The following is a 72,089-nucleotide window of genomic DNA, read 5'->3' on the forward strand; positions in this document are numbered from 1 at the left end:
ACCCATTTTACAAATCGTTGAAGTGCTCAAACTTAGTAGTTGATTACCCGGATTCTCAAGACGAAAGAAATCCTGAAAGCTAAATGATGGCAGGCCCGTTTTTTCTTATCGACCCATTATAAACATTGTACTAGCTTTAATTAATTTACGGCAAAAAATGTGTTTATACCTTGACACAGTGCATGATGCCTTAAGCCCTGTTCCCAAGGGGCGTGGCATGCTGGCGTGACTCACGCATTCGTGAAAGACGACCCGTCTGAACGATGTGTAGTGAGTCTGCCTCAGTAGCCTTCGGAATCGTGGAGAGTCCATGACCGCTCACGCTCCATATCAAACGTGTTTGATTTTGAAGCTTGGACACGACAGTTGCCAGCCATATTTTGACGAGTCGACACGTATTTATTTAGTGGGTTGTTTAGTAGAAGCTTTTTTAGTTGTGAGCGATTTATTTATTAGTGGGTAAGATGTCTGAGCCTAGAGTAGTGAAGTTACAAGACAACGAATCAATTAAGTTCATTGAATTGTAAGCTAGTGAGAGAGTGCTGTATGATTCGAATTGCAAAGACTACAAGGACAGAGATTTAAGATTATCCACAGCGAAGAGAATTAGCGAAGCAATGGGGATTAACGGATTTGGAACGAAAAAGGTAATTACTAAATTTAAGAATCTTAGAAGTTCATACTGTCAAGAGCTGAAGAAACTTCGCGGAAGTCCTGCAAGCTGGCAGTTGGGGTTTCACGCCAGGAGCCACGGATGACGCGATGGCTTTCATCTTCGTAGTCTATCAAACCACTAGAAACGTAAGTGGGGTTTGTTTCCCGTAAGCAATTGTGTAATGAACAACAGGCGAGGACTACATCATCTACCCACTCAATTTTCAATGATATTGGTTTTTCAAAAATTCTGAATTTACTAACAAGAATACCAAAAGTGTTTTCTATCACTCTTCGACCTCTTGACAGTCACCGACTGTAGATCTGGTAGTTGTAGATTCTCTCCTCTTGGGTCGTATTACGCCGACTATAGGGTTTCATCAAATATGTTTTTAAAGGAAATGCATCATCTCCTACAATGACAAAGTCTCTGAGCATATTTTAAGCAATTCGTCTCCAAAGCTGCGTGTAATGAGCTATTTTGAAGAATGCCACTAACAGAATCTCTTCCTTTTGCACCCACGTCAAGATATAGAAAATTGTAATTGGCGTCTGCTAGCGCCAGTAGTACAATGCTGACACTGTTCTTGTAGTTGTAAAAATCCGATCCACTGTGTAAAGGGGCTCGTATAATCACACGCTTTCCATCGAGACTTCCTGCACAACCAGTGCTCTCTGAAGTTATATTCAACGTTCTTCCACTCATATTTAGTATATGGTATCTGAAAAATATATATCTTGTAATTTTATATTTCAGATGATGCCAGCGAATCGAACTAGTCCACACTCAGTTGGTGATGATCAGCAGGAACACTCTATCGACATCTGCAGCGAAAATACACCAAATACAGCAAGCCATTCCTAGAGCACTGTCACTCCAGATGCTATAAATATTACAGTGCAAAGTGAAAAAATGGAGGAAGCTCCAGCGACACCAAATGGTAAACTGAAAACCCCACCTAAACCTTCGCCATCACAGAGGAAGAAAAAAGTTCAAGATTCCCAAATTAATTACATGTGTAGTGCCATACAAAAATTGGATGGAATTTCAACTCGTGCTGCTCAAATTCCAAAAGAAGACTGCTATGACTATTTTGGAAAATATATTTGTCTTCGTCCATTACCTGAATAAAAGTTTCTCACTCTTCCGAGCACAATATTTCATTGGAATTAGGCAGTCTATATATATATAGAATGGATGTAGTTGAATATATTAAGTGTAATAGACATTTATTTCAAAAGGTACTTATATCACATGAAGTTAAAGACATATTGTATTCATTATTTGCATAAGTTAATATAATACGCATTAAAGATTATAATATTTGTTAGTTTATGATAGTTTTGCTCAAAAATGGCTCCAACACTAAATTATGTATTTATTGAGAAAATGTATATATAGTGAGTAAAATTTCACCAGTCTAGTGAAAATGGAGTTCTCATATAAGACGTGTGACATATAATCCACAATGAATTCCGATGTACAGTGAAAATGTGCGGTAACCACAGACTTCAAATCACAAGTGATAACAGCTACGCTGAACAGCATAAACTAAGCATGTACCTAAATATAAGCCTAGACGTCACAATTAGCTTCCTAATTGCACTACTAGAATTATTATGAATGCCTGAAGAGCTGGATAAACAATACAGTTGGATTGGTGAAGACAAAAGAGATAAATGAAGATCTGGAATTACCTCCTAACCTAGTGCCTAATGCCAATGTGCAAAAGGATGACACTACCAGGACAGCAACAAGAATTATTCTAGAAATTACATATAATGCAATGGCTATTATATATCATAATATTTTGTACAATATCCAGAACTCTATTATTCGTAATTGTACAGTCTACTTATATTGACATTGTTACAATATCATATTTTAAAACGTGATAACTTATCAGCAATGGTGAGTGTTAGTAAACTAAGCCTAAGACAATATTAGGCATGGTATTACTGGAAATAAGTTAAATTCCATGAACCATATTGTACTGTTAGTGAGTTAAAGACATAGTGTATTCATTATTTGCAAAAGTAAATATAATAAGCATTAAAGTTTATAGTATGTTTTTGTTCATGACAGTTTTGTTCGAAAATGGCCCCAACATTAAAATGTGTATTTATTGAGAAAGTGTATAGTGAGCACAAATTCATCAAGTCTTATGAAAACAGAGTTCTTATGTAAGATGTGTGACTACATGAATCCACAATGAATTCCAATGTACAGTGAAAATGTGCGGTAACCACAGACTTCACATCACAAGTGATGACAGCTATACTGCACAGCATAAACTACGCATGTACCTAAATATAGGCTTAGACTTATGCATTAGCTCTCTAATTGCAGTACTAGAACTATTATCAATGCCTGAAGAGCTGGATCAACCCGCTAGATTTACACAATAGAGATAAATGAAGAACTGGAATTACCTCCTATCCTATTGCCTAAGGTTAATGTGCAAAAGGATGACATCATCAGGAGAGCAACAAGAATCATTCTAGAAATTGCATATTATGCAATGGTTGTTGTATACCATGATATTCTGTAGAATATCCAGAACTCTATTTTTCATAATTTTCTCGGCAACTTATATTGACATTATTACAATATCAGATTTTAAAACATGATTCCTTACTAGCAATCATGGGTGTTAGAAAACAAAGCCTAAGACAACATTAGATCTGGTATTACTGGAAACAAGTCAACTTCCATTAACTATAACGTAATATATATATATATATATATATATATATATATATATATATATATATATTTATGACCAGTCATGAAACTTAACACACAGTGAAATTTGATATGCTGATGACACATAAGTGGTGATACAAGCAAACAATTTGGAAAACCTTGTTCAATGCACTAAAGATACAATGGCAGAATGATCGTATTAGTTTTCAGTAAAGTGCCTGAAACTAAACAATAATAAAACACAAATCATGGAATTTAAAACTTATCAAAATAAAGAAACAAAAAAATTGACTCCTTTTATAACGGTTCCGTAGTAAAAAGTACAGAGTTTAGGATTGGAAGTAGACAACCATTTAGACTGGTGTAATGACATGAATGTAGTTGAATATACTCAATTTAATATACTATTTAAAAGTACATTACTTACATTATTTAAAAGGTACTTATATCGCATTAAGTTAAAGACATAGTGTATTTATTATATGTATGCATTATATGTATGTATATATATTAGTTTATAATATGTTTTAGTTTATGACAGTTTTGCTTTTTTATTGAGAAACTTTATTGGGAGCGCAAAGTCATCCACTCTTAAGAAAACAAAGTTCTTGTGTAAGATTTGTGATATGTAGTCAACAGTGAAAATGTGCGGTAACCACAGACTTCACATCACAAGTGATAACAGCTATGCCACACAACATAAACTACGCATGTACCTAAATATAAGCCTAGACTTCACAATAAGCTTCCTAATTGCACTACTAGAATTATTATCAATGCCTGATGTGCTGGATAAACAATACAGTTGGATTGGTGAAGACAACAGAGATAAATGAAGAACTGGAATTACATCCTAACCTACTGCCTAAGGTTTATAATAGTGTTTGTATATATTTTGTAAATAGAACAAATATAATACGTGTTGTTTATAATGGCTAACCCATAAGACGAACATTTTGATGACTTCGTTTTAGGTGTTATGGATGCATCGTTTTCAACTGTGGTTAATGGAGTTGCGGAAATGAGCAAGATGTCATCGTTCTAATAATATCAGTGAAAGTGAAGATAATTTTAGTGATTTATATTCAGAACAAATCCAAATTCAGCCTTCAACTGTACGTGCTCAAAACAATACTTGGACTCATGTGACTGTACATTATAGTGGTTCTAGTAACGCTATACCACTTTATAATGTCAATCATGGTCCAAACTTACTAGAAAATTTTACATCAGACACAACACCTATTGAATATTTCTATCTTTTCTTTCAATGAAGACATAATTGATCAAGAAACTTACTTATATGCAACAAAATATATATATATATATATATAACTACATCTGTCCCCACAATCTAGATTATCGAGATGGAACAACATAAATTCTATAGACTTGAAAGCTTTCCTTGGTGTTGTCATAAACATGGGCCTAATTTCCTTGAATTCCATTGAGGATTATTTTACCACAAAATTAGAATCCCGAATCCCATTTTTTAGCAATGTTTTCTAAAAAAACGAGTTCCTAAATATTTTTTGCCAATTGTCAACTCCCACATTTCGTACAAAGATATCCAAAACAGAAATCTCAAAAAGCCGATGACACATCAACAGTTTAGAACGAGTTTGACAAAGTAGCTCAACCTACGCCTAGGCGTGGACGTCGCGGTCGACCCAATAGAACGCCTAAACGGGAAACCCCACTTCATTCAGAAGAGACTGAAGGGTACTAGATCTTTTAAAGGTAAAATTAGCTTCCGTATATATAACCCACAGAAACCAACTAAGTTTGGTATGAAGATCTTTGTCCTTTCAAACAGTCAAATTGGTTATATATATAATTTCATCCCCTACTTTGGAAAACAAAACATTATACATGGTTCAACACTTCTAAAGACAGCACAAATAGTCAAGGCCCTTTGCCAATCAGTAATTATGAAGGACCCACAGAGATAAATGAAGAGCTGGATAAACAATACAGCTGGATGCAGACAATAGAGATAAATAAAGAGCTGGATAAGCATACAGCTGGAAGCAGACAATAGAGATAAATGAAGAGCTGGTTAAACAATAGAGCTGGGTGCAGACAATAGAGATAAATGAAGAGCTGGATAAACAATACAGCTGGAAGCAGACAATAGAGATAATTAAAGACCTGGTTAAACAATAGAGTTGGATGAAGACAATAGAGATAAATGAAGAGCTGTATAAACAATACAGCGGGATGCAGACAATTAATAGAGATAAATGAAGAGCTGGATAAACAATACAGCTGGAAACAGACAATAGAGATAATTAAAGACCTGGTTAAACAATAGAGTTGGATGAAGACAATAGAGATAAATGAAGAGCTGTATAAACAATACAGCGGGATGCAGACAATTAATAGAGATAAATGAAGAGCTGGATAAACAATACAGCTGGAAACAGACAATAGAGATAATTAAAGACCTGGTTAAACAATAGAGTTGGATGAAGACATTAGAGATAAATGAAGAGCAGAACAAACAATGCAGCTGGATGCCGACAATAGAGATAAATGAAGAACTGGAATTACCTCCTATCCTACTGCCTAAGGCGTGCAAAAGGATGACATAATCAGGAGACATTTATACGGGCTCAATAGTAAAAAGTACAGTGTTTAGGATTGGAAGTAGATAACCATTTACACTGGAGTAATTACACGAATGTAGTTGAATATATTCAATTTAATATAAATTATTTAAAAGGTACTTATATTATATTAAGTTACAGACATAGTGTATTGATTATTTGCATAAGTTAATATAATAAGTATTAAAGTTTATAATATGTTTTAGTTTATGACAGTTTTGATCGAAAAAGGCCCCAATATTAAAGTGTGTATATATTGAGAAAGTTTACAGGAAGCACAAATTCATCCACTCTTATGAAAACAAAGTTCTTGTATAAGATTTGTGATATGTAGTCAACAGTGAAAATGTGCGGTAACCACAGATCTCAAATTACAAGTGATGACAGCTACGCAAACACAGCATAAACTGCGCATCTACCTAAATATAAGCCTAGACTTCACAATTAGCTCCCTAATACACTACTAGAATTATTATCAATGCCTGAAGAGTTGGATAAACAATACAATTGGATTGGTGAAGACAATAGAGATAAGTGAAGAACTGGAATTACCTCCTAACCTACTGCCTAAGCTCAATATGCAAAAGGATGACACCACCAGGAGAGCAACAAGAATTATTCTAGACATTGTATATAATGCAATGGTTGTTGTATACCATACTATTCTGTAGAATATCCAAAACTCTATTATTCGTAATTGTACAGTCTACTTATATTGACATTGTTACAATATCAGATTTTAAAACGTGATAACTTATCAGCAATAGTGAGTGTTAGTAAACTAAGCCTAAGACAATATTAGGCTTGGTATTACTGGAAATAAGTTAAATTCCATGAACCATATTGTACTGGAACTTTGGAGCAGCTCTTACCACTGTCTGGAAAGTAAAGCAGTGGCGTCTACGACAGATGAAATTTGAGTTTAGGCAATAAACTCATTAACCAACACGATTTTTAAACATAAAATTGAAATGAACTAGTAGAAAAATAAAAATAGAAACTCTGAAGAATGGTTTCTAAAGAGTGTAAACACCAAGTTACCACCAAAACCGCTATCTACGTCAGTTAGTCACGGACTTGCTGTAGTGACAGTGAAACCAGCCGGATATACGTAGGTGCGCATTCAGAAGACTTTCTAGGCTTTGCTTGGAAGCCTAACTAGACTCCAAAAGGAATATAACGTATCAAACCTAAAAGAGGAAGAAAATTTGAGAATCTGAAAAAAGCCTCCACATGCAGTGGACACTGTGAATTATATTAAAACATTGTTAAGAGACAATATGATGAAGTCAGGGAAGAAAACATCTTATTCACTCTCTGGACAATAAATGCACAGAAACTACATAATATAGTAGAAGCATATTTAAATGAAAATGAAAGAGGCACAGCAATGGCTATAAGAACTTTGGTCCAGACGTCAACAACTGTCCATTTTCCAAGGATTAGAGCTGTTTCTACTTCTGATCAAACTGATAAAAGAGACATGTATGGTGTTCGGAAGACGAGATGTATGTAGATGTTACCAAAAGGTGATGGGATTAACCTCTTCTCGTATGGAGGTACTGTATGGTGACAAATCTTTTAAAGCTTAATTAATTTATTGGATTTATTGGAATTCAGCAGTGGCGTCTATGACAGATGAAATTTGTGAATGAATTTATTGGATTCACGTTTTGACACTGATTCTGCACAGTGTTCCTCACGCTTTGACAAATTTACAGTCCATGAAGTGTCATCTGATGTTGTGTTTGACTTTAAGAAGTGGCAGGGGATATTTTACAAAAAGTCATGTGTTTCGCAAGAAACAAAAGGCAAACAAACAAAAAAAGAAGACAAGGTGTCATTTCAGATTAGCTCTCTGTTCATGTTTGAGTACAACAGTGACAGCAAAGGATGTATCAAAGCTTATCCAAATATTAATGGAATTGTATCGCATACATTCTTAATGTCAAAGACAAAAGAAGCAGTTTGTCCCCCAGCCAATTTGGCATATCCAGAAAACCGAGTACCGATAAAAAAAACCTAAGATAGAGGACATAAAGAAGCTAAGAAGTTACATTCCACAGGAACACTCACTGTTTTATGAAGAAATTTACAACTGGCCAACTATTGACTGTGAACATAATGTGGTTGATAGTGATTTTGAATTAGAACAAACAGAACTTGATTAAACTTTTTGATGGTTTTCTACATTTATTTAAACTTGTTAGTTACTATTTTTTAAATAAAGGACACACATTGTAATTTCATGTACATTTTGTACTTTGCTATGTAAATAAATGCCTATTATTCATGAAATATCTTGTAATCATTCTATCAAAGATTTGATTTTTTTTTAAAAGGGCGATATTTTTCAAATTTTAAAGTTAAATATTACGTTTGTTTTTTACCGTTCACTAATGAAACTTTGTAAAAATACCTCTACTCTTATACTTTATAGGATAATAAAATAAAAACCAACTTTTGTTACACAATCTTTTACCTACACAGTTTTTTTTTAGTTTTCCAAAAGTTTTCATTTCTTGGCTTACGCCCTTTTTAAAAAAAAACCGATTCAAATGCCGTGAAAGTAGCGGGAAGTGTGGCAAAAGGAATATAACGTATCAAGCCTAAAAGAGGAAGGAAATTTGAGAATCTGAAAAAAGCCTCCACAAGTGGACACTGTGAATTATATTAAAACATTGTTAAGAGACAATATGATGAAGTCAAGGAAGAAAAGATTTTATTCACTGGAAAGGAAATGTACAGAAACTACATAATATAGTAGAAGCATATTTAAATGGAAATGGAAGAGGCATAGCAATGGCTATAGGAACTTTTGTCCAGACGTCAGTAACTGACCTTTTTCAAAGGATTGGAGCTGCTTCTACTTCTGATCAAACTGATAAAAGAGACATGTATAGCACTCGGAAGACGAGATGTATGTAGATGTTACCAAAAAGGTGATGGATTAACCTTTTCTCGTATGGAGGTACTGTATGGTGCCAAATCTTTTAAACCTTAGAATTAATTATTGGATACACGTTTTGACACTATTACTGCATAGTGAAAACATTAGGTACCCGGTACCAGAAAATAAATTAGAAGTAATCAGCTGATAAAATGTTTTTTTTTAAATTTATTCTTGATTTCACCACCGAAAATCTGTTGGACGAATATTGGGATATTTGACATTGTGAATATTTTATCTTATGATGATTATTTGTGTATAATGGTAAATACAAATACTTTTTATCCAATGAAATGTATAGATTAAAGATACATAATTAGATAGAAGCAAATACTTAAATGTCACCTAAAAACGTGTACAACACACCACACCATGTCATGTCAAATCGGATGATATTTTATACTTCCTTAGCTTTTAGGCCTACTGTTATTATTTTATATACTGTTCTATATATGTTATAGACTTATTAATAATAATGTATTTTTACAGTCGAGAATGGGAAATATAGTGCAATAAGATGATATAAGACCAAGTTATTGGAAGCTGCATTCAATGATCTTGATATTCCATCTGGTAGAGAATCATCTGATACCTGAATGGAAGATGAAGACGATGGTCCGATAATCGAAAGACGTACATGAATTGAAAGAATTCTTAACTCAAGAGATTGAAGAATCCATTCTTCCAGTAACTTCAATTGGAACAGATTTTGCTGCATTTTTGTGAAGCTCTGACTAGAACTTGTGGGAAAAGTACGAAGTGAACCGTGAGCTAATGATAGACCTGGACCATCAGGGTTGAACTTGACAAGAAGCACGGTACGTATAGACAATTGAAACAAAACAAACGAAATACCCACTACTGAACTTTAAAGGTGCTAAAGCTACATTTTTCGTGGTTCAAGCTTATGTAGCAAAAAAGCGAGAAAGACCTACTAACGCGGCTTTTCTAGAACCACTGAAAAACGACAAGCTCCAACCAAAATGGCCGCTAAAGTCAGGTATGACGGAGTAAGCCTACCCAAAGAAGACAAAGAGTGTCCATCCTTCCATATGCCGTGAAAAAAGTAGCAAGTCCCGAATAATACTCATCTGCGGGAAGTGTGGCGAACCAGTTTGTTCGGCTTCCCATTATTTAAATGTGGGAACGAAAAAAGCTTTTCCTTGGATTGATTGTTAGGAAGGAAAAGTTGGCTATATGTAGTATTTGTAAAAACAATTTTTTTTAATCGATTCTTTTTCATACAGTATTTTAACCATCCGACTCCCCTGAAGTAACCAAATCCCCAACAATTGAAAACCTCACAGATGCCATTAATGTTTCACACCTAGAAACTACAAAAGTTGTTTTCAAAACTGCTTACTATCTAGCCAAGTGCAATAGGCCTCACTCAGACTTATTTGACCTGTTAGAATTGCAATCGTGCTACACTGTAGAAATACTGCTGCACAAATAATTAATCACGTTTCAAGTGAAATGAAAACGAACATTATCAAGTCCATTTTAAACATTTCGGGTAAAACATCATTTTTAGACGAGTCAACAACAGCTGACTGATAGAAGGAACCGTTAGCTAATGATAAACCTGGACCATCAGGGCTGAACTTGACAAGAAGCATGGTACGTAAACACAATTGAAATAAAACGACTCCAATAGTAACTACTGGACTATAAAGATTTAGCTACATGTTTTGTGGTTCTCGCTTTAGTAGTAAACAAGAAAAACCTATTAACGCAACCACTGTATAACGACAAGCTCCAACCAAAATGGCTCCTGAAGTCAGGTATGATGGAGTAAGCCACTACCCAAAGAAGACAAAGAGTGTCCATCCTTCCATATGCCGTGAAAAAGGTTGCAAGAGCCGAACAATACTCATCTGCGTGAAGTGTTGCAAACCAGTTTGTTCGGCTTGCATGGAGCGCTTCCATACAAAAATAAACGATTTACAAGATGTATACTTTTTAATGTATAAAACAGTCGGGTTTTGCTTTACTTGATTTATTTTTAACAGCTTTTTCTCTTCTTTCCGCAAACCCCACTCTCTTTGGCACCGAGCGGTGCCAGTTTATAGTGTTAGTCCAAACACAATCGTACACCGAATATTTATAATCATTTATATATGCCAAAAGGTTATTAAATTGAAACCGATAAAAACTGCCAAAAATCAACTTTTACTGTGTACAGTATATAAGTAAACGATCATATTTTATATTATTGTTCAATATTTATGTTTTATTTAACGTTAACGATTTATAAATTCTTGTTCAATGGAATCAAATTATATTATTTTAACAATTAAAGACAGGAAAATTAATTTATTATCTTAAAATTTACGTGGTATTGAAGAATAAAGATTGGAAATACAATTATGGGGGTTTAGCTAGTTCTGCTGTTTAGAGACTTTGTCAGAAACTTAGAGGTACAAAATGCCATGTAGTTTTTGATAACTTTTTTACTTCTTTCCCATTGATGGAAAAGGTGTATTCTGATAAAATACTTTGCACTGGGACGGTAAGAACAGACCGCAAAAGGCCTCCCAACAGTTGCAAGAGAAAAGAAACAAGTGACAAAATCCTCTTCAGTGTGGTCAGTAAAAAACCGCATAAGTTATGTAAAGTGGCAAGACACCAAACAAGTGTCTGTGTGCTCCACTGCATTCATGCCAAACGAAATAACCCAGGCACAACGAACTCAAAAGGATGGTTCTAAATTACTAGTGGACTATCCAAAACATATTGTAGAGTACACCAAAGGAATGGGCGGGGTCGATCGATTCGACCAAAAAAAGGTCTATGTACCAGATTTCAAGAAAGTCTAGGAGATGGTGGTTACGACTTTTTTACTTTTTGGTTGAGAGTTGTATGGTGAATGCTTTCATACTGTACAGCGCTGTCCACAAAAAGCGCCCAGAACCAAATGCAGTTCAGAAGGCTACTTGGCCAAGGACTGACCGAAAATTTTACAACCAGGAGACGCCCAAGTACAAGTAGTAGCTTTCTAAGCCCATCATCCAAATTTTAGCCACACGAAAGAATTTGAATTGCCGGACGAAGTGCGATTACTGAATGTAGGCAGTCATTTCCCCGAAGAACTGGAGACATACAAAAGATTCCGGTTGTGTAGTTCGAAGACAAATAACAAAAGGTCAAAAATAAAGTGCTCTGTGTTTAATGTATCACTGTGTTCTTTATACGAGTAAATACAAAAATTGTCAATAAATATATGTTATTATAACTATATACAGGGTTTATAAAATGTGTCCAATCTTCTTTCCATATATTTGTAATAAGCATTATAAGGCAGTGGCATCAGGTTTACCACCTAACTTAGCACCTAGACGGGCAGTGGAAGTCATATTGCCACTCTCGAAAACACGGGTAAAAATTTTTTTTATAAAAGGTACTTTTTGTGTTTATTGGGGTCTAATATAACAGGAATCTCAATTTTCTACTTTATATGTGTCCCACATTTCTCTGCCTTATAGAGGGTAAACAAGTGTTAGGTTAGCAGTGTCGACTCGGGGTTATTCCGCGCACTTGTCCTCGGGTATTTACGCGAACGTTGCCGCCATGCGCGGTTTCCCTCCGAGTGCTTCAAAATTGTAAGAATTTTGGTTACAATTCTCGTAATCATCGTAGATACCGAGGACGTATCTTAGAACAACTCAGCGTCAAAGCTCGACTCCTGATCAACTAAAATCGGCACTGAAAGCCATTAAAACTGGAAGCTCCATAAAAAACGCCGGGAAGGAATTCCAGAATCCACATTACGGGACAAATTAAATATAGCTGACAATGGAGATTTATTTCCAGCATTTGGACGAAAATATATTTTCACCCTAGAGCGAGAAAAAGAAATTCACGACAATGTAATTAAACTATCAAACCTTTTTACAGGGTTACCCATATAGAATTGAGGCGTCTGGTTTTTGAGTTCGCGAAAAAGAATCACGTTAAACACAATTTTAATAGAGAGCAAGGCGTAGCTGGGTATGATTGGATTTAATTGTTCACTAAAATAAATCCCGAGGTAAAGCCTAGATAATCCGACAGTACTAGCATTAACAAGTTCGAGATTTCAGGAGTGAGACTCAGTAACTTTTCTGAAGAGGACTTTACTCCAGTAGAAGAATTTCAAGAACCCGTTGTAATGGACGATGCTGAATCTTCCTTTACAAGCACGTGCTTTGTTGCCTCACCTGTTGTTTCTACTTCAACCAATTGTACTGAACATGTACCATTCAAGGAAGTCGCTCCGATTCCAGAATATACCAATAAGAACAACAACGACACGAATAAAACATGCATTCGGAAATACCAATGAATACAAACCTTATAAGAAGCGCAAAGTCAATGTTAAAAAGTCTGCCAATTTTTATTTGAATTTGGCAAGCTTAGCGCGTCCACCGCTAGGCAGCGTGAAGGGCGCTCGTGGCGTGGCGAGCTAGAGTGAGACAGAAGACAGAGCGGGAGCGAATGAGAAGACAGCGCGCGGCCAGTTAGACAGAGAGAGAGAACAAGCTAGAGCGAGAGGGAAAGAGGGGGAAACAAGCGCTTCTAGCGGCGGACGCGCTAAGCTCGTTTTGGCGGGAACCAACTTGGCAGACTATTCTCCATAAGCTTTGCGCTTCTTATAAGGTTTGTATTCATTGGAAATACCGAGCACCAGCACCCCCATCAAGATGAGTTTGGAAGATAATAAAGAAACAAAATTGGGCAAAAGAATCTGCAAAAAGGAGCTCGTCAAAAGAAAAAAGAAGGTAAACAAAAAGAAGTGTCTACCAAATCACCCAGCAAAGCAGTTAAGAAATTAACATGGAAGTTAAGTTTTAACAAGAAAGACAGGCCTAACCATTCATACAAGAAGCAAAAAAACTTCAAGCCTTTCTGAAAAAAAGACGAGTTTGAGTTATCATTGAATGAAGTGTGTGACGACAACGAGTTCGACGATATTGATATGACATTTAGTGATAAAAATAAAGAACATGCATTGTATGTGAAAAATTTGGAAGAGACAATGAACTTCCGAAACATGAGATGCCCGAGTTCCGATGCGTCAAATGTGGGTTTTCAGATGTGGGAAAACATCTTGTTTTTGTCTAATTAAACTTATTAATTTTGTAAATAAATTATGACAAACTAATTTTGGTGGGTAATTTTATTTTTAACACGCATAAAAATACATGCACTTAATTACCCCAAGCTCTGCGCGGTATTACCCAAAGACGTGGGGAATACCGCGCCATCCAAGGCATTAGTTAGATATGTTTATTCTCTAACTATAACATTTACAGCTTATTGGAATTTTTATATTGAAGCTAATGTACAGATGAAATAATTAGTCTGGGCGCGTGGCCGGTCGGTGGTAGGCTATGGCACGGGGGAAAGAGGGGTGTGTGAACCGGTCATTCCTGAAAACATCACGCCCGCGCCACGGTGGCGGACTTCAAGGTCGGGCCAGCCGGAAGGGCTTGGCTGACTTGTGACTCATCTTTCCCTCCAGCAAACCTTCCCTCCAAACAATATAATACCAGTGTGACATCTGTTGTCATAGAGTGAGCATCGTTAAACTTCAGTTTTAACAGTGAGTTGTTCTAAGCTGTGTGTATTTACTGTGTGCAGTTAACTGTGAATAATTATTACGTTCAGTGTTTTTGTATTGTGTTATTTTGTTTTAGTAAGAAGCTTATTTCATAAGCAATATTTGTGACCGCGTGAAATCAAAACTGAAGGGTAGAGTTTTGCATAGTCAAAGTCGTGAAATTGTCAGTAATGTATATACATTCATGAAAAAGGAGGCTGGTGAAAAAACTTTAAGTATTCCCTTGGCAAAGGCCCGTGTCCGAACAGCAGTAGCTACAGTTGTGTACGAGTTCCATCTTCTAAAAAACAAGCTACCAACTGTATCTTTGTTACATGAAGAATTGAAACAGCGGATCGACTTTAAAGGATCAAAATCAAGCCTCAACAACATTCTTAAAGAACTTGGTTTTCGATAGAGAAGGACACAAAATAACCGCAAGCTTTTGATCGAGACTAATGAAATAAGAGAAAAAAGAATTTCGTATTTAAGAGCACTCAAACGTTACAGAGATGAAGGACGTCCAATTATATACTTAGACGAGTCTTATATACTGACAAGTCATGTGTCAAGTTCATCGTGGTCTGACGAATCAACTAAAGGAATGCGTGTTCCCATTTCGAAAGGGGAACGGTTGATCATGATACACGCAGGAAGTGAAGCTGGTTTTGTTTCCAATGCATTGACAATGTGGAAGGCATCGAGTCATTCGGGTGATTACCACGATAACGTGAATGCGGAATCAATGATGAAATGGATGAGAGAAAAACTTCTGCCTAACATACCACCAAGATCAGTTATTGTTGTTGATAACGCCCCCTATCACAATGTACAAAAAGACAAAGCACCTACTTCAAAAAGTAAGAAACAATTGATGAAAGATTGGCTTTCTAAACATCAAATACCTTTTTCGGATGATTTGCTAGTCCCGGAGCTGTACAGGATTATTCTCCTAAATAAACCGAGATTTGTTAGGTATGAGCTTGATGAACTAGTGACCAGCAGTGGAGGACATGTTGTGCTTCGGCTCCCACCATACCACCCGGACTTAAACCCTATTGAACTCATTTGGGCTGAAGTGAAAAACTACGTAGCCAGTAGAAATATTCAGTGCGGTTTTTCAAGTATTAAGTCTTTAGCGGAAGAAAAGTTTTCACTTATAGGTGCAGAGGAATGGGCCAGAAAGTGCGAACACGTGAAAAAAATTGAAAATGATTATGCTTCAGCTGAGCCCCAAATCGACAATCTCGTGGAATCAATGATCATTTCACTCGGCAGCAGTGACATTGAAAGCAGTGAAAACGCGACAAATGACTTGAGCGGGATTGAAGATTTGGATTGAAGCGTATGTATTAACTTTGTGCATATTTTATTATTATTTATTAACATGTTTTAAATTACTTCTGTCATTAAAAAACTGTGGAGAATGTTGAATACAACACTGTTCTGTTCTATTCTATTATGTAAGGATCTAGCTAATATTTAAGCCATTTAAAGACAGTTTAAGATTTAAAATGTTAAAACTGAACTTTTATCCTTATTTTATCCTAGAAAATATATTAGGTGAGGTTTATAGGTAAACCAAAATGTCATTGCTTTCACGCTAAAAGAACTGAAGACCGTACTGAGACTGGGAGAAGCTCGCGCGCCGAGTGTTTATAAATATTAAGATAACGCTTAATTTCCCCCGGAATGAGGGGTCGTAGAAAAAAGTTTTTTAGACAAAAATGCAGTTTAATCGATTTTCTAAAACTTTTCTACGGGAAGTTTGATACTGACAGAATAATAAGAAACTTCCTCGCAGAGCGAAAATTTCATGTCATAAAATTAACCAAACTAAAACTGTACTTGGTTTTTACTAATTTAGACATTATTATTTTAGAATTGACATTTTTTATATGTATTGGTTGGACAGACAAGAATATGTTCTTTAATTTGATATAACTTTTATTACTATAAAGTAATGGCAAAATGCTCATTTCATGTGTTGAATGGAATGAGTTTTGTGAAACGTTGCGCGTGACAGCGAAATAGAACCTCGAGCGAGCCGAACCTTAGTTGAACGGCTGTAGTGCCAGAGCCGCGAGCCCAGACTAATTATTTCATCTGTATGTTACTCTATACAAAATATAATTTGGAGACTAGTGTCAGGTAGAATATGGTCAGAAAAATGTCCTTCCTTAAGAGCGCGGAATTCTCTCAGTCTCCTCTAAATACATTTAAATTGACGATTAACACTCAGCCCCACATGAAGAATCATGTTAGTCATATTTTGATAATCATATTTACACTTAGTGTAGATGTGCATGTATGAAAGTGTTAAATTTATAAAATTTCTCAACGTTAATGAGTTTTTAGAGTGTGGTTAGTAGAGATGTTTACTAACAAAGTATTAAATGAGAGCTAAAATATATTATAAGCATGCACTTGAAGTAAAATGAGGTCCATTTTTTATTCCAATTTAAAATTAATAAAAAATATTTTTATAATATTCACTACTTTACAAAAAAGGATGAAGTTTTTATAGAATAATGAGTTTGAAATGTATAAAATTCAATGAAAATTGAAATTTGAAATAGCGAAACTAAACTTATGGGTTTTTTACGAAACCAAATTGGCTAAGTTTGAGTGTGAAAATTTCTTTTGTCACCAAAGATGTCACCTTTCGGGGGTAGTAATTAGATTAATAAAGTGTATGTTCTTTATTACGAAATACAGATATAAGAAAACTTTATTGGGTTGATGCCCAGAAAATAGTTAACACAGGTTTATCTCTGCTGCTGATGGTGGAAGTCATGAGCGGAACAATGATCTTCCGGAAACTTTATTGGGTTGGTACACAGAAAATAGCTAGCGCACGTCTTCCCCTACTGATGGTGGAAGTCATGAGCGGAACAATGATCTTCCGGAAACTTTATTGGGTTGGTACACAGAAAATAGCTAGCACACGTCTTCCTCTGCTGCTGATGGTGGAAGTCATGAGCGGAACAATGATCTTCCGGAAACTTTATTGGGTTGGTACACAGAAAATAGCTAGCACACGTCTTCCTCTGCTGCTGATGGTGGAAGTCATGAGCGGAACAATGATCTTCCGGAAACTTTATTGGGTTGGTACACAGAAAATAGCTAGCACACGTCTTCCTCTACTGATGGTGGTGGAAGTCATGAGCGGAACAATGATCTTCCGGAAACTTTATTGGGTTGGTACACAGAAAATAGCTAGCGCACGTCTTCCTCTGCTGCTGATGGTGGAAGTCATGAGCGGAACAATGATCTTCCGGAAACTTTATTGGGTTGGTACACAGAAAATAGCTAGCACACGTCTTCCTCTGCTGCTGATGGTGGAAGTCATGAGCGGAACAATGATCTTCCGGAAACTTTATTGGGTTGGTACACAGAAAATAGTTAGCGCACGTCTTCCTCTGCTGCTGATGGTGGAAGTCATGAGCGGAACAATGATCTTCCGGAAACTTTATTGGGTTGGTACACAGAAAATAGTTAGCGCACGCCTTCCTCTGCTGGTGGTGGTGGAAGTTATGAGCGGAACAATGATCTTCCGGAAACTTTATTGGGTTGGTACACAGAAAATAGTTAGCGCACGTCTTCCCCTACTGATGGTGGTGGAAGTCATGAGCGGAACAATGATCTTCCGGAAACTTTATTGGGTTGGTACACAGAAAATAGTTAGCGCACGTCTTCCCCTACTGATGGTGGTGGAAGTCATGAGCGGAACAATGATCTTCCGGAAACTTTATTGGGTTGGTACACAGAAAATAGTTAGCGCACGTCTTCCCCTACTGATGGTGGTGGAAGTCATGAGCGGAACAATGATCTTCCGGAAACTTTATTGGGTTGGTACCCAGAAAACAGCTAGCACACGTCTTCCTCTGCTGGTGGTGGTGGAAGTTATGAGAGGAACAATGATCTTCCGGAAACTTTATTGGGTTGGTACCCAGAAAACAGCTAGCACACGTCTTCCTCAGCTGCTGGTGGTGGAAGTTATGAGAGGAACAATGATCTTCCGGAAACTTTATTGGACTGGTACCCAGTACACGTCTTCCTCTGCTGCTGGCGGTGGAAGTCATAAGAGGAACAATGATCTTCCGGAAACTTTATTGGGTTGGTAACCAGAAAACACCTTATAACCTATGTCAAGGACAAGAGTAGCTTTCGACCACCACCTTTGGTATCACTGTTGCCCGATTGTTTTTTTTTTTTTTTTTTTTTTTTTTTTTTTTTTTTTTTTATATAAGGGGCGAAAAACGCAGCGGTTATCATCGCCCTCAAGAGAAAATTGGCACCTACTCGTATTTGGTGGTGTCAATTAGGCAAACATAGATTACATTCTATAAGAAAAAATATAAATAGGAATGAAAGCAAGTAGTTGAGTAAATAATTTAAAATAACCTTAGAACTAGATAACAATACATGTAACAAGGGAAAGACTGTAAAGAGGTCTTAACCCATATAGGGGCTAAAAATATAAATAGAACAAAATAAGTACAAGGTACATAACATTAATTAAATAAACTGTAAAAACTTAACAAATTTTACTACCACCAAGGTAGCTGTAAAGGGGCTAATTTGGCAGCTGTCATAATAATAATAAATAAAAATTAAATAATAAATTAATAAATATTAACAACAACCGATAATCGGAATAGATAAACTTAACACAATACTATATTTTGTTCATCAGCGACGTTGCTTTCAGAAAACATAAAAGTGTTTGAGTTGCCGTCTCGTCGTCGCAGAGAATATCGTTCAACGAAGCTGGCAGATTCGAGTTGCGCCTATGTACCGAGTAGCGAGGGCAGTCAACAAGCATATGTTCAACTGAAATAACAGTGTCACATGTGTCGCAGACCGGAGGATCATCTCTACTCATGAGGAAGCCATGTGTGAGAAGCGTATGGCCTAGCCGCAGGCGACACAACACAACCTCCTCACGACGACTCGGGCGGTTCGCTGTCTCCCAGAGTCCAACGCAGTCTTTAATACGACGTAACTTGTTGTTAACGACTGCCTGCCACTCGGTATTCCATTTGGCTTTCAGTTTGCCCTTCACTACCGGAATAATGTCGGAGGAAATTATCCGTGCGGTGTAAGGCTGGAGTTCCAATGCTTCTTTGGCTCCTCTATCTGCCAGCTCGTTTCCGGATATTCCAATGTGGCCAGGTACCCAGACAAGAAAGACAGCAACACCTTTGGACTGAAGGGACGACAAAGAGTGCCATATTTCGCGGATGATGATGTGTTTTGAAAACATGTCGCTGATGGCTTGTATACCACTAAGGGAGTCGCTGCAGATAACCAATTTTTTTGTCATAGGAAACGTTATATTTAGGGCCTTTTGGATGGCTGTTAATTCGGCCGTGAAAATGGAAGAGTCGTTGGGGAGACGAAACCCGTATCGTCTAACCCCAGTGACGAAAGCACATCCAGTTCTACAACGTTCCTTTGACCCGTCAGTATAGACAACATCGCAAGGTGCGAGGCTGCCTAGTATTTGACGGAATTCTTGTTGGTAGACTGTTTCTGGAGTGGAAACTTTTTTAAACTTAGAGAGATTTAAAATAATTTTTGGCATTGAGACGCTCCAGGGTGGGATATCACATTGATGAACGAATTTAAACTGGTAATCATTTAGGCCTATTTCATAAGCGTAGGATTTGGCCCTAACGCCTAAGGGTGAAGGAAGATTTGGTCTCGCTAGGAAAGAATTATAGAGTGGATTTCGCAGGACCGGTTCAAACGCAGGGTTTTCTGGCTTCCCTGAAAGAGCGTGAACATAGTTTAGGGACAGTTGTTGTCGTCTATGCGAAAGAGGGGGTTCTCCCGTTTCTGCGAGAAGACTATTAATAGGAGAAGATCGAAAAGCTCCAGTGGCCAGTCTTAAAGCAGAATTATGGACTGGGTCAAGCATTTTGAGAGCACTGGGTCTTGCGGACCCATATGCTTGACATCCATAATCTATACAGGAACGGATGGTGGCTTTGTAGAACCTGAGCATGCATGTCCTGTCAGCCCCCCATTTTGTTCCGCTTAAAGCTCTCAGTATGTTCAAGCGCTTCACGCATCGATCTTTTAGGTCTTTCAGGTGAGGCACCCAAGTTAGCCGGGTATCAAATGTGAGACCCAGGAATTTGATATTGTCACAAGTAGTAATTCTCTGACCCAGCAAAGAGAGCGTTGGCTGCTCAACGGTACGCATTCTGGAGAAAACGATGGCTTTTGTTTTAGGTGGCGAAAAAGAAAAACCTGTAACTCCGCACCACTGCTCAAGCCTGTTGATGGTAAGCTGTAAAGCTCTCTCCCCCACCGCTAGCTTCTTTGTAGAGATGTAAATAGAGAAATCATCTACAAACAAAGAACAGCGCACAGGAGGGGTAACGCAGGACGATATGTTATTGATTGCAATGGCAAACAGAGTACAACTTAGAACGCTACCTTGTGGAATACCATTTTCCAGCGTGAAGGAATCGGAAATGGTGTTCCCAAGTTTGACCTGTATGGTTCTTTCCGACAAGAAGCCCTGTATGAAAGAAACCATGTGGCCCCCTACACCCCAAGATATTAAAGCATTTAATATCCCCCTTCTCCAAGCTTTGTCATAAGCCTTGGAAATGTCGAAGAATACCGCGATCAACTGTTTTCTTTCAATAAAGGAATTCAGGATTGCCGATTCCAAGGCAAGTAGATGGTCACTAGTAGACCGGCCTTGTCGGAATCCGCACTGGGAGGGTGAAAGAAGATTATTTTTCTCAAGAAACCAAACAAGACGTCTGTTGACCATCCTTTCGAATACTTTGCAGAGACTGCTAGTAAGCGAAATTGGTCTATAGGCTCCTGGAGAAGTTCTATCTTGGCCGGGTTTTTGGAGAGCGATAATGTGTGAACGACGCCAAGAATTAGGGAATGTGTTTTCTAAATATATTCTATTATATAATTTCAGAAGATCTTGTTTTCCATCCTCCGTCAGGTTCCGCAACATAGCATAATGTATGTTATCGGGACCTGGAGCAGAATTTGATGTCGCCTTTAGTGATGAATCAAGTTCATCAATGGTAAAGGGAAGGTTTAAAGGAGAGTTGTTATTGATATTTAAATTTAGAGGATGTCTTTCTGTATTTGTTTTGAAATTTTGAAACTCCCTATTGTAAGATGACGTTTTTGAAATTTCCGCAAAATGTGAGCCGAGTAAATTGGAAACTGTCAAGGGATCAGTTACCACATCGGTACCATTTTTCAGAGCAATAAGAGAAGGTGGGGGGGTCTTGCAGCAAACAGATCGAAGCTTCCTCCAAACATCAGATGCAGGAGTTGTTCGTTTTATTAGATCTGTGTAGTCCAACCAGGACTGCCGCCGTCTCTGTCTAAAAACCTGTCTTGCTTTTGCCCGTGCTCTTCTGTACCTACTTAAATTTTCTTCATTCGGTGATCTGTTGAACTGTCTTAAACATTTTCGACGTTCCTTTAGAGCCGCCGAACATTCTTCAGACCACCAAGAAACCTGGCGTTTGTTTGGTGAACCTGAGGATTTTGGAATGCTCCGCTCTGCGGATGTTATAATATTACATGCAAATAATTCAGTGGCTGTATTTATGTCGTTTAGTTCGATATTACTAGTTTGAGAAACCATGTTCTTTTTGTACTCGTTCCAGTCAGCCCTCTTAATTTTCCACCTGGGACACCTGCCTGTCGAAGACGGAAAGGATTGAAAAGCCACGGCAATGGGCGCATGGTCACTCCCCGACAGGTCGGGAAGTACGGACCAATGCACTCGAGTTGCCACGACCGGACTGCAGATTGACAGGTCGATTGCCGACCATATGCCAGTCCTAGGGCACATGTAAGTGGCCGACTCGTCATTGAGAACGACCGCTGTCACTTCATCCCACAATCCCGCAACCATGTTACCCCTCCGATCAGAATGGCTGGAACCCCAAGAGCGATGGTGTGCATTGAAATCACCAACCATCAAGAAAGGAGAAGGTAGTTGGCTGTACAGGTCACGTAGATCATCAAGAGATAAATCAAAAGGGGAAGGTGGAATATATATGGAGCAGATGGTTAATTTAAAAGGAACGTCGATTGAAACTGCTACTGCCTGGAGGTTTGTGACGATGTTCAAGGCTCTAGCATTAACAGAAGAATCTGCTAGAATAGCCACACCTCCACAGGCAATTTGTTGGTGATGATCTAAGCGAAAGATGTCATAACCATTTTGTTTGAATCGAGTATGAGGAGACAATTTTGTCTCTTGTAGGCAAATAAATTTAGGTTTTCTTGTATTTATAAGTAATTTTAACCTCTTAACGCCCACTGTGCCAAATTTGTCACATACCCATTTTATGCATGTAGTATAGTGTCAGAATGAAAATTACAACCTTAAATGCCCATTGTGACACATATGGAACTATTTTCAATAATTTACTGTACTGTGCTGTTGCCTGGTGGCAGTTATGTGAACTACAGCCAGTGAGCAGATCTACCATACACAGTAAACACCAATTCTTCATAACCTCTAAGTCTTCATACCTGTATTTAGCAGAAAAAAAGTAAGTACCCTTTTTATAAAATATGGTCTAGTTTACATAGTTAACTGAAAGTGTGTTACAGTAGTTTTAGTTCATAAAATATGTCTAGTTTATGTTTTATGATGCTTTTTAGGTTTGTACCAAATTTGTCACATTGGGCACAACTGTAAAACTGCAGTTTTTCAGTTCGTCCCAAAAATGGCACATTGGGCATTAAAGTCAACCTACAAGCTTTTTGTACAACAATGTTTATTTTTGTCAGATGTCACATTGTCGACTAAGAAGACATAACAACACAACTTCGCTTTTACCCCCCGATGACAGTGAAGACAGTTTGGTGGATGACTCAGATGAGGATCCAGATTACACCCCTGGCCGTGACAAAAAGAACAAGTTAGCCTTATTTTGTAAGTTTATTTATACCATTAATTCCATAATTAACTTAGTTAGGCTCATACTTACTAATCTAAATTTATATTCAATACTAATAGGCTATGTTCTGTTTATTATATGTCTTTTCTTGTTATGACAGCACCATTTTTAATGCACACGGTTAGGATAATTCAGATTATGTTACACTAGGCTGTATAGAAAATTGTTTCAGCGGTGCTGTTATATACTAGTAAAGACCTCAATATGTTATTTATTTTAGTGTGAAATACATACTTTTTTGTGGTTTGAAAAAAAGCAAGGCAACAGCGAGTTTGTTTTGTTTCAGTGAACAATGCAGCGAGCTCCAGTGATGTCACAGATGAAGACGAAGAGAACATCCCTTCAACGTCTACAGCCACAAAAAAGAAGATTCCAAAAAAACCAGCACCTGCTTGGAATGAAGTGAATCCAGATAACAGTGAGAAACCTTCTCCGCCAATGCTAGAATTAAGTAACGAACATGTACTTCAGTCTCCAGTTGACTACTTCAAAGATTTTTTTGACAATGACCTTTTAACTTTGATTGCTACTCAGTCAAACTTGTATAGTGTCCAAAAAAATCCGAATAAACCCTTGAATACCTCAGAGAAGGAAGTAGAGCAGTTTATAGGCATTTGCATCTACATGAGCATTTATGGTCTACCTAGGAGTAGGATGTATTGGAATGGAAATACACGAGTAGAAAAGGTTGCACATGTTATGTCACGTAACAGATGGGAGGAACTGAAGGCCAACTTGCACTTCAATAACAATGATCACATGCCATTACAGAATGATCCAAACAAAGATAGGCTATTTAAAATCCGCCCACTAGTTGATGCTCTTCAAAACAAATTCAAAAACATTCCTATTGAGGAACAAATGCTCTGTGTTGATGAACAGATTGTGCCCTTCAAAGGCACATCTTTACTAAAACAGTACAACCCGATGAAACCCCACAAGTGGGGATACAAACTGTTTGTACTTTGTGACAGCAAGGGTCTGATTCACAATTTTGAGATCTACACTGGTCGCATACTACCTGCTACTTCCCTACCTGACATTGGAGCTAGTTCAAATGTTGTTTTACGACTGGTTGAACACTTGCCTCGTAATGAAAACAAATTCTTAATCTATTTTGATAACTGGTACTCATCACCAGCTCTCTTAGTGACTCTAGCAAATATTGGTTTCCAATCCCTCGGGACCATTCGACTAGGACGATTTCCAGGCTTGTTGTTTTCATCTGACCAAGAAATGAAAAAGAAAGGCCGTGGGTCTTATGAGGAAAAAGAGGCAACAATTGATGGGGTAAAAATTAGGGCTGTAAAATGGTTAGACAATCGAGGGGTGTCTCTTGCGTCAACTTTTGAGTCTGCTTGCCCTATCAACACTGTGCAACGCTTTGACTCTAAAGGTCGTGAGCAGATTGATGTCACTTGCCCTAAAATCGTTACAACATACAATAAGTTCATGGGGGAGTGGACCTTCTAGATGGACTTATCAGCTACTACCGAATTAATCTAAGATCTCGGAAGTTTTATTTGAGGTTTTTCTTCCACTTTGTTGACGTAAGTATTGTCAATGGATGGCTTCTCTTCAGACGAGACTGTCAACATAATGGAATTGCTAAGCAGGGAGTAATGGATTTGCTAGCTTTCCGGTGTGAGGTGGCCGAGTCTCTTTGTAACTTAGGAGCTGACCCAATAAAAAGAGGAAGGCCATCAACAGACAGGGTAGAGAACGAATTTTCAAAGAAAAAGAAGAAAGGTCCATGTGTCAATATCCCTATACCAGATGTTAGAAAAGATGGAGTTGGACATTGGCCATCTGTTGTCGAAGATAGGCAGAGATGCAAGCATCCCTTCTGCAAGCAGAAATCATCCATTATGTGTGAAAAGTGTAAAGTTCACCTCTGCCTAAACAAAGGAAAGAACTGTTTTGTGGATTTCCACTTGTAAGATGCTCCTTATACTGTGTAGTAATGTGTTTTACTTATAATTCTAAATATACTGTAATTATGAAGCAATATACTATTAGTTTTTCTTATGTCCTGTTTACTTTCTCTAAAGTGCACTATTTTCTCTATTGCCCAATGTGCCAGATTTGGCACTTACCCAAAATTTGGTTAAATAGTAAATTTAAAAATCTGAAAAAAATTACAGGTCATCTAAGTACCATTTAAAGTAACTTTTAGCATAAAATAATTTTTTTTATATACTGCATCATGTAGTGGGCATTAAGAGGTTAAGTCTTCAAAGTGGCTTCTCAAACCATTAATATTCCATTGTAACAGCATATATTAATATTATATATTTTATTTTGTGCTAATTCATCGTAATTTTTTTTCTTTGCTTAGACACAGGACGGAAGTTACCATGAACAGTTTGGAACTCCGTCTGCATCTCCAAAGGGTCCTCAACCATATCATCATCAAGCGATAATTGTGAGGATCTGGACGAGGATGGATTAGTCTTTTTTACTAGGAATTTAGATCTAGTTTCTGATTTTGTTTGTATGTTATTTTTTAATTTGTCGGCGAGTTTTTTCCTCTCTTCCAAAGACAAGGCGGGTTTCTTATTTTGTTGAACCTTGTCTCTGAAAGTAGAAGTAGCTGTTGGGCGAGCTTGAGTTTGTGTGTTGGACTTAATATGGGGCGTGTGGACTGCTTGGGAAGGATTACTGGATGCCAACGGATGTTGTCCGGTACCGGCTGCAAGCTGCTTAACCAAAGCAGCAACCTGCTCTGTTAAGTTGAGTACCATAACCTCCAAGGCGGTACATGACGGGCACTGTGTGGATTGGACTGGGGCTGAAGCAGCTTCGGAGTACGAGACTCCCTTTTTAGGGGTTGGAGCGATTCTTCTCCTATACTCTTTGCGGGCTTCATTGAAGGAAAGTTTGTCTAGAGTAACAATCTTCAAAACTTCCTTTTCCTCTAAGTAAACTCTGCATTCCTTAGAGGTCGCCGCGTGTTTACCCTTGCAGTTCACGCATCTGACGTCGTTCTTGCATCCGTCTTCTTGGTGGCCTTCATCGCCGCAACGGGAACATGTCTCAGGGCCCGAGCACGTCTTAGTAGAGTGCCCGAATCTCTGGCAACGGAAACACCGTTGCGGATTTTTGAAGTAAGGCCGTACAGTCAGGGATAAATATCCAGCCTTAATAGTTTTTGGCGGTTGGGGAAATGCAAAGGTCAGGATTAGACCAGGAGTAGGGACCTTTCTCCCATTCTCCGTCCGAAGCATCCTGACCACATCGGTTACCATTTCGCATTGTAGCTCGTCCTTGATTTCTTCCTCACTACACTCCATCAGGTCACGGCAGAAGACGATCCCCTTGGAGGTGTTCAGTGAGGAGTGCGGTTGAACGACGACTTCCACCTGATCGAAAAAACTCGTCATCTGAAGGAATTTTTTGGCTTGGATGTGGTTCGCAGCCTCCACCAAGATAGTTCCATTCCTTAATTTGCTCACAGCTTTAGGTTGACCACCTGAGGAAACAAAAGCTTTATTAATAAGGAAAGGACTAACCTTCGTTAGAGTTTTGCCCTCATCCTTGTGACTAACGATTAGATATAGTGGAGTTGGAACGTTCATATTTTCAGCTCTTACTTTTTCTTCCACTTTCCTTTGTTTTATATATGATTCATTTTCAGAATCTGACAACTGTCGCTTTTTCTCTGGATCATTAGGATCTCTTTCTCCAAATTCTTGCCCTAAGGGTGGTGTGGTTGTAATATCCATAGATAAGGTCACCAGCGCATCGTGTTTAGTAGTGCGGGCCGATTCACCGGGAGCGGGCATGCCCTCGGGTGTCCCACAAACCGTAGCTTGGGGGACAACCCTACCTCAGTTCCCCGAGGCCCGGTTTCCATCGATTACCAAGTCGGGAATACGCGCACAACTTGGACTCGCACGTGGCAACAGGGGCTCCGACACCCCTGCCTACTGAACACTTCCTGACCAAGGACCGAAGTGGCTGGCTTCTGAACCAGTACATGACTTACGCCTCGGCAGAGACAAGCTCACATCAGCTCTCACCGACACCAGATAGTGCAGTGCTAGTGCCGGCTTAAGCACTCCCAGCGAGCCATGCACTGGAAGGGTCAGAGGACGGGTACTTAAAAGACCCTGGAGGGGGATTTGGTAGGAATTAGGAAATGGTTAGGTGGGAAGAGGCAGTTTAACGTCATACCCAGGACGGACTGTTGCCCGAAATCGCATACTTTCACAAAAGGAAATTCGATCGGACTTTAAACCCGGTAGTAGTAGAGCAGCCCTATATACTCGCCAGGCCTCATGTAACGGCTTTAAACCAAGTACATGAAACCGAGGCTGGAAATGAACCTCTGTAACGACAGTTTACCCAAGATTCCAGCCCGGCGGTAGTAATAAGATGACAGCGACTCTAGCTGTACGCCTAAAAGGCTCTGGTGCCGTAACCGAGAGCTTGACCATAGCGATGATCGCCGAGAGCACGTCAATCAATGGGACTGCGACCGGAATCCGTGCTGGGGAAGTGTGGGCATCTCGCGAGGTTTTGTCGACGTCATTCAGTCGTACGGTGCTTTTATTGTAAGGTCAAGGCTGTCTTGAAGGCAAAGTGTAACTATAGGTCGAGAAACGTAAAACCGGCTCAGACAGACGGAGGTCACCTGAGTGCGGATCGAAGACGTCACAGGACCTTCGAGGAATGGAAGAAGTGGCGCTAATCGATTAGAACCTTTGTAGGAGACATTGGGGAAAGCCAAAATAAGACCGACCCCCGACCGCACCTTGAAGTTGTCTTGTCTGGCGGGTTGTTTTTTACATTATTAGATACTGGGGCCGCTGTAAACCTTTTATGAGAAAAGGTTGATTAGCGGAATAACTGGTTCTCAGCCACTAGAGAACTGTCCGACTCTCCGATTAGCAGATGGAAGAACTTCTAAGGTCGAGTTAGTATACTCCCTGGACGGAAGAGTTGGCGATAAAATATCAAGAAAAAGTATGAACTCCACAATTAAAATTGATTAATGCATATACATTTTAAAATATGCAGATTGCTGACGTAACTTGTAATAAAAACACACAGAGAATATTTCACTTGTAAAGGTTAAGGAAAGTGCGTTCTGGAACTGCTAATTTTGCCGTGACACCACTGATTGTAACCGTTTGTAACGGTTTCAATAAAAACACAAAGTTACCAACAAAACCAATATCTAAGTCAGTAAGTCACGGACTTGTGGTAAAAGTGAACCCAGACGGATATAAATTGGTCGGCATTCAGAAGAAAAATTTCCTTAGCAGCCTAACTAGAATCCAAATGGAATACGACATACCAAACCTAGAAGAAGAAGGAATGTTGAAAATCTGGAAAGAGCCTCCACATGTAGTAGTTATTGTGAATTAGATTAAAAATTGTTCAGAGACAATAGGATGAGAGTAAATGAAGAAAATATTCATTGGAAAGTAAATGTACAGAAACTAGATAATAAAGTAGAAGCATACTTAAATGAAAATGTAGGAGCCTAAGCAATGGCTATAGGAACTTTGGGCCAGACGTCAATAACCGACCATTTTTCAAGGATCGGAGCAGCTTCTACATCTGATCAAATAAATAGATAGAAGAGACGTGTATAGTATATATAGTAGTATTTGGAAGGCTAGATGTCTGTAGATGTTACCAAAAAGGTGTTGGGGTTAATCTCTTCTCGTATGGAGGCCCTGTATGGTGCCAAATGTTTTAAACCTTAGAATTAATTATTGGATACACGTTTTGACACTATTACTGCATAGGGAAAATATTAGGTACCAGACAACTGATCAGCTGATTCAAATATTTTTTTAAGTTTACATTCATTCTTGCTTTCACCATTGCAAGTCTATTGGATGAATAATGGAGATTGTAATTATGAATATTTTATTTTAAGTGATTCCTAATGTGACTCGTCCGGTCGACTCGTCTGAAATATCCGATGCAGAAGTCGTCTCAAACGGTTCTTAGAAGTTGACCTTTAGTTGTTTGAGGGTATCCCCCTAAATCCTGAAAAGTGTCAATCCTGCAGAAAGGAACTCAAGTAGGGTAAACCGGGGCAATACCCAAACGTTAGTTTGTAGTTGTATTTTGATAGCGGATCACTACTGCTTAGTGCTGCGCCCTTGCGGATGACACCACAACTAGCGCTCAGTGTGTTTCTACCTTCCACGCATGCCAGTAGTTTTGTGGTATTTTATCTTAATATTTTATAGTTTTTTATGTAAAGAAGGACTTCTGAACAAGTTGAGGTAATACTTTAATCATGTATGTCACTAAAATACAACATAAAATAAAACTGACTGACCATCAAAAGGCACATCGAGTTGAAACTTGCTGCCTTCTGAAAGAACATCTCGAAAATGATCCCGATTTTCTGGAAAAGGGACCCAGAAATGAAGCAACACTCAAGTCAATGGAAGTCACCTCGTCCAAAAAAATGTCGGCAAGTCAAATCAGACATCAAAACCATGTTGATTTGCTTTTTTGATGCTAAAGGCATTGTTTATTCTGAGTTTGTTCCTCCAGGTCAGACTGTCAACCAAACATTTTATTTGGAGATTTTAAGAAGATTGCGCAACAGTGTTTCGCCAGAAAAGACCCGATTTGTGGCAGACTGGAGACTGGTTTCTTCCACCACGACAACGCACCGGCACACACAGCCATCTCAGTTTTTAGCTAAAAACGGCATGGTTCCGCTGCCCCACGCACCTTAGTCGCCTGACCTCGCTCCATGCGACTTTTTTTATTTCCACACATGAAAAGAGGCTTGAAAGGTCAACGATTTGACAGCGTTGAAGAGGTTAAGAAAAAAAATGAAGCTCGAGCTTGCAGCCATTTCTAAAGATGACTACAAAAAATGTTTTGATCAATGGAAATACCGTTGGGACAAGTGTATTAGTTGTAATGGAGATTATTTTGAAGGAGATAAGGTCGTATTGTAAAAAATTTGATAATATATAATTTATATAAAATAATTCCGGTTTTTTTTTTGGGTACCCCCTCGTACAGCTAGGTTGAGTCCCAGATTGATATTTTTAAGGTTATGCTACAGCCCACATGCATCATATTTGCTGCATACAAGTCTGCTTCACAGACCGCGTGTAACAGATTTGATCACAAGTAATGGACTCATAAAAGGCTCCGTGAATCGTATTTGCTGCACATTTCAAGCCTATAACCCTATACTACTGTGTTGCCTGGGCTGTGGGTAAGTGACGAGCTCCTCACGCGTATGTTTAATGGGGTGATCAATGCAGGCGGAGAGAAAGAGTGGGGATGGAGGGGCCCCTCCTGCCAACTACAGATAGCCCGTGGAATGAGCAGTCCGCGTGTTCTCGCTCTGTACTCCTCTGAATTTAATTTAGTTCAGTACCTGGCAAACCTATTAAAATGTATCACTGTATTTTCAAACCCCTTTCATATATTTAAATTACATTTTCAAAGCTGGATGCTGCAGGATGCATCGTAATTAAATTTATTTCATTAAACCTTGATTTTACAACGTAATTAATGAATGACAGGCAATTAATCTTGTCTACATACAAATAAACCAATACAACGGAGTATCGAAAGACCCAAAAAGACATAAGGAAGTCTAATGTAACAAAGTACCCTCGTTACATTCAGTGGCGTAGCTAGAAAACATTCGAGGGTGGATTAAACATCCAGGAGGATTAAAAAGAGCCCTACTCAGAAATTTAGAAATTTGTTTGTTTACAAGTGAATTCCCAATTTAATTGTACTTTTTTAATTTTCTTAGTCACTCAAATGTGATTGTAAGCATTCATGCTTGAAAACACTTAAACTTTTCAAAACATTCGAGACTTGTGTTCTTAGCATAGTACCGTATTACGGGGTGAATAGGGACGCCGAGGTGATTAGGGACAAAAACGGAAAATTACTACTAGAACTATTATCAATGCCTGGAGAGCTGGATAAACAATACCTCTAGATGTAGACAATAGAGATAAAAAGAGCTGGAATTACCTCCTATCCTATTGCCTAATTTACGCAGGTCAATGTGCATAAGGATGACATCATCAGGAGAGCAACAAGAACTATTCCAGAAATTGCATATAATGCAATGGTTATTGTATATCATAATATTTTTTAGAATATCCAGGACTATACTATAATAGAATATCCGTACTTGTACCGTCTACTTATAGTGACATTACTATATCAGACGTCAATAACCGACCATTTTCCAAGGATCGGAGTAGCTCCCACTTGTAATTAAATAAATAGATAGGATGTACAGAAGTATTCGGTAGGCGAGATGTATGTAGATGTTACCAAAAAGGGTTGGGATTAACCTTTTCTCGTATGGAGGCACTGTATGGTGCCAAATTTTTAAACCTTAGAATTAATTATTGGATACATGTTTTGACACTATTACTGCATAGTGAAACATTAGGTACCAGAAAATAAATTAGAAGTAATCAGCTAAAAAAAATTTTATTCTTGCTTTCACCACCGAAAATCTGTTGGACGAGTATTGGGAGATTTGACATTGTGAATATTTTATTTTATGATGATTATTTGTGTGTAATGGTAAATAAAAATAATTTTTATCCTATGAAATGTATAGATTAAAGATACATAATTAGATAGAAGCAAGTACTTAAATGTCACCTAAAATCGTGACGTTTAGTGTACAATACACCGGACTATGTCATGTACGAGTAAAATTGGATGATCTCTTATACTTTCTTAGCTTTTAGGCCTACTGTTATTTTATATACTGTTCTATATAGGCAATATTCTTATTAATAATAATGTATTTATATTTACAGTCAAGAATGAGGAAATTGAGTGCCAGAAGATTATATAAGACTAAGTTATTGGAGGCGGCGTTCAATGATCTTGATATTCCATCGGGTTCAGATTGATCTAATATTGGAAGAGATGATAAAGACGATACTCCGATGATCGAAGGACATAGAAGGTGTGATGGAATTCTTGACTCAAGGAATTGGATAATCCATTACTTCTGTGACTGCAACTGGCACAGATTTTGCTGCATCTTTTCGAAGCTCTGCCTAGAACTTGTGCTCAAAAGTATAAAAGGAACCATTAGCTAATGATATACCAGGACCATCAGGGCTGAACTTGACAAGAAGCATGGTACGTAAACACAATTGAAATAAAACGAAAGAAATACCCACTACTGAACTTTAAAGGTGCTATAGCTATATCTTTCGTGGTTCAAGCTTTGCAGTAAAAAAGCGAGAAAGACCTACTAACGCGGCTTTTCTAGAACCACTGAAAAACGACAAGCTCCAACCAAAATGGCCGCTGAAGTCACGTATGACGGAGTAAGCCTACCCAAAGAAGACAAAAAGTGTCCATCCTTCCATATGCCGTGACAAAGGTTGCAAGAGCCGAACAATACTCATCTGCGGGAAGTGTGGCAAACCAGTTTGTTCGGCTTGCACGGAGCCTTTCCATACAAAAATAAACGATTTACAAGATGTATACTTTTTAATGTGTAAAACATAATCAAGTCGGGTTTTGCTTTACTTGTTTTATTTTTAACAGCTTTTTCTCTTCTTTCCGCAAACCCCACTCTGGCACCGAGCGGTGCCAGTTTATAGTGTTAGTCCAAACACAATATTACACAGAATATTTATAATCATTTATATGCCAAAAGGTTATTAAATTAAAACCGATAAAAACTGCCAAAAAAACAATTTTTACTGTGTACAGTATATAATTAATCGATCATATTTTATATTATAGTGCAATATTTGTGTTTTATTCAACGTAAAGATTCATAAATTCTTGTTCAATGGAATCAAATTTTATTATTTTAACAATTAGACAGGAAAATTAATTTATTATCTTAAAATTTACGTTGATATTGAAGAATAAAGATTGGAAATACAATTATGGGGGTTTAGCTAGTTCTGCTGTTTAGAGACTTTGTCAGAAACTTAGAGGTACCAAAATGCCATGTAGTTTTTGATAACGTTTTTTTTACTTCTTTCCCATTGATGGAAAGGTGTATTCTGATTAAAATACTTTGCACTGGGACGGTAAGAACAGACCGCAAAAGGCCTTCCAACAGTTGCAAGAGAAAAGAAACAAGTGACAAAATCCTCTTCAGTGTGGTCAGTAAAAACCGCATAAGTTATGTAAAATGGCAAGACACCAAACAAGTGTCTGTGTGCTCCACTGCATTCATGCCAAACGAAATAATCCCAGGCACAACGAACTCAAAAGGATGGTTCTAAAATATAGTGGACTGTCCAAAAACATATTGTAGAGTACACCAAAGGAATGGGCGGGGTCGATCGATTCGACCAAAAAAAAGGTCTATATTACCAGATTTCAAGAAAGTCTGGGGAGATGGTGGTTACGACTTTTTTTAACTTTTTGGTTGAGAGTTGTATGGTGAATGCTTTCATACTGTACAGCGCTGTCCACAAAAAAGCGCCAGTCCCAGAACCAAATGCAGTTCAGAAGGCTACTTGGCCAAGGACTGACCGAAAATTTTACAACCAGGAGACGCCCAAGTACAAGTAGTAGCTTTCTAAGCCCATCATCCAAATCAAGCCACACGAAAGAATTTGGAGTGCCGGACGAAGTGCTGTTACTGAATGTAGGCAGTCATTTCCCCGAAGAACTGGAGACATACAAAAGATTCCGGTTGTGTAGTTCGAAGACAAATAACAAAAGGTCAAAAATAAAGTGCTCTGTGTTCAATGTATCACTGTGTTCTTTATACGAGTAAATACAAAAATTTTCAATAAATATATGTTATTATAACTATATACAGGGTTTATAAAATGTGTCCAATCTTCTTTCCATATATTTGTAATAAGCATTATAAGGCAGTGGCATCAGGTTTGCCACCTAACTTAGCACCTAGACGGGCAGTGGAAGTCATATTGCCACTCTCGAAAACACGGGTAAAATTTTTTTTCATAAAAGGTACTTTTTGTGTTTATTGGGGTCTAATATAACAGGAATCTCAATTTTCTACTTTATATGTGTCCCACATTTCTCTGCCTTATAAAGAGTAAACAAGTGTTAGGTTAGCAGTGTCGACTCGGGGTTATTCCGCGCACTTGTCCTTGGGTATTTACGCGAACGTTGCCGCCATGTGCGGTTTCCCTCCGAATGCTTCAAAATTGTAAGAATTTTGGTTACAATTCTCGTAATCATTGTAGATACCGAGGACGTATCTTAGAACAACTCAGCGTCAAAGCTCGACTCCTGATCAACTACAATCGGCACTGAAAGCCATTAAAACTGGAAGCTCCATAAAAAACACCGGGAAGGAATTCCAGAATCCACATTACGGGACAAATTAAATATAGCTGACAATGGAGATTTATTTCCAGCATTTGGACGAAAATATATTTTCACCCTAGAGCGAGAAAAAGAAATTCACGACAATGTAATTAAACTATCAAACCTTTTTACAGGGTTACCCATATAGAATTGAGGCGTCTGGTTTTTGAGTTCGCCAAAAAGAATCACGTTAAACACAATTTTAATAGAGAGCAAGGCGTAGCTGGGTACGATTGGATTTAATTGATCACTAAAATAAATCCCGAGGTAAAGCTAACGACAGGATAATCCGACAGTACTAGCATTAACAAGTTCGAGATTTCAGGAGTGAGACTCAGTAACTTTTCTGAAGAGGACTTTACTCCAGTAGAAGAATTTCAAGAACCCGTTGTAATGGACGATGCTGAATATTCCTTTACAAGCACGTGCTTTGTTGCCTCACCTGTTGTTTCTACTTCAACCAATTGTACTGAACATGTACCATTCAAGGAAGTCGCTCCCATTCCAGAATATACCAATAAGAACAACAACGACACGAATAAAACATGCATTCGGAAATACCAATGAATACAAACCTTATAAGAAGCGCAAAGCCAATGTTAAAAAGTCTGCCAATTTTTATTTGAACTTGGCAAGCTTAGCGCGTCCACCGCTAGGCAGCGTGAAGGGCGCTCGTGGCGTGGCGAGCTAGAGTGAAACAGAAGACAGAGCGGGAGCGAATGAGAAGACAGCGCGCGGCCAGTTAGACAGAGAGAGAAAACAAGCTAGAGCGAGAGGGAAAGAGGGGGAAACAAGCGCTTCTAGCGGCGGACGCGCTAAGCTCGTTTTGGCGGGAAACCAACTTGGCAGACTATTCTCCATAAGCTTTGCGCTTCTTATATGGTTTGTATTCATTGGAAATACCGAGCACCAGCACCCCCATCAAGATGAGTTTGGAAGATAATAAAGAAACAAAATTGGGCAAAAGAATCTGCAAAAAGGAGCTCGTCAAAAGAAAAAAGAAGGTAAACAAAAAGAAGTGTCTACCAAATCACCCAGCAAAGCAGTTAAGAAATTAACACGGAAGTTAAGTTTTAACAAGAAAGACAGGCCTAACCATTCATACAAGAAGCAAAAAAACTTCAAGTCTTTCTGAAAAAAGACGAGTTTGAGTTATCATTGAATGAAGTGTGTGACGACAACGAGTTCGACGATATTGATATGACATTTAGTGATAAAAATAAAGAAAATGCATTTGATGAGACAAATTTGGAAGAGACAATGAACTTCCGACACATGAGATGCCTGAGTTCCGATGCGTCAAATGTGGGTTTTCAGATGTGGGAAAACATCTTGTTTTTGTCTAATTAAACTTATTAATTTTGTAAATAAATTATGACAAACTAATTTTGGTGGGTAATTTTATTTTTAACACGCATAAAAATACATGCACTTAATTACCCTAAGCTCTGCGCGGTATTACCCAAAGACGTGGGGAATACCGCGCCATCCAAGGCATTAGTTAGATATGTTTATTCTCTAACTATAACATTTACAGCTTATTGGAATTTTTATATTGAAGCTAATGTACATATAATTTGGAGACTAGTGTCAGGTAGAATATGGTCAGAAAAATGTCCTTCCTTAAGAGCGCGGAATTTTCTCAGTCTCCTCTAATACATTTAAATTGACGATTAACACTCAGCCCCACATGAAGAATCATGATAGTCATACTTTGATAATCATATTTACACTTAGTGTAGATGAGAATGTATGAAAGTGTTAAATTTATAAAATTTCTCAACGGTAATGAGTTTTCAGAGTGTGGTTAGTAGAGATGTTTACTAACAAAGTATTAAATGAGAGCTAAAATATATTATAAGCATGCACTTGAAGTAAAATGAGGTCCATTTTTTATTCCAATTTAAAATTAATAAAAAATATTTTTATAATATTCACTACTTTACAAAAAAGGATGAAGTTTTTATAGAATAATGAGTTTGAAATGTATAAAATTCAATGAAAATTGAAATTATGAAATAGCCAAACTACACTTATGGGCTTTTTACGAAACCAAATTGGCTAAGTTTGAGTGTGAAAATTTCTTTTGTCACCAAAGATGTCACCTTTCGGGGGTAGTAATTAGATTAATAAAGTGTATGTTCTTTATTACGAAATACAGATATAAGAAAACTTTATTGGGTTGATGCCCAGAAAATAGTTAACACAGGTTTATCTCTGCTGCTGATGGTGGAAGTCATGAGAGGAACAATGATCTTCCGGAAACTTTATTGGGTTGGTACACAGAAAATAGCTAGCACACGTCTTCCTCTGCTGCTGGTGGTGGAAGTCATGAGAGGAACAATGATCTTCCGGAAACTTTATTGGGTTGGTACACAGAAAATAGCTAGCACACGTCTTCCTCTGCTGCTGGTGGTGGAAGTCATGAGAGGAACAATGATCTTCCGGAAACTTTATTGGGTTGGTACACAGAAAATAGCTAGCACACGTCTTCCTCTGCTGCTGGTGGTGGAAGTCATGAGCGGAACAATGATCTTCCGGAAACTTTATTGGGTTGATGCCCAGAAAATAGTTAACACAGGTTTATCTCTGCTGCTGATGGTGGAAGTCATGAGAGGAACAATGATCTTCCGGAAACTTTATTGGGTTGGTAACAAGAAAATAGCTAACACACGTCTTCCTCTGCTGCTGGTGGTGGAAGTCATGAGAGGAACAATGATCTTCCGGAAACTTTATTGGGTTGGTAACAAGAAAATAGCTAACACACGTCTTCCTCTGCTGCTGGTGGTGGAAGTCATGAGAGGAACAATGATCTTCCGGAAACTTTATTGGATTGGTAACCAGAAAATAGCTAGCACACGTCTTCCTCTGCTGCTGGTGGTGGAAGTCATGAGAGGAACAATGATCTTCCGGAAACTTTATTGGGTTGGTAACAAGAAAATAGCTAACACACGTCTTCCTCTGCTGCTGGTGGTGGAAGTCATGAGAGGAACAATGATCTTCCGGAAACTTTATTGGGTTGGTAACAAGAAAATAGCTAACACACGTCTTCCTCTGCTGCTGGTGGTGGAAGTCATGAGAGGAACAATGATCTTCCGGAAACTTTATTGGATTGGTAACCAGAAAATAGCTAGCACACACGTCTTCCTCTGCTGCTGATGGTGGAAGTCATGAGAGGAACAATGATCTTCCGGAAACTTTATTGGATTGGTACACAGAAAATAGCTAGCACACGTCTTCCTCTGCTGCTGGTGGTGGAAGTCATGAGAGGAACAATGATCTTCCGGAAACTTTATTGGATTGGTAACCAGAAAATAGCTAGCACACGTCTTCCTCTGCTGCTGATGGTGGAAGTCATGAGAGGAACAATGATCTTCCGGAAACTTTATTGGATTGGTACACAGAAAATAGCTAGCACACGTCTTCCTCTGCTGCTGGTGGTGGAAGTCATGAGAGGAACAATGATCTTCCGGAAACTTTATTGGGTTGGTACCCAGAAAACAGTTAGCACACGTCTTCCTCTGCTGCTGGTGGTGGAAGTCATAAGAGGAACGATGATCTTCCGGAAACTTTATTGGGTTGGTACCCAGAAAACAGCTAGCACACGTCTTCCTCTGCTGCTGGTGGTGGAAGTCATGAGAGGAACAATGATCTTCCGGAAACATTATTGGACTGGTACCCAGTACACGTCTTCCTCTGCTGCTGGCGGTGGAAGTCATAAGAGGAACAATGATCTTCCGGAAACTTTATTGGGTTGGTACCCAGAAAACACCTTATAACCTATGTCAAGGACAAGAGTAGCTTTCGACCACCACCTTTGGTATCACTGTTGCCCGAAATCGCATACTTTCACAAAAGGAAATTCGATCGGACTTTAAACCCGGTAGTAGTAGAGCAGCCCTATATACTCGCCAGGCCTTATGTAACGGCTTTAAACCAAGTACATGAAACCGAGGCTGGAAATGAACCTCTGTAACGACAGTTTACCCAAGATTCCAGCCCGGCGGTAGTAATAAGATGACAGCGAGTCTAGATGTACGCCTAAAAGGCTCTGGTGCCGTAACCAAGAGCTTGACCATAGCGATGATCGCCGAGAGCACGTCAATCAATGGGACTGCGACCGGAATCCGTGCTGGGGAAGTGTGGGCATCTCGCGAGGTTTTGTCGACGTCATTCAGTCGTACGGTGCTTTTATTGTAAGGTCAAGGGTGTCTTGAAGGCAAAGTGTAACTATAGGTCGAGAAACGTAAAACGGCTCAGACAGACGGAGGTCACCTGAGTGCGGATCGAAGACGTCACAGGACCTTCGAGGAATGGAAGAAGTGGCGCTAATCAATTAGAACCTTTGTAGGAGACATTGGGGAAAGCCAAAATAAGACCGACCCCCGACCGCACCTTGAAGTTGTCTTGTCTGGCGGGTTGTTTTTCACATTATTAGATACTAGGGCCGCTGTAAACCTTTTATGAGAAAAGGTTGATTAGCGGAATAACTGGTTCTCAGCCACTAGAGAACTGTCCGACTCTCCGATTAGCAGATGGAAGAACTTCTAAGGTCGAGGTAGTATACTCCCTGGACGGAAGAGTTGACGATAAACTATCAAGAAAAAGCATGAACTCCACAATTAAAATTGATTAATGCATATACATTTTAAAATATGCAGATTGCTGACGTAACTTGTAATAAAAACACACAGAGAATATTTCACTTGTAAAGGTTAAGGAAAGTGCGTTCTGGAACTGCTAATTTTGCCGTGACACCACTGATTGTAACCGTTTGTAACGGTTTCAATAAAAACAAAAAGTTACCACCAAAACCAATATCTAAGTCAGTAAGTCACGGACTTGTGGTAAAAGTGAACCCAGCCGGATATAAATTGGTCGGCATTCAGAAGAAAAATTTCCTTAGCAGCCTAACTAGAATCCAAATGGAATACGACATACCAAACCTAGAAGAAGAAGGAATGTTGAAAATCTGGAAAGAGCCTCCACATGTAGTAGTTATTGTGAATTAGATTTAAAATTGTTCAGAGACAATAGGATGAGAGTAAATGAAGAAAATATTCATTGGAAAGTAAATGTACAGAAACTAGATAATAAAGTAGAAGCATACTTAAATGAAAATGTAGGAGCCTCAGCAATGGCTATAGGAACTTTGGGCCAGACGTCAATAACCGACCATTTTCCAAGGATCGGAGCAGCTTCTACATCTGATCAAATAAATATATAGAAGAGACGTGTATAGTACATATAGTAGTATTTGGAAGGCTAGATGTCTGTAGATGTTACCAAAAAGGTGTTGGGGTTAACCTCTTCTCGTATGGAGGCCCTGTATGGTGCCAAATGTTTTAAACCTTAGAATTAATTATTGGATACACGTTTTGACACTATTACTGCATAGGGAAAATATTAGGTACCAGACAACTGATCAGCTGATTCAAATATTTTTTTAAGTTTTTTTATTATTTTTTTAATTTTTTTTTTATTATTTTTATTTTGTTTTTATTTTTTTTAAATCTCTTTTAAGCCTCAGCTTATGCTATGTAGGCTGCGATTTTCACTGGTTTATTATTATTTTTTTCAAAGTACATTGTTTCGTGTCTATACATGATTGGCCCTCCCCGGGATTTGAACCCGTGATCTCTCCATTAGAGAGCCGAGACTATAACCATTAGTCTACGGAGGAGGACTTTTTTTTTAAGTTTACATTCATTCTTGCTTTCACCATTGAAAGTCTATTGGATGAATAATGGAGATTGTAATTATGAATATTTTATTTTATGATGATTGTTTGAGTGTAACGGTAAATAAATAAACGGTAAATACTCGGAACTAAAAGCATATCCGAACTAGATTCAGTTTGAACTTGAGGATGAAATATCCAGTAATTCCTAATGTGACTCGTCCGGTCGACTCGTCTGAAATATCCGATGCAGAAGTCGTCTCAAACGGTTCTTAGAAGTTGAGCTTTAGTTGTTTGAGGGTATCCCCCTAAATCCTGAAAAGTGTCAATCCTGCAGAAAGGAACTCAAGTAGGTTAAACCGGGGCAATACCCACACGTTAGTTTGTAGTTGTATTTTGATAGCGGATCACTACTGCTTAGTGCTGCGCCCTTGCGGATGACACCACAACTAGCGCTCAGTGTGTTTCTACCTTCCACGCATGCCAGTAGTTTTGTGGTATTTTATCTTAATGTTATAATCTTTTATGTAAAGAAGGACTTCTGAACAAGTTGAGGTAATACTTTAATCATGTATGTCACTAAAATACAACATATACAGCTAGATATTAAGAACAGGTTAAGTCCCAGATTGATATTTTTAAGGTTATGCTACAGCCCACATGCATCATATTTGCTGCATACAAGTCTGCTTCACAGACCGCGTGTAACAGATTTGATCACAAGTAATGGACTCATAAAAGGCTCCGTGAATCACGTTTCAAGCCTATAACCCTATACTACTGTGTTGCCTGGGCTGTGGGTAAGTGACGAGCTCCTCACGCGTATGTTTAATGGGGTGATCAATGGAGGCGGAGAGAAAGAGTGGGGATGGAGGGGCCCCTCCTGCCAACTACAGATGAAATAATTAGTCTGGGCGCGCGGCCGGTCGGTGGTAGGCTATAGCGCGGGGGGAAGAAGGGTGTGTGAATCGATCATTCCTGAAAACATCACGGTGGCGGACTTCAAGGTCGGGCCAGCCGGAAGGGCTTGGCTGACTTGTGACTCATCTTTCCCTCCTGCAAACCTTCCCTCCAAACAATATAATACCAGTGTGACATCTGCTGTCATAGAGTGAGCATCGTTAAACTTCAGTATTAACAGTGAGTTGTTCTAAGCTGTGTGTATTTACTGTGTGCAGTTAACTGTGAATAATTATTACGTTCAGTGTTTTTGTATTGTGTTATTTTGTTTTAGTAAGAAGCTTATTTCATAAGCAACATGTGTGACCGCGTGAAATTAAAACGGAAGGGTAGAGTTTTGCACAGTCAAAGTCGTGAAATTGTCAGTAATGTATATACATTCATGAAAAAGGAGGCTGATGAAAAAACTTTAATTATTCCCTTGGCAAAGGCCCGTGTCCGAACAGCAGTAGCTACAGGCGTCTCAGAACGTGAAATCTCAAGAATTAATAAAGAGCTTAAAAATTTAACCGTTAATAATGACAATGGTGAAAGTAGCTTTCTCACCCCAAACAAATTGAAAAGGAATCGTAAAAAGCCTATTACAGGATTGGATGACTTTGACAAAGCTCTGATAAGGCGAGTTGTGTACGAGTTCCATCTTCTAAAAAACAAGCTACCAACTGTATCTTTGTTACATGAAGAATTGAAACAACGGATCGACTTTAAAGGATCAAAATCAAGCCTCAACAACATTCTTATAGAACTTGGTTTTCGATGGAGAAGGACACAAAATAACCGCAAGCTCATGATCGAGACTAATGAAATAAGAGAAAAAAGAATTGGCTTTCTAAACATCAGATACCGTTTTCGGATGATTTGCTAGTCCCGGAGCTGTACAGGGTTATTCTCCTAAATAAACCGAGATTTGTTAGGTATGAGCTTGATGATCTAGTGACCAGCAGTGGAGGACATGTTGTGCTTCGGCTCCCACCATACCACCCGGACTTAAACCCTATTGAACTCATTTGGGCTGAAGTGAAAAACTACGTAGCCAGTAGAAATATTCAGTGCAGTTTTTCAAGTATTAAGTCTGTAGCGGAAGATAAGTTTTCACTTATAGGTGCAAAGGAATGGGCCAGAAAGTGCGAACACGTGAAAAAAATTGAAAATGATTATGCTTCAGCTGAGCCCCAAATCGACAATCTCGTGGAATCAATTATCATTTCACTCGGCAGCAGTGACAGTGAAAGCAGTGAAAACGCGCCAAATGATTTGAGCGGCATTGAAGACTTGGGTGATTTGAGCGGCATTGAAGATTTGGATTGAAGCGTATGTATTAACTTTGTACATATTTTATTATTATTTATTAACATGTTTAAAATTACTTCTGTCATTAAAAAACTGTGGAGAATGTTGAATACAACACTGTTCTGTTCTATTCTATTATGTAAGGATCTAGCTTTATATTTAAGCCATTTAAAGACAGTTTAAGATTTAAAATGTTAAAACTGAACTTTTATCCTTATTTTATCCTAGAAAATATATTAGGTGAGGTTTATAGGTAAGCCAAAATGTCATTGCTTTCACGCTAAAAGAACTGAAGACCGTACTGAGACTGGGAGAAGCTCGCGCGCCGAGTGTTTATAAATATTAAGATAACGCTTAATTTCCCCCGGAATGAGGGGTCGTAGAAAAAAGTTTTTTAGACAAAAAATGCAGTTTAATCGATTTTCTAAAACTTTTCCACGGGAAGTTTGATACTGACAAAATAATAAAAAACTTCCTCGCAGAGCGAAAATTTCATGTCTAAAATTAACCAAACTAAAACTGTACTTGGTTTTTACTAATTTAGACATTATTATTTTAGAATTGACATTTTTTATACGTATTGGTTGGAAAGACAAGAATGTGTTCTTTAATTTGATATAACTTTTATTACGATAAAGTAATGGCAAAATGCTCATTTCATGTGTTAAATGGAATGAGTTTTGTGAAACGTTGCGCGTGACAGCGAAATAGAACCTCGAGCGAGCCGAACCTTAGTTGAACGGCTAGTAGTGCCAGAGCCGCGAGCCCAGACTAATTATTTCATCTGTACAGATAGCCCGTGGAATGAGCAGTCCATTGGTGTGTTGGACTTTATGCGATTAAGTTGTGGTTGCCGATTCTCGTGAACTGTAGCTTGAACTCATAGCTTTCGACCAAATCTCTGTACTTCTGGTATTTTAGTTTTATGGTTACAATGTAATTCTCTTCCTGTATATCTTGTGTGTTCATCTTTTCCACTAAATTACTAATATATTTTACCATATAACCTGTCCTTACAAATTAATATAAATACATAAATAGCTTAAATTCTGAACGTCTAGGCTGGGCCTGACATGTCCGGATCAGGTCCAGCCAACCCAGCTCAAATGGCGATGGACGCCTCTGAGCTTGAGAAAGCGGTAGAATCAATAATTGATTCAAATAACCTCAATAATATGGAATCAGACCACTCTTATAGTATATCTACTACTGACAATGAATTAAAACGTAAAAGGGACCATACCGATGATGATCATGACGCTAATTCACAGTCAAAAGGTATAATAGAAACAACGTTGAAAAAAAGTTTTACTAAAAGATACTATACAATAAAAAATCAAGGACCTTATGAAATAATAATCCAACATAAAGAAAAACGTAAATTAAATCCATTTCAAGTAGGAAAAATAATAAAACAACATCACAATGATATAGATTTTATTACCCGAGCAGGAAATAACCTTTCAGTAATCTGCAAAAATTACACTGCTGCAAATAACCTAATTGACTCACAACATTTAATGAATTACAATGTTTTTGTCCCCTCCATCAGGATCTATTCTATAGGTGTAGTATATGTAGAGCCTGATGTGAATGAAAATGATATCCTAGCTGAAGCGGTAAGTGAGCATCCTCTAATTCAAGCCCATAGAATTAAAAGGAGAGTAAATAATACTTTGGTAGATACACATTTAGTTAAAATAACTTTTGAGTCGGACAATCTCCCTGAATTCATTACACTTGACTATGTTAGAATGAAAGTTGAAACTTTTGTGATCCCAGTTAAACAGTGTTACAGGTGTTTCTCATACGGACACGTGGCTAGCTCACCATGTAAAAAGGACAGACTATGTAGGGACTGTGGAGAGAAATTCCATTCTGAGTCTGAACCCTGTTCACAACCCGTTAAATGCATACATTGCTATGGTCCACATAGCAGCTCATCTAAGCTTTGTCCTGAATATCAAAGACAAAAACTCATTAAAAACAGAATGAGTACCAATAAAGAAGACTACTTCACTGCTAGCTCACACTATCCTATTACTTATAAAGTAACAAGGGAAAATCGTTTTAAAAAAACAAACTTATGCAGAGAAAATCAAAACTAACTATGATACTGACTATCCTGAGCTGCCCGTTTCATTAAATAATAGGCCTACTTACATTAACACTAACAGATTTTCACCTCTTAGTGACCTAATTAACAGTGATAACAGTTCTAGTGATAGTAAATATGTATATAGAAAACCTAAAGATAACACCTTAGGTTACAATAGTAATAGAAACTACATACAAACTTCTTCAAACAGTAACTATAATGTCAACAAAATAGGTCAAAACACAGTTCCAATCTATAATCAAAGTAGGCCTACAGTAAAACAAATATCTTCACAGTCTGATACTGAAAATAATAGGGAGCAATTAAAAGTACTTCTACATGATAAAATTAATGAACTAAGGGGTAAATGCCTAAGAATAAATTTATCTAATGCTAATACAGCGAAAAAACAAATTGAAGAAATTTTTTCTTCATACCTTATAAATACAGACAGTCTAAATAAAGGTAAAAATGTTAGACCACCAGGAAGACAAAACAGAGTTGATATAATTGGTAAAGGTAATACCATCAATACTAAAAATAATGTTAATCATCAACACGAAGAATAATTAATGATAACTGAACTTAACCTATTTCAATGGAACTCTAGATCTCTAAAACCTAAGTGGCCAGAGATCATACAAATATTTAATAAACAAAAAGTTCACATAGGTTTAATACAAGAATCATGGCTAAATGATAACGACATGTTAATGGATAGTAACTATTCAGTTAATAGAAATGACGGCTATGGAGGGGTAGTGTGTATTGTACATAGATCGCCGTGTTGCAATACCATTTATGCGCATAGTGATAGTGCAGTAGAAGTCCTGAGTATTCAGATTCAAAACTTTAGAGTACCTATTAATATATATAATATATATTGTAATAATAAATATATACCTCGGTCATTTTGGAGGGATATTTTTGGAAATTATCATGGTTATACAATGATTTGTGGTGACATGAATGGTCATCATCCTTATTGGAGCACACAAAAAGCTAATTCTAGGGGAAATGACATATTTGAGGAGTGTAGCAATTCCTCTTTTATTTGTATAAATGATGGTAGTGTCACAACTCTACCAACACCGTTGCATCAACCATCAGTTATTGACCTATCCTTTGTAACACCTAGTATGCACTCACTCCTAATTAACTGGGAAGTAAATAAGGATTCAGTTGGAAGTAACCACTTTCCGATCACAATAAAATTTGATGTCAGTAGCATAAGTAAAGATGTAACTACAATACCGATTTTGTGTGAAGAAAAAAAATTTAATTTTAAGAAAGCTGACTGGTACACATACAGCAAGATAGTAGAAAACAAAATTAATATCCTTAAAATAAAATTAGCTGATATAAATTATGATGAATTGTATAATATTATAATGGAAGCCGCAGAGGAAACCATACCTAGATATAAGCCTTTAATAAACCCCCCAAAATCTTTTAGGCCTAAAGCATGGTGGGCAGAGGAATGTTCAAAAGCTGTGGCTAAGAGAAGATTAGCTTTTAATATGTTTAAAAATAACATGTCAACAATAAATTATCATCAATTTCAACAAGCACAACTAGAAGCTAGAGAAGTTATACAAAAAGCAAAACATGCAGGGTGGGTAAATGTCTGTAATGAAATAAGTAAACAAAAATCTTCTTCATTTGCTTGGAAGTTAGTAAAAAAATTAAAATACAATAAGGTATGTACCAATAATGTGTCCGAATTAATTAAGAATGAGAACCTAGGAGACCTTTTCATGAAAAACATTTCACCAGATTACGTTCCTAATAAAAATGAAATAAATTACACACAATTTCAACTGGGTAATCCCAATTTTGGTTTTTTGGATGAAAACTTTACAATTGAGGAACTAGAAATAGCAATTCACTCTAAAATAAAGGATTCTTCCCCAGGATTTGACAATATAAACTATAAAATGATTAAACATTTACCATCTAATGCATTAATATTAATTTTGAAACTATTTAATGATATATGGAATAATCATATACCAATCCCAGCAAAATGGAAACAAATTAGAATTATTCGTTTGTTGAAACCCTTAAAAGACAAACATGTGGAATCCTCTTATAGGCCTATATCGCTTATTTCATGCATGGTTAAAATTTTGAATACTATGATAAAAAATAGGTTGGAGTGGTTCACCGAAAAAATGAATATCATACCAGATTCTCAGTATGGGTTTCGGAGGAGGAGGGGTTGTAATGATTATATGCTATCGTTTTTGTCGGAAATCCATACTGCACTATCTTTAAATGAAACTTTGATTGCCGTATCATTAGACATTAGCAGTGCATATGACAATGTATCTATCCCTGTACTATGTAACAAGATGATTGGTTTTGGGATTTCTGAGAGGTTGGTTAAGTATTGTCACCAATGGTTAACTGACAGAAATCTAGTTATAAATTTTCCAAATTCCAACATAACACGTCATGCCTATAAAGGCTTACCGCAAGGGTGCGTTCTGAGTCCTATACTATTTTCAATTTATATTGCACAGATAAATAATTTTGTTACAAGTCCAACCAAGTCATTACAATACGCGGATGATGTTCTCTTATACTCTATGAGCAAAAATTGTACTCAGACTCAAATTAGTGCTCAAAATGCTCTTGATTCGCTTGAAGAAGAATTTGAAAATCTACATTTAAAATTCAACTGTGAAAAAAGTAAAGTAATATTTTTTTCTAGAAAGAAAAATGTCTTGCATATAGAGATTAAACTGGATGGTAGAGTCATACCTGTAGTTGAACAATGTAAAATACTTGGAGTTACATTTGATAATAAACTTAAACTAAGACCTCACATTGAAAATATAAGCAGGTCATGTTTAAAGGACATTTATATTATTAAATCTATATCAGGTGGGAGTAAAGGTGTCCATCCTGATTTGGCTTTACAGATATATATGGGCCTTATAAGACCTAAAATAGACTATTGTAGTTTTATCCTAAGTAATGCAAATAAGAAAGATTTAAGAAAATTAGATCTGATTCAAAATTTAGCTCTTAGAACTGCAATCAGAGCTATGAAAAGCACCCCTATTATAGCCTTACAAACTGAGTGCAATATTACCCCACTTAATATAAGGAGACAAATGTTAACAGATAGATTGGTATATAAAATAAGCTTAGAAAAAACACATCCAACTTGGTATAAACTCGTGTATTTGAGATTATTGACCTCGAATCTGGTTTATTGGAAAAATAAAAAACTGCCAGCATATATTCATTCCTTAGATATGATTGATAGCTTTTGGCCTAACTCTGAGAACAACCTAAATTTAAAAAACTTAAACGATTTTGACAAACCCCTAGCCCTCAGTGATATAAAACTAAAATGTATTGACACGATAGGAAATAATATTAGCAAAAAAGAAAATAGTACGATTGTTTTAAAACAATCATTCAATGAATGTCACATAACCTCAAAACAAGAACGGTATACAAATATTTACGGATGGTCAAAGACCAAAGAAGGCGTAGGAGCTGCCTACTATATACCTGAGTTAAATGTCAGTGGTAAATATAAGTTAAACAATAGGGTGTCCAATTATACTGCTGAACTGATTGCAATATTAAAATCTGTAGAATACTTAAATAGTTCCTCCTTTGACACAGCCATCATTTATAGTGACTCCCAGGCAACCATTAAAGCACTTGAAAAAGCGAAACACGTTTTTAATAACGGGGATTGGTTTACACTTACGGTATTGCATGAGATAATGAATAAGAACAAGAATGTTATAATCCATTGGGTGCCAGGACACTGTGGTATATCACACAATGAATTTGTTGACAAATTGGCTAGGGAGGCTATAACTGATGGCGTTGATTTACAAAATACTGTTTTGCCTTTAACAGATTTTAAGAAGTTAACTAGTAGTGCATCATTTGACCAATTTAAGAAAGTATTCAGTTCTATCACAACAGGAAGATGGTATAAAGAAATAGTGTCTACACCTCCAGGCCAGCCCTGGTTTAAAAATGTTAAATTTAATAGAGAAAATATAGTAAATATATGTAGGCTAAGATTTGGTCATGCTAGAAATAATAGTAGACTTCATAGGATGAAACTATATTTCACACCATTGTGCCTTAAGTGCACGTTGGGTGTTGAGGAAACTTTGGAGCATCTGAACTTAGAGTGTCCAATGCATAACCATGTCAGGGAGAACAATTTCGTTTATATTAAACATAAATGCGGTAGTCATCCCTATAATTTAGTAGGTTTATTAAGATCTGCAGATATGCATGTTTATGAGGAAATAAACACTTACATTAAAGTGGCTAATATTATCTTATGAAACACTAAACAGGCATATACACTGTGCAGACATCAATGTATCATTCTCCTGGGTGCTAGCTTCCGAGGCCTACCTTTTCGGGTTAGGAATGCCTGATCGGCCCCAGGCGAGAAGACAACTAAAATCCATACCTTCAATTCCTGGAGCTTATTCCTTCTTTAGAAAATTCCCAAATCAACTATCATAACAACAACACTTTGTGAACAATAGGTACATAAATGTTACTACTAACATATAACAAAATAATTAATACAGCATACCATTCAAAGTTAAACTAATAACCTTTTTAAAAACTCTGGATCAGCAACCACAACGTAAATTATTTACGTATATTATAAAGTATATTTAATAATTTTTTTTACCGGAAATGTACTACGTAGCTTCATGGTAACCCCAAAGCCAAAAAAGAGAAAAAAAAAGAAAAAGAGAATGAGCAGTCCGCGCGTTCCCGCTCTGTACTCCTCTGAATTTAATTTAGTTCAGTACCTGGCAAACCTATTAAAACGTATCACTGTATTTTCAAACCCCTTTCATATATTTAAATTACATTTTCAAAGCTGGATGCTGCAGGATGCATCGTAATTAAATTTATTTCATTAAACCTTGATTTTACAACGTAATTAATGACAGGCCATTGATCTTGTCTACATACTGTCACGGAGCTGGCCGTCGCGCGGCGGCTGCGGTGGCGGCCTGGCTGTTGACGTAAGGGACCGCCATAAATCCTTCTGCGAGAACCATCAACACCCTCATAAATGGCTGGGCCAGTCCTTTCTTCTGAATAGGCTGATGACAATAGAAAGTCTAGAGCAGTCTTCCTGGTAAAAGACTCACTGCCCATTGACTCCGGAATCTTCTAGACCTTCCAGAGCCCACCGGTATAGACCCTTCTAGCAAGAATGCTAGAAGGTTATATAAGGCCGTCTACTGGGGAGCCGGGGGAGTTGTGAGTACCAGTGAGGCAGTGTAGTGAGTGTCGTGACACGGATCCTGTGATAGTGAGTGCCTGCGGAGATACTGCTGTGGGAATCGTCGCATCGTGGGATCGACCGGAAGATTCAGCGCAGTATTGGACAACTCCTGTGGAAGGATACGACACCGGGGAAACCGTAAGCAAATTGGACTTAAGCAGAAGAGACAGTAAAGCCACTTGTTAATTAGCTATATTTGTGATTGCAAATAATATTAGTTTTGCAGAAGCCATCTTAGTCATTTAGCAAATATTAATAATAGTAATTGTAATTATTGGAGTTGTAATTAATAGTAATAATTGTAAATAGTAATTTCTTTCAATTAAAGTAATTATTTGTCCTTATTGTAAATTAGCTTTAATAAACATTATTAATTGTAACTAATAATCGTGTTGCTTATTTGTAAACCCACATAAGAATTATTTAGTTTGTAAAAACGTAACATTGGTGTCAGAAGTGGGATTGATTTGTTAAAGCAACACTTTAGATATTATTTATTATTTATTTATTGTATTAATATTATTTTAAAGTAATAATATAATAAAACGATGGCTTCTAGTGGGTTTAAGTTAGCAGATTTGAAAGTGGCTGATTTAAAACGGGAGTTAGAAGAAAGGGACTTAGATACTTCTGGGACAAAAACAGTTTTAGCTAATAGACTTAAACAGGCGATGATAGAAGCAGGTGAAGATCCCGAAATATTAATTTTTGAAACTGAAGCAAGTAAGCTTACCAAAGTGTTACAATCTAACTTAACTAAAACATTGGAAGAAAAATTCAATAGTAATAGTAAAACATTGGAAGAAAAATTAAATAGTAATTGTGAAACACTTCAAAATGACTTGAAAAGTATGAAAGATGAATTAGCTACAGAGTTTAATTTAAAAATTTGTAGAGTTGAAGAGGAATTTAAAAAGCAACTAGAAGCAGGTATAAATGGTTGCTCCAAACAATTAGAAGACAAGTTAAATGATTATTCAAAAGAATTTGGTGATAGAATTAGGATCTTAGAGGAAATAGCTCAGAGAAACAAGGGCTCAGAAACCTGCACAGAATCCATTGTTAGCCCAGAAGATGGAAAACCAGAATTAATTACGGAACCTCAGCTTAATTCATGTCCACCAATGAGTAATGCAGGGGTGCCAACCTTCGACGGTAAGATGACCTGGGAGGATTTTCGGACACTGTTCGAGACTGCTGCCGCCGTCCACCGTTGGCCGTCATCAACAAAAGCGTCCATGCTCTGCCTTTCGCTGCGTGGAGACGCGCTAAAGGTCCTGCAGACCGTGCCACCTGCGGAGCGCCAAAACTACGGAGAACTGGTTAGACGACTGGAGATGCGGTTCGGACATAAGCACATGGAACTGGTCTACAGGTCTCAACTCAGGAGTCGCCACCAGAAGTCCAATGAATCACTGCAGGAATTTGAAGCTGATATCGCACGACTTGTAAGAGGTGCTTACTCTACTTGTGATGAGGCTGTCTGCGAGAACTTATCCATCGACAAATTCCTCGACGGCCTTCGAGACGCTGAAACACAGCAGGCTGTAAAGTTGGCTCGTCCTAAGACATTACACGAGGCGCTAACACAAGCACTAGAATTTGAAGCAGTAAAACAGTCTGTGCAAGGACATGCACGTCTTCGAGGGGTCTGCGTGGAAGAAGGTTTTAAGATAGAAGACGTAGTCCAGAGAGTGCTGGATGCGCTGAAGAACAGGAAGAAGGAAATCCGCTGCTGGAGTTGTGGAGAGTTGGGCCATCCCCGAAGCAAGTGCCCAGATAGAGCCTCTCGGGGGCAGATGCAGGAAAACTAAAAAGGGTTGACAGGAAGGGGCAATTGTCAACCCAGCAAACTGAGGCCCCAGCCGACAGCATTATTGTGGCATCTTTGTCAGGACAGACTAACAGCCTCTACATAGATGGATTAGTCAACGGGAAGCCCAGAAGCCTTCTACTAGACACTGGGGCAACGATGACCATAGTAAATAGAGATATTTGTTCACCTCCCAATAAAGTCACTCCAACAACCTGGACATTGAGGACTGCGACTGGGGACTTGGCCAGTGTTCACGGGGAGACAGTTGCCACCTTCTGCATCGGGAGTACATGCTTTAAACATCGCACTCTCGTTGCTAACATCGAGGAGGACGTTATACTCGGCATGGACGTAATGATGAAACTTGGCCTTCAATTAGACCTCAAGAAAGGGGTGACGACTGTTGGCGGAGAAGAAGTCGTCCTTCAGCTTAGAAAAAATCTTACTTCTTCGGTGCGGTTATTAAAAGATACCACACTGCCATCTCGTGCTCAGAAGATCGTGAGAGCAGAAGTCGACAGAACTGTACCGGAAGGACAGAACTTAATGTTAGACCCAGCTGTAAACGAAGAGGAGCTTGGCCGAGGTGTCCTTGTAGGGAAGACACTGTTTCAATCTTCCAGGGAAGTTCCAGTCTGCATAATGAACTTAAACGACTATCCCGTTACTTTAAAACAAGGCAAGCTCTTAGGTACCTGTTACTCAGTTTCTTCTGTATCGCAATCTGTTAGACAGACAGCATCCTGCCACAAGAATCTTCCAGAAGACATAGCTAAATTTGTGAGAGATGCTTGCAAGGGAATGGACTTGGAACAAACTAAACAAGTAGCTAAGTTAATAACAGAGTACCAGGATGTTTTCGAAACTGCTACAGGGCCAAGAGGCAGGACGACTGTAGTTCAGCACAAGATAAATGTTGGAGACGCACAACCAATCCGCCAAATTCCTAGGAGACTACCCTGGGCGAAGAGGGAGGAAGCTGAGCAAATAACAAAGGAGATGGAGCGAGATGGGGTGATCGAGCCTTCCAGCAGTCCATGGAATTCGCCGGTGGTACTAGTGAAGAAGAAGGATGGGACTTCTAGGTTCTGCGTGGACTACCGACTACTCAATAACGTCACCAAGAAGGACAGTTACCCTTTACCGCGGATCGACGACACACTGGATGCTCTGGGAGGCGGCAAGTTCTTCTCGACCCTGGACATGAAGAGTGGGTACTGGCAAGTAGAGATTGCTCCAGAGGACAAGGAGAAAACGGCATTTTCCATAGGGAATGGAAACGGACTGTGGCAGTTCACCGTGATGCCTTTTGGACTATGCAATGCACCAGCTACCTTCGAGAGATTAATGGAGAACGTGCTTAGAGGTCTAACTTGGGAAACCTGTCTAGTGTATCTGGATGATATAGTCATTGGAAAGACGTTTAAAGACCATCTTCAGAACCTGGAAAAGATCTTTATAAGGCTTCGTTCTGCCAACTTGAAGCTTAACCTGAAGAAGTGCAACTTATTTAAAAATAAGGTAAACTATCTCGGACATGTAGTCTCGTCAGAAGGAGTCTCTGTGGATCCAGAGAAGATACGAGCGATAAAGGAATGGCCCACACCACGTAACAAACATGAGGTAAGAAGTTTCCTCGGGCTGTGCACCTATTACCGCCGCTTCGTGAAGGGTTATGCCGATATTGCTAAGCCACTGACCAAGCTCACGGAAGAACAGCGCAAGTTTGAATGGACCTCAGAGTCGAGTGAAGCATTTGGGACACTCAAGACTGCTCTCTGTAGTGCTCCGATCTTGGGATTCCCTCGCTTTGGAGAAAAGTTCATTGTCGACACTGACGCCAGCGACGTGGGCATAGGAGGAGTACTCTCGCAAGTTCAGGATGGCCAGGAAACCGTGGTAGCCTATTTCAGCAGAACACTATCTAAGGCCGAAAGGAATTACTGCGTCACAAGGAGGGAACTGCTAGCAGTCGTGAAGTCCCTAGAACACTTTCATAAATACCTCTATGGACAACCTTTCCATTTAAGGACAGATCACTCCGCCCTGACTTGGCTACTGAACTTCAAGAACTTGGAGGGGCAGACAGCGCGATGGGTGCAGCGGCTTCAGGAGTACAACTTCACGTCTGAACACCGACAAGGGAAGAAACATTCCAACGCTGATGCTTTGTCACGTCGTCCTTGTCCAGAAGGCTGTGAGCACTGCTCCAAGGTAGAAGAAAAGAATCCTTCGGCAGAAGTACGTTGTGTCACCGTGGAGCCTGCTAGTGGATGGGAAATGAGTGAACTTCGGAACGAGCAGCTAGGAGACACGGAGATCGGACCACTCCTGCGAGAGGTGGAAGCTGGAACTCGACCTAGTTGGGAAGACATCGCGGCTAGAGATCACCTATACAAGAGCTACTGGGCACAGTGGGACTCTATGAAGATCAAGAACGGAGTACTAATAAGGATCTGGGAAGCTCCTAACGGGAAGAGGAAAATCGAACAGATCGTACTCCCAAGAAGTAAGAGGAGGGAAGTCCTTATGGAGTTGCATAACGGAGCGTCTGGAGGTCATCTTGGTGTCAACAAGACAGTGGAAAAGTTGCGACAACGGTTCTACTGGCTGCACCTTAGGGCTGATGTTGAGAAATGGTGCCGCCAATGTGATGTATGTGCTGGAAGCCGAGGGCCTCAAACAAGAAGTCGAGGCAGGATGCGGCAGTACAACGTTGGATCACCCTTCGAGAGGATCGCCATCGACATCGCTGGACCATTTCCCGTGACAGACGCAGGGAATAAATATCTCCTGGTGGCCATGGATTACTTCACGAAATGGCCAGAAGTATACGCCATACCAAACCAGGAGGCATCTACTGTGGCAGGATGCTTGGTGAACGACTTCGTCTGCCGGTACGGGGTACCCCGTGAGCTACACAGCGACCAAGGGACGAACTTCGGTTCTATCTTGATGAGGGATGTTCTTCAGCGTCTGGGAGTGCATAAGACACGGACAACCCCGCTTCACCCGCAATCCGATGGGATGGTTGAGAGATACATCAAGACTCTCGTCGGTCATCTCAGGAAAGTTGTCTCCACCAGCCAGCGGGATTGGGATAAGAAGGTGCCAGTTTTTCTGCTGGCCTACAGATCTTCTAGCCATGAAACAACTGGTGTTACCCCAGCAAGAATGGTCTTCGGAAGAGAACTTCGGCTACCAAGTGATCTCATGTTCGGCCTACCACCTGACAAGGAGAGGCCAGCGACTGACTTCGCCTCGGAACTCGTTGATCAATTGCACGACACTCACGAGTTTGCTCGCCAGCACCTGAAGGTCGCCAGTGACAAGATGAAGGCTCGCTACGACCGACAAGCCAACTCAGCTGGATTCCAGGAGAACAACTTGGTTTGGCTCTACAGTCCCCTGCGGAGGAAGGGAAGGTGCCCAAAGCTTCAACAGGACTGGATTGGACCTTATCGTGTGGTGACACGAATCAACGACGTGGTCTACCGAATCCAAAGACACCCAAGAGGCAAGATGCTCGTCGTCCACCTAGATCGTCTAGCGTCTTACCATGGTTCCAACACTGATCGGGACGATCAGCCTTAAGGAGAGGGCAGTGTCACGGAGCTGGCCGTCGCGCGGCGGCTGCGGTGGCGGCCTGGCTGTTGACGTAAGGGACCGCCATAAATCCTTCTGCGAGAACCATCAACACCCTCATAAATGGCTGGGCCAGTCCTTTCTTCTGAATAGGCTGATGACAATAGAAAGTCTAGAGCAGTCTTCCTGGTAAAAGACTCACTGCCCATTGACTCCGGAATCTTCTAGACCTTCCAGAGCCCACCGGTATAGACCCTTCTAGCAAGAATGCTAGAAGGTTATATAAGGCCGTCTACTGGGGAGCCGGGGGAGTTGTGAGTACCAGTGAGGCAGTGTAGTGAGTGTCGTGACACGGATCCTGTGATAGTGAGTGCCTGCGGAGATACTGCTGTGGGAATCGTCGCATCGTGGGATCGACCGGAAGATTCAGCGCAGTATTGGACAACTCCTGTGGAAGGATACGACACCGGGGAAACCGTAAGCAAATTGGACTTAAGCAGAAGAGACAGTAAAGCCACTTGTTAATTAGCTATATTTGTGATTGCAAATAATATTAGTTTTGCAGAAGCCATCTTAGTCATTTAGCAAATATTAATAATAGTAATTGTAATTATTGGAGTTGTAATTAATAGTAATAATTGTAAATAGTAATTTCTTTCAATTAAAGTAATTATTTGTCCTTATTGTAAATTAGCTTTAATAAACATTATTAATTGTAACTAATAATCGTGTTGCTTATTTGTAAACCCACATAAGAATTATTTAGTTTGTAAAAACGTAACAATACAAATAAACCAATACAACGGAGTATCGAAAGACCCAAAAAGACATAAGGAAGTCTAATGTAACAAAGTAACCTCGTTACATCCAGTGGCGTAGCTAGAAAACATTCGAGGGTGGATTAAACATCTAGGAGGATTAAACAGAGCCCTACTAGCAAAATTTAGAAATTTGTTTGTTTACAAGTGAATTCTCAATTTAATTGTACTTTTTTTAATTTTCTTAGTCACTCAAATGTGGTTGTAAGCATTCATGCTTTTTTTTTTTTTTTCCTTTTGGATATTGGGGTGGATTCCTAGATCCTCACACGTCAACCTGAGCTTATTGTGTGCCCCTTTGATGTTAGAGGGGTAAGCCTATCTTCGTGCCCTTAATTAGGCTAAGAAGCTTTTCCCCGATACTAGCATCTGGTTCGTCGCCTGGTTGTTTATCACCGAAAAGAGCCCTTCTCCTTGCTCCCAGTCTCTCACAGTCCAGTATTATGTGTTTTGCAGTCTCTTCAGACTTATTGCAGAGTCTACACTCCGAGTCCTCATTTCGTAAACCTAGAGTGTTTAGGTGTTTCCTGAAGTGGCCGTGTCCAGTGATCAAGGCAATCACTTGCTTAACCCGATCCCTCCCCAGCCCCATCAGCCATCTGGTGAATCCGGAGTTAGAATCGGCAAGCAGTCTTTTGCCGAGTGCTTGTCCTTGGTGACTCTGCCACCGCAAGCGGTGTGTCTTCCTGGACCATTTGTTTATACTTTGATAAGCGGCTGACTTGCTTATACCACAACTCGGTTCTGGACCGGTGTATGGCATGCTTGCTCCGCTTTTGGCAAGCCTGTCGGCGCATTCGTTGCCACCTATGCCTGTGTGGCCCGGTACCCAACCAAGACGCACACAGTTGCGTGATCCAAGCTTGCAGAGAGTGTTAAAGCACTCCCACACAAGCTTGGATGAAATGCTGTTGGAGTCAAGAGCTTTAAGAGCTGCCTGACTGTCTGACATTATACAGATGTTCATTTCCTGGTACCTTCTGGTGAGGCCTAGGTTGGCACAGGCTAGGATACCATAGATTTCGGCTTGAAATATGGAGCAGTTCCGACCCAAACTGCCGCTAAGGGCAGTTCTAGGGGATTGACTAAACACTCCATATCCAGTTCTACCCTTAATAAGCGAGCCATCCGTGTACCAGACAAAGCTCTTTCTTATTGTTGGGATGTTATCTTGCGATTTCCACTCATCTCTGGAGTAGAAGTCAACAGAGAATGGCTTATTGAATACGAACTCCGTTCTCATTGTGTCGGAGACCATTTCGAGAATAGCGCTTGGGTTTACAGCTTCAGTGATGGCGCCATGGCTCGCGTTAGACGCGCCATTCCTCCACAAGCCAGCAACCATCAGCCGATAAGCTGACTTACGCGCTTCAGCTTTTATATGAACATCAAGAGGTAGAAGTCCTAAAGCCACCTCGAGGGTCGCTGAGGGACTGCTCCTGAATGCTCCGGTTACAAAGATTGTGCCAAGCCTTTGTAAGCTTTCAAGCTTGGCTTTGGCAGTTACCTGATTCACCTTTGTCCACCAGACTAATGAACCATAAGTGATTTGAGGCCTTACAACTGCTTTGTAAAGCCATAGTGCTATATGGGGTTTTACGCCCCATGAGATTCCTGCAAGTCTCCTGGACGTCATGAGCGCCCACTTTGCTTTGTGCAGGATATTATTAAGATGATCATTCCACGTAAGCTTATGGTCTAGAGTCAGTCCTAAATATTTGACTGTCTTTGACCACTCCAGCTGAGTGGATGCGAGTTTCAGCCTAGAAAGAGACTCTAGGTTCTTTTTTCTAGTGAATGGTACAACTACTGTCTTAGAGGGATTTACTTTCAGTCCCTCTCCCTGACACCAGTTGTGTACATGTTGAAGGTTGGTATTCATGATATCAACAACAACATTTGTGTATTTTCCCTGTACCATAAGGACTATGTCGTCTGCATATCCTTGGACATAGATTCCGTTGTTAGTAAGGTCCTCAAGTAGACCATCTACTACTAGATTCCACAGTAGAGGTGACAGGATGCCTCCTTGAGGACATCCCCTTGTGGGTGCGATCACAAGCGATACTTCATTGAGATCGGCCCTGATCCGTCTGGAGCACAGCATGGCCCTAAGCCACCGGCACAGAGCTGGCTCGAGGCCACGTCGCTGTGCTCCACTTACCATTGCAGTGAATTTGGCATTGTCGAAAGCTCCTTCAATGTCTATGAAGGTGCACAATGCCAATTCCTTGGCGGACAGGCTATCCTCAATCCTACTGACTAATTGGTGCAGTGCTGATTCACAGGATTTGCCTTGCAAGCATTCATGCTTGAAAACATTTAAACTTTTCAAAACATTCGTGACTTGTGTTCTTAGCATAGTACTGTATTACGGGGTGAATAGGGACAAAAACGGAAAAAAGTTTTGTTTTATTTTGTTACATACATGTTTTTTATCAAATAGTGGTAAACAAAGTGTCAATAGTTAAGCCATAACATACCCTACGAAAACGTGTCTGAAAAAAACTTTGTTGACATTTATTACTCTATGTTTACAACTTCTGGTTTTTGTTGACTTTTTAGGAATTTGTCATAACCTCAAAAGTTTGTTGTGGTGTGAACCAAGTTGATCTATCTATGAAACAAGAATAATCTAGCCTTTTTAAATACCTCAAGGTGAGTAAAATAACGTAATATAAGTAGAAATAGGATAATAATTTATTATGTTACAAATTTTAAAACAAAAAAAAAAGCGTACTTCGAAGAAAAAAGGAGTGAATGGGGACATTGTTTGTGGTCAAAGCCAAGTGATCTAACATAAAATAGTTTGTTGCGTAGGTTACCTTCAATGAAAGAAATTGCTTATTAGATGTTTTTATAATGATATTTATGCAGTCTTAAAGTATATTTTTAAGACAGCCTAATCTGTGTCGTTTGATTTCAGATGCCGAGGACTTATAAAAGAGATCCGAGGGCCAAACATCACCGCCCTGTTGATGCAGAAGCCATAAAACGAGCACTAGATGCCGTGGCAAAAGGCATGTCTATTAGAAAAGCTGAAGAGCAGTTTAAAATCTCAAAATCAGCGCTGCACTGATACGCAAAAAAGCAAGAAGTGGACGAGAGTTGACTTTTAAAAAGAAAGGGGGACAGACCGCGTTGGACTCAAAGTTAGAGCAAGAAATCAGTGCTAGCCTATCTAAGCGTGGTGAATGGGGTTATCCTCTGAGTACATTTGATGTCCGGTGTTTTGTTAAGTATCATTTGGATAGAGATAGGAAGAATGTATCAAAATTTAAAAATAACTTTCCTGGTGCAGACTGGGCTGATGGGTTTTTATCAAGACACAAGGCCATTCTGTCCCAAAGAATGTGCCAAAACATTAAAAGAAGTAGAGCGAAATTATCTCCAAAAGTAATCAATGACTATTTTGATGAGTTGAAGGACACTGTTACAGATGTTCCTCCCGATATGTTGTAAATACCCTGAGCGAGTTATGAACGAAAGTAAGAGCAATGTGTCTGTGATGTTTGCTGCCACTGCTTCTGGCAAAATGCTGGCTCCTTACATAATTTATAAAGCCACTAACTTGTACGATTTATGGTGCCAAGGTGGACCTCCAGGATGCTTTTACAACCGCACCAAGTCAGGTTGGATTGACGGAAACACATTTTTAGATTGGTTTCAGAGAGTTGTCATCCCGTACTGTCGCAGATCAAATGGGAAAAAAGTTGTAATAGGTGACAACCGGTTGTCACCGGTTGTTATTCGGCTAAATGAACAAAACAACATCCAGTTTGTTTTTCTGCCGGCTAATTCAACCCATTTGACGCAGCCCCTGGATATAGCACTGTTCGGTCCCATGAAAAAATGCTGGCGTAATGTTATGGAAGAAGCAGAATTTCATGAAAGGAATAGCAATGCCTTTGATAAGAGATATTTTCCATCTCATGTGAGGAAAGCCCTACAAAAACTAGAGCCTAACTTACAGAAAGACATCATTGCAGGTTTTGACAAGGCAGGAATTTTTCCTCTTAACCGAAAACGTGTGTTGGACCGGCTGCCCCCTGAACTGTGTGAGGATGAAAATGTTGATGGCAGTCAGGCTAATAGCAGCACTAGTGTAAATGACAGTTTAACAACTTTCTTGAAAGAGATGCGTTATGGTGATGGGAGTGAAAAACAAGCAGTAGGCCGAAAAAAGAAACTGAACATTCCAGCTGGCCGCAGCGTCACTCTTGCAGATTTTGATGACCCTGACGAGGAAGAAACAGAAAATGAAAGATCTGAAAACGAAGATGTACCAGACAATCAAGAATTTTCTAAATATGATTCTAATGAAGAAGGTTTTGATATGGAAAAGAGCGATGAAGAGCGTTCTGAAGATTTAGCGGAGTGCATCAGTGAAGGAGACTGGGTGAAAGTGAGATTTACGAATGATGAGGGGGTGAAGGTTTTTATTGGGAAGGTTTTAGGAATCGAAGATGCAGAATTTATTGGGACATTCCTTCGGCAGTCCAGTAAATGTGACAATATTTTTTATTTTCCCAATGTGCCTGATGAGTTCCCATTTAACAAGGATTACGTTTTGGCAGTTTTAAAACCGCCACACTCACAGAGGGGACGGTATATTTTTGAATCCGACCCCCTAAAGTAGGCCAACTATCCAGCCACTTCCGTTTCATCCCAAAATGGACTGGTCTTCCCTCCAAAATTATAAATAGCTCAGAACTAACAATCAATAATTTTCAGAACGTCTCATCGGACAGGAGCAGTGGTGTGGTGTGTGTACTACAGGGTGCGGCAAAACAAACAGTGCAGTTGTGATGGGCTTCTACATCCGCTTTGGTGGGGGTAGGAGCCGGGGAGGGGGCTCACTGCATTCGGTCACTCACCCCGTTTTCAGTCGTAGCAATGGTTTGGAGCGGAGAGCATCGCGGCTTTGCCGTTCGCACGTTTTTTGAAAGTGGCCGTTCTTACATCACGACTCAACGAGCGTTCCGAGTGCACTTTAACATTCCGCGTAATGATCCCATTCCACATCGCAATGTTATTGCAAGTTGGGTTCGTGCGTTGGAAGAAACTGGTTCAACACAAAGGCCTAAAGGTATGGGAAGACCGAAAACAGCGAGAACTCCCGAAAACGTCGCAGTAGTGAGGGCAGCTGTTGAACAATCACCAACACGCTCTGCCCGGAAACACGCAACTGCGTTAAATATGTCTGATCGCTCTGTTAGGAGGATTTTACACAAAGATTTATTCTTCCACCCCTATAAAATTATGTTGGTTCAGAAGTTAATGCCTCTAGACTTTCAACACCGCGTGAATTGCGCTCAAGAAATTTTAGAACGTATCCCACCAAGGTCAACCTTCTTCAGTAGTGATGAAGCCCATTTCCACCTGTCAGGTTCAGTTAATAAACAGAATTTCCGTTATTGGTCGGACAGAACCCCACAACAAGTTAATGAGCGACCTCTCCATTCCCCGAAAGTGACTGTATGGTGTGCGATTTCCAAATTTGGTGTTATTGGACCCTACTTCTTTGAGGAGGATGGGCTTACAACAACCGTGACCGCTCAGCGTTACTTTTCGATGCTGCAAGATTTTTTTGAGCCAGAATTGAATCAGTTGGTTGAAGAACAACATCTTGAGGATATTTGGTTCCAACAAGATGGGGCTACGGCCCACACAGCACATGTTTCAAGGACGAAATTGCGGCAGTTGTTTCCTGCGCGTCTCGTGTCTCTGAGGGGTGACCTGCGGTGGCCTGCAAGATCACCTGATTTGAGCATTTGCGATTTTTTCCTGTAGGGTTATCTCAAGGACAAGGTTTTTCGGCATCGTCCTCACAACTTGGAAGAACTCAAGATCCGTATTTGAGAGGAAATCACCGCCATTCCAATCAATATGTGCCAAAATTCAGTGGAAAACTTCAGAAATCGCCTACATCAGTGCATTGCTTCTGGAGGACGCCATCTTTCTGATGTGATCTTCAAATCTTAACAGAAAAAAATGGGGTAATGTACTTATTCAAGCAAAATAAACCACATTTTCATAACTCGTACCGATTTTCTTTAATACCACTTCAAAACTGCACTGTTTGTTTTGCCGCACCCTGTATATATATGTTTAAACTAAATAATTTGAAGTGTTTCTCATTAAATATAATGTTAATCTACGGCCAATAACTTCCAAAGGTAAGTTGGAGAAATTGATTTTGTAATGGGTACTGTAAAGATGAAATTGCTTTCAGATTAAAACGTATAAATACCAGAGTTTTAAATAACCACAGAATAACCACTAGAGTTACAATAACAGGAACCACATTTTCATTTAGCTGGTTACAGAGACGTTATCTTTCCACCAAAAAGAACACAAAACCCTCGCAGAGAGACCTCACTGAGGAGAAAAAGTTAGAAATTTGCCTAGACTTAAGCCTTCTGAGTGACAATGGCAGACTTCAATAAATTATATAAATTTGTGTAATTGTAATTGTATCATAAATTTGTATATTCGTAGCATTAAAGATCAGTAGGACTAAATTATTTTCATCATCTGTATTACATAAATATTTCTGTACTATAAGTGTAATATTTCTTACATAAATATAAGTGTTTAAAATTGTAAACCAAACTTATACTCATAATTATATGATCTTAAACTGAATTTGTCAGTTACAGTAATATAATATAATTAGGAAAATGTTGTATTTATTAATGATGTCACGTGCTATGTTAGGTATTCAAGTCAGGTAGTTGTCATTGATTTTGTCATATTTCAAAATTATGTTTTTGGTTGAATATTTACTAGCAAGTTTCTTTATTAATCCCCTTAGTTTATTACAGATTTTGTAGCGTAATTAATAATTTATTTACTACCAATTAAGGACTCCACAATATAATATGTTGCTTTTGCCCTATTAATTTGAATATATTCCAATAGCACAAAAAATATGTTTACCGTCATTTTAAGCCTATATGCAAAATATGATGAGATTATGACATTTTATTCGTTGTGCACCATCTCACATTTTGTAAAGTGTCTTTGGAGTTATAAAGAAAGTTCAATAGAGGAAAGTACCCAAATACGGACCCCTGCCTTAATGTGGACCCCCATGGTTATTGTCTCTGATGAGTGCTGAAACCTAGCAACAAACAGTTTAAATACTAGTGCAAGGTTCCACCACAAAGTAGAAGAGCGCTAGCGTCACCTGCTCCAGTTGCTTTCTTGACAGTCGGCCATTACGTGTTTTTGCAATACTAAAAGTTTTTGTGAGTGCTCAGTTTTTTTTAGTTGGACGCGATAAGTGACAGGTAAGCCTTACAACCCTTATATATTCTTAAATGGTAATGTTGAAGGAATCACGTAACCATGTAATTATTTCCATGGGATATTTTTTTAATTAAATATGGCGTTTTAAAAATTCAGAAATGAGGTGCCTAAAACGGACCCCCAACAGTTGCCTAAACTGGACCCCCTGCATAACGTGTGATATTTTATTTAAAAATAGGCCTAGTTATTTTTTCCAGATTATATTCCTTATTGTATTGTTTTCAGATTAAAAAGAAGAATGGGGAAAATAGCCCAGCGAAAATGGAATGAATCTGACATGATAAAAGCAATAGACGCAGTTCGTAAAAAAAATATGGGATGGAAAAAGGCTAGTAAACACTTCAATGTGCCCAAAACTACTCTTATAAGATTATCTAATGTTAAGTACGGCACATCTGAAGAGGCAGTAAAAGTAAAGAGGGGTAGGCCAACTGTTTTGAGTAAAGATATTGAAGAGGAGCTAGTTACTTACTGTCTTGCGATGGAGGCATCATTTTTTGGTCTTACTCGTGCTGATCTCCGAAGAATCGCTGTCCAATTGGCAGAAAGAAATCAAATCGCACACCCTTTCAAAAATGAAATTGCAGGGAAAAAATGGGTACGTCTTTTCTTACAAAGGCACAAGTCTAAGTTATCAGAAAGAAAGCCAACTGGGACTTCTTATAGCAGGGCTCTTGGGTTTAGCAAGGAAAATGTTGAGATGTTTTTTGGCCTTTTGGATGAAGTTTATGAGAAGGAAAAATTTACTCCTGATAGAATTTATAATGTTGACGAGAGCGGAATAACCGTTGTTCAATCAAAAGTAGCAAAGGTTGTAGGTCTAAGGGGGAAAAAACAGGTTGCTTCCTTGACTTCAGGAGAGCGTGGAGCCCTAATCACTGTTGTAGCTTGCATGAGTGCTAGTGGTTCTTTTGTGCCCCCGTTGGTAGTTTTCCCTAGAAAAAACATGAGTGAACAACTTACAAAAGGAGCTCCAGCTGGAACTATCTTTTCCACACATCCTTCAGGATGGATTCAGACAAATTCTTTCACAGAGTGGTTTCGACATTTCATTAAGTTCTCCAATCCCACCAAAGAAAAACCTGTGCTCTTGTTGCTGGATGGGCACTTTAGCCACACCCAAAACATAGATTTAATTGACCTGGCAAAAGAAAATCATGTGACCATTCTTTCTCTGCCTCCCCACTGCTCTCATAAACTCCAGCCGTTGGACAAGACCTTCATGGGTCCTCTGAAAATCCATTACAGTGATGAAATAAGACAGTGGCTCAGAATTAACCAACGTCCTGTCACCGCGTTTGATGTGATGGAGTTATTTGGTAAAGCTTACATCAAATGTCAGAGAGCTGAAGTAGCGATCAATGGTTTTAAAGTAACTGGGATATGGCCATTGAACAAAACAATATTCTCGGACGCTGAATACATAGAAGAAGCTAACAAACAAAGAGATTCCTCTTTTTATGAAGCTGTATTGAAGAAAAATAAACCTAAAGGCACAAACCTAAGCCCACCAATAAATCAGAACCAAAGTACTTCGAATGAACAAGGTGGTTTTCAAGAGATCGATTTAAATAGGCCATCAGCATCAACAAGTTCAGTAGTTGGTTATCTTCCTTTGCCGGATGAAGAACTCGAGATGAGCCCTGCCACATCTTGTCAGATCAGCCCATTTGACATAACCCCACTTCCACAAGTCAAGAAAAGAACGTCAAATAGAGGACGAAAAGCCTGCAAGTCTACAGTCATTACTTCTACTCCTTATAAAACTCAATTAGAGGAGGCCAAAAAAGCTAAAGAAGAGAAGGAAGCACAGCAAAAGGCAAAGAACCGTATTACTGGAGGATGTCGGGGGAACCGGAAGAAAGGAAAACAACTGGTTAAGAAACGTCTTTCTTTTGATGAACGGGATGAAAAAGTATCCGGCAGTGAAGCAGATGAGAGTGTCTCATCCGGAAATTCAGAACTCGAGGTACCTCCTGGTGTAATTCCAGCCAAAGAAGACGACGCGGCTTGTATGTTTTGCGACAGAAAGTTTTCAGAGGACAATAAAGGAGAACTCTGGGTAATGTGTATCATGTGTTCTATGTGGGCCCATGTAGATTGCGCAGGAGCTGATAAGGACATTTATATCTGTGATTTTTGCCTTTAATAATCTACAACCTATTCACTGAACCCAATGTACATTTTCCCAACCTTGAATTTTCACATTTTCAATTTTCTACGTTAAAAAAATGTTCAAATAAAAAAACTTTTCTGTCAAACCGTTTTGCAATTGATTTTCAGTTTTATTCCCTTTCCTAGTTCAGTAAATTAAGTTTTTTTGTCATTTTACCCAGGGGTCCAGTTTAGGCAACCTTTTTGAAATTCACTGAAGTGTAAGGTTTACAAATTTTTGTATTTACTCCTGTAACTTATATATATTTTTGGCATAAATAAATTACAAATAGTACACGACATAGTAAAGTAAATATTACATAGTTTTAAAACAGGTTTTTTCAATAATTTATATATTTTATAATATAAAAACAAAATGGGGGTCCGAATTTGGGCACTTTCCTCTATTAATATAATTAATTCGATATAATTTCTATGTTTTGCAGATATTTTCGGATATAAAACGACTCATTAATTCGTAAGATAATATAAATCAGAACCGTTCCGAACTGAGTTCGCTATCAGCCGCATGTACAGGGTTTGTCAGGAATTTTCGGGATTTATCGGTACTGCTCGGCTCTGCCCCCCACCCCACTCTTTCTATCCGCCTACATTGATCACCCCATTAAACATACGCGTGAGGAGCTCGTTGGGTAAGTGCCAGGTGTTGTTGGTTTGTGAAAGTTGGCCACACTGTACCCCCACCACATTCTGACTGGCCAGCTGTTCTAAAACCAACCACGTGCTTGTTTGGTGCTGTGTTTATGTTTTCATTTCAATTTGGAGGTTGTATATTTAGTTCTAATTTTAAATAATATGGATAAAACCGATATTCCGATATTAGAAGTGATGAAATATACATAGATAACTATGAAAGCTCATCACCGTCATATGATAGTGATATAGATGGTGAGTTTGTTCCTGACAGTGAATCATCTTCAGAAAGTGTGTGTGATGTGACTGTAAGTAATAAAAGACGTCGAATAGATACTTCTAATGTTAACTCGTATTAGTGAACAATCTCACTACTCATATGGTCACCCTCAACGTGTGGAATCAGAAAATTCATCAGACGGGACTGAATCTATGCAAGTAACCCAAAATATCCACTATGTGTCAAATTATAATGTTGTTTGATATGATGTTACTGGGAATTTAGAAAACTTTGATTGTAATGTACATAGTAAATTTAATGAATTTTTTTCAAAATTGCAGAGGTAAATTTCACGGTAATTTACTTAGATAATTTATATCTTTATATTCAATAAACAAAATATATTTGAAAATGTGTACCGTTATTATAGCACATATATTATATTAATTTGGAGCTAATACTTTATAAATCAAAACAACTTTTCGGAAATACTTGATTTATTCCGAATTAGAGTTCACCAAAATTTTAACAAAGTTTACAAACTTTAGATTTGATTTTCTTCAAAAACTTCTCACAATCGATCAAATCTAATTAAGAGTCTGATCAAAAAAAGAATTAAAATTAAACTAAAAATGTATACTTCTCCAAAAGGTTTAAATTAACAAAATAAAATAAAAGGTTCTCTTCTCAAAATGTTCAAAATCAAAATAACACAAAACTTGATATTAACTTTACGACCAAAATTTAATTCACAATACTTCCAAAAATTGAATTAATTCTCAGACTCTGTAATATGGGAAATTTTACAAATTTAATCACAACAGTATAAAATAAAAGATATTAACTAAACGCTGGTACGGGACTTACTACTTTGAAGACTATGGAGGCTGATAGGAAACTAAAAACGCACTAAAGAAATTATTAACTTGATTTGAATTTACACCCGATTAAAAGAATTACTCTAGATCCCAAACTATAGGATTAGAGGAAGAACCACCGCTTCTCTACTCGACGTCTGCACCTTCTCGTTGTGGCTTCAAGACTGCGCTCCCTCTCTCCACCCAACAGGTTCGGAACGTATCACCGTAGATAACACGATCAGCTGATTGACCGGTCTCGAACCAACAAACAATGTCCACGCACCGCGTCTAGTTAACAAAGAGCCTACTTCATACCGCGATTCAGCATAAATAATTACGACTACGGTACAAATGTATTAATATTATTTACATTCCACAGTACCTGTGCATCACATATGAGCACATGGTATGCCCTGGACCAGACCGTGTGTATCAAATATGCGCACACTGTTTTAATAAGGTTAGAAACCAAATTTTTAACTTATTCGCATATATCTTCAAAATATGCAACGAGCAGAAGATTTATATAAATTTTAAGCTACATGGTCTGGGAAAAAAGATTTTGTTAATTTTCCGTGGTCTGTTGAAATAGATTTACATGCAGCAAATTTGATGCACATGAGACTTAACCTGTTACATATTGTAACGAACATTTTGATAAAGTAGTTGTAACATTTCAAAGTGCATAGTAGTCTGTAGTGTTAGGTATCCGCCATTTTGTCCCTCCGGGGTAATGCCAACATCCCACTTCGGGGAAATATTGACAGGGTATCGGTATCTCCCCATCTGTCCTAATATTTTACAGGGGATTGTTATTTCCTAAACGTTTGTTTTTAATGTACTCTAGATGAAGAGATCTAGAAAACGGACGACTGAGAGGAGTAAAAGGGATGAACAAACTCTTAAAAGGGCATTTGGGCTAGTTGGAAGTGGTAGATCAGTAAAGAGGGTCGCCGCGGAATTAGGACTTCATAGAATTACGCTACACGATCGCTCAAGAGTAAAATCAGCAGCTAAACCAGCGTTGGTAAGAAAAGCCTATTTTACACCCGATCAGGACGCTATTCTAGCTGACCATATAAAACAATGGTCAAACCAGTTCAATGGTATCACATTAACAGACACGCCGATTTCCATACGACCTTACAGAAAACTTAATTAAGCCCTGCTTTAACAAAGGAACAAAAATGGCAGGTAAGGACTGGGCAGCCGGTTTTAGCAAAAGGAACCCAACCTTAAGCCTAAGGCAGCCGTCTTAACCGAATTCTGGCTTTTAAGGGGAGTATGACATCAATTTTTAGAAAAATTTTAAGTTTTATTTTTATATTTTTTTTGTTCTTTATTATTTTCTGATCATTTTGATATATAATACTTATATATTTCATTTTAATAAGCCACATAAATAAAATTCACAAATTTATAAGACATTTAGTTTGATTTTTACATTCTCGACTTTCATACTGTACTAATTCTGTAACATTTGAAATATTGATATTATGAGCCGTTGAGCGGGAAAGTGGTGCATGTAACTTTTTTTTAAAACCTAGTTAAATGCAGTTTTGGATTCCTGAAACCTTATTTCATAATTTGGAAAAGTGGTTCAAGTCAAAACCACATGGTAACATCAATTCAGGAGGCAGTGAAAAAAATGTTGGAAATGAAACAGCTGATATTGTTGCAAACAACAGTGGTGTAAGTCTGACTTACTTCACTATTCCCTGGAAACAGTTCACTTACTTCACTATTCCATGAGAGCTAGCCATTGCTTTGTGAGTAAACAGTTGATCGTGGTCTCTGTTAATATTAATAAATAATCAATTTAAACTGAAGTAACCACACTTTCACAGTATTTAAGATGAGTATGAGTGATTCTAGTTCGTCTGTGCCTTCAATTCTTCAGGATTCTGGATCTGAATATATACCTACAGATGAATCAGGTAAGAGTAGACATAGCCTAATAATTTGTGTATAGTTATTTTGTGTTGATTTTCTTTATATCCAAGCATATTTCATCAAAATATCAGTATATAGTATTATAAATTTTACTATAAAGTCTTGTTAGGTTCTAAATTCATCTTAGACGGCAAAACACTCATATTTTCAATGTATTTTATGTACACAACCCTGTTTCATTTTACATAGACTATACAAATCAAACTAGGCCTTCAAGGTTCAAACACTCCATTTTAGACTGTTCAATCTAATTACTGTATTACAATATTTCATAGTTGCAAACGAAAAAAGTATATTGTGATGTTTCCTATAATACTGAGAGGGCTAGTTTAAAATTATTTGTTTCATTGCAGGAAATGAACCTGAGGCAGCTAATGAGGAAGAAATACATAATTAAGATTCAGATGGAATACGTGACGATCGTACCTTTGGTTATGAGAACACGAAAAAGGAAACGGAATCCAAACAAAAAGGAACAACGTAAAATTAAACGGAACAGTGGTAAGGCCTATGTTACTGGTAGGGGTACACGTGTTGCTGAGAAAATATTCTCTAATCCACCTTGTAGTTGTAAAATGAAGTGCAGTGATAACGTAACTGAAGAACAGAGAAAGAAACTGTTTGATAATTTTTATAGTATGGAATGTTTTCAAAAACAAAATGTATACATTTGTGGGCTATGCAAACAATGTACACCAAAAGCTCACCGAGTAAGAGACGGAAATCGTGGCATGAAAAATTCAACTATAAATTACCACTTGCACTTATCAGACAAAAATCTTAACCTCTTATGGGCGGGTGTTGCGATTTTGCAACAAACCGAATTTAATTTTTTTTTCCATGAAAACTATTTTTTATTGGTCTGTAGACTGTTGTTACAGTTTCACAACAAACCGGTGGGAAATTTTGTGATAATGTAGTGGCAGAACTGCTGAGTTGAAGCTGTTTATAAGCCATTTTGTTAGTTGGTGACAGTTTTCAGAAATAAACCGGTTACTGGATTTTAATTGTTTTTTTTTTCTCAAAAAAGGTAAGTCACAGATTTAAAAAAAATACTGTCAGTGTTATTAGTTCATAAGCTACAGATTAGTCTAGTTGATTAATGTTTTCCACCTGATTAAGGTAGTTTTATAACCTAAAATAGGTTTGTTCTATTTTTTCAACAACAGGCCATAAAGGAAAATGAAGCCAATAGAAAACATATTTCCACATTTATTTGTTTATCTCATTATTTACTAAATTAGTGATATTGAGCATGGAGTAATTCACTTGTATTTTTTAGATGCGTCGGTCGAAGAGGATTCTAGCTGACATACATGACCTGGGACTGTTGCCTCCAGAATCAAGTGAAGAGAGCGAGGCAGACGATAGTGATGCTGACCCCGACTACGACCCAAATACAGTTGGAATGACTAGGCTGCAAAGAATTCTAGCTGCTCGGGAGCAAAGTGGTAGGCTTTAGGTTATATACAGCCTATCTAAGCAAGTGTGCTCGTGAGTGTGTGTTGTGTGTGGCTGAAAGGGGAGGATTGTAAGTTGGGTAAATAAACAGCCCAACTCATGCATCAAGACCAAAGTTTGTTCTGGAATAGTAAATATTGTAACCTATAATAATTATTATGGCATAAACTCCAGAGCTAGAGCAATATCTAGGTGTTTGTATTTTGATGTCGATTTACAATCTTCCTAGAGCCAGTATGTACTGGGCTAAGAGTACTAGGATAGATAAAATTGCAAATGTGATCAGCAGGGACCGCTGGAAGGAAATTAAATCAAAATTGCACTGCAACGACAACTCGAAACTGAGAAGAGATGATCCCAACCGTGATAGGCTGTTTAAAATCCGGCCCTTAGTTGACTCATTGCAGGAAAAATTTAGGAACCTACCTAAAAGTGAGTTTCTTTGCATCGATGAACAAATAGTTCCGTTCAAGGGAAAATCCAGTCTGAAGCAGTACAACCCAAGAAAACCCAAAAAATGGGGTTTCAACATTTTTGTTTTGTGCGACACTTCTGGTTTGGTTTATGATTTTGAGATCTACTGTGGTAAAATACAGCCTGTTGCTGTGTTCCCTGATATTGGTGCGAGTTCAAATATTGTACTAAAGCTTGTTGACTCAGTACCTAGAAATATGAACCACAAATTGTTTTTCGACAATTGGTTTTCTTCCTTGCCTCTCTTTGTTGAGCTCAAACAAATAGGCATTGGATCATTAGGCACAGTAAGGAGTGACCGATTCAAAGGCCTGAACTCCCTACTGACAAAGACATGAAACATGATTTTGGTAGAGGCTCTGTTCTTGAAAAAAGTCATGTGACAAACACTGATGTAGAAATCAGAGCTGTAAAGTGGATGGACAATAGGGGTGTGGTATTAGTCTCATCATTTGAATCCGCTCAGCCCCTCACAAATGTCAAAGGTTTGACAAAAAAGTAAAGAAGGAAATACTTGTTCCTTGTCCAAAAGCTGTGATTACATATAACAAATTTATGGGCGTAGTAGATCTGCTTGACGGTCTTGTAGCATACTATCGGATTTCCACCAAATCTAAAAAGTACTACATGAAAATGGCGCATCACTTTGTGGACATAGGCGTTGTCAATGCCTGGATTG

At 38.6% G+C, this 72,089-nt stretch overlaps 2 protein-coding genes across 2 annotated transcripts; both read left to right on the forward strand.

The window, feature by feature from the left end:
- The first annotated feature begins 15,189 nt into the window (after window positions 1-15,189).
- LOC124358576 lies at window positions 15,190-15,843 on the forward strand. The gene has a single exon (XM_046810879.1). It carries the CDS (start codon window positions 15,190-15,192, stop codon window positions 15,841-15,843), a length of 654 nt encoding a protein of 217 aa, XP_046666835.1.
- A 6,969-nt stretch (window positions 15,844-22,812) lies between these two features.
- Window positions 22,813-24,946, forward strand: LOC124358577 (piggyBac transposable element-derived protein 1-like). The gene is made up of 2 exons (XM_046810880.1): window positions 22,813-23,448; window positions 23,760-24,946. The coding sequence occupies exons 1-2, from the start codon at window positions 23,304-23,306 to the stop codon at window positions 24,944-24,946; spliced, it is 1,332 nt and encodes a 443-aa protein (XP_046666836.1). The 5' UTR covers window positions 22,813-23,303.
- The last annotated feature ends 47,143 nt before the right edge of the window (window positions 24,947-72,089 follow it).

Source organism: Homalodisca vitripennis, chromosome 3 (genome assembly GCF_021130785.1).
Source record: "Homalodisca vitripennis isolate AUS2020 chromosome 3, UT_GWSS_2.1, whole genome shotgun sequence".
NCBI lineage: Eukaryota > Metazoa > Arthropoda > Insecta > Hemiptera > Cicadellidae > Homalodisca > Homalodisca vitripennis.

Excerpts from the sequence above, each read along its gene's own strand:
- LOC124358576 (XM_046810879.1), top strand. The coding sequence starts at position 15,190 with ATGTGGAAGGCATCGAGTCATTCGGGTGATTACCACGATAACGTGAAT.
- LOC124358577 (XM_046810880.1), top strand. The coding sequence starts at position 23,304 with ATGTCACATTGTCGACTAAGAAGACATAACAACACAACTTCGCTTTTA. Across the intron at positions 23,449-23,759 it reads GAACAAGTTAGCCTTATTTT|TGAACAATGCAGCGAGCTCC; the intron begins GTAAGTTTATTT and ends GTTTTGTTTCAG.